The 72,089-nt window shown below is 42.0% G+C and overlaps 2 protein-coding genes across 3 annotated transcripts; one reads left to right on the forward strand and one right to left on the reverse strand.

Annotated features, from left to right (window-relative positions):
• Window positions 1-22,687: 22,687 nt before the first annotated feature.
• gba3 (glucosidase, beta, acid 3) lies at window positions 22,688-28,516 on the reverse strand. Its single transcript, XM_053343403.1, has 5 exons — window positions 28,351-28,516; window positions 27,380-27,604; window positions 26,466-27,268; window positions 25,807-25,930; window positions 22,688-22,970 (listed from the first exon to the last, which is right to left on the reverse strand). Exons 1-5 carry the CDS (start codon window positions 28,403-28,405, stop codon window positions 22,768-22,770), a joined length of 1,410 nt encoding a protein of 469 aa, XP_053199378.1. The 5' UTR covers window positions 28,406-28,516; the 3' UTR covers window positions 22,688-22,767.
• Window positions 28,517-30,495: 1,979 nt separating this feature from the next.
• On the forward strand, window positions 30,496-58,109 carry adgra3 (adhesion G protein-coupled receptor A3). 2 transcript variants are annotated; one of them, XM_053343429.1, is made up of 19 exons: window positions 30,496-31,495; window positions 39,071-39,142; window positions 44,409-44,480; window positions 48,272-48,343; window positions 48,452-48,523; window positions 48,720-48,880; window positions 49,594-49,807; window positions 49,911-50,075; window positions 50,668-50,869; window positions 51,035-51,184; window positions 51,880-52,038; window positions 52,125-52,286; window positions 52,485-52,692; window positions 52,814-53,022; window positions 53,704-53,828; window positions 53,974-54,097; window positions 54,666-54,811; window positions 55,496-55,591; window positions 56,324-58,109. In XM_053343429.1, the coding sequence occupies exons 1-19, from the start codon at window positions 31,287-31,289 to the stop codon at window positions 57,768-57,770; spliced, it is 4,065 nt and encodes a 1,354-aa protein (XP_053199404.1). In that variant the 5' UTR covers window positions 30,496-31,286; the 3' UTR covers window positions 57,771-58,109. The 2 variants fall into 2 exon arrangements, with proteins under 2 accessions (XP_053199404.1, XP_053199405.1); XM_053343430.1 differs by lacking the exons at window positions 30,496-31,495; window positions 39,071-39,142; window positions 44,409-44,480; ... (1 more) ...; window positions 48,452-48,523; window positions 48,720-48,880 and adding an exon at window positions 49,355-49,397.
• The last annotated feature ends 13,980 nt before the right edge of the window (window positions 58,110-72,089 follow it).

Genomic DNA, 72,089 nt, shown 5'->3' on the forward strand with positions numbered 1-72,089 from the left:
AGCACCATCACTGTGAAAGCAAGATGCAGTTGGAATAGACTTAAAGCAGGCTCTCTGGGATAGAAAACTACCACTCCCCCTAGTGGATCCTGCTGGAATCTCAGCCAATTTCAACACCTTGGGGTGTGTGCTTGCGCCTAAGTGTGTAGACATATCTGCTCTGCCACATGGAGTGGGGGGCTCTTTAACTATCCAAATATGTGCGTGCATCTGTGCCACAGAGAGACAGAGAGGCAGAAGTTCATCTGCACCTCTTTGTCTTTGTGCAAATCTGTTTCTGTACATCACTGAAGTAGGTCTTTACTTTCTGTTTGCCTCTTTGTGCATGTTAGTGTGTTTCTCTTCAGAATGAGTCTGCTGCTCAGAAATTCCTCACAAATGATGTTTTCTCCTTTTGTGTGGGCAGAAGGGGAAACAGTCCCATTTGGGCAAGTGACTGAGGTAATTTCATTTCTAATTTCAAATTAGCTTTTTCTTGTTTCAGTTCGCACCATTTCTGAGTGCTGACTGCTTTGTTGCTGCTTCATTTTCTTATTATTGTTCACTAAAATAGCTTAGCCATTTCCCTATGTAATATGTTGACTTCTGTCCCCTTGATTTCACTTTTGCACAAACACTGATTGTCCAGGAGCAACAGCAATTTCTTCTGGTGAAGATATTTTAGACTTCCCACATAGACTAGACATAGACTTTAATAATAGTGGTGTTTTTTGTCAGTTATTCTGATGGTGGACACACATGGCTGGAAGCATTCTCCTGGGGGGTCAAAATATCTGATGAAATCAAATATATCGACGTCCAGTGGGAGCACATCACCACTTCGGTGGCACACCATGGGTGGTTGGGTAATGTAACCAAATATATTCGCTACAGTAAGATGCTTGGCAACACTCGCCATGGTTGTGGCAAAGGTAATTTAGAGCTCTAACAGGTATGACAGAGCAAGGAGTGGATGTGTGTGTATGTGTGTCTGTGTGTATTACAAATCGAAAGGTTAGACTCCCCTCATATAATGAACCATGGGGCAACATCTGGATTTGTATAGGTCACCTGCTGCACACAGGTGTCCATTTCTAGTATCATGCTTTCTATCTGTGCTTGGAAGACAGATTGACATGACATGACCGGCTGGGATCCACCTCATGACTGGCTCTCCAGGTTTGGATTGGGCCAGTGGGGCAAACCAAGGATAGAATTAGTCCCCAGCCCATGTGAAGGGACCTTGTGAAAAGCAGATATGGCCAACCCAACACTCAACCCCTCTCGCTTTCCTTTCCCCTCCTCCCGATCCATTAGATGGGGCGCTTCTTACACCCACAGGAAGTAGCAGAGGCCATCTCGATAGCATCCGCCATCTATTTTATTTTTTCTTATTCTTATTTTTCAATTTGGTGGCTGGGGAAAGGTCAGGATTAGTTATCGACGTGGCTGTGTCTAAGCCAGAGACAGGGAACCACAGCCGCTGCCATGGGTCTCCTAAAGCCATTTCCCTCAGTCCCAGCAGTAGCCTAATCTGTGTGTGTGTGTGTGTGTGTGAGAGAGAGAGTGTGTGTGTGTGTGCATGCGTGATTCTGAAAGCACCTATGTGTATGTATTCATTTATATGTGCACTCCAAATGTGTAGTTGTGTATTTACTTAAGGGAGAGTAAATACTTATTTGTGTGTGGCATTTGAGTGTACTTGGATTTATATGCGTGCATGTGTTTGTGCATGAGTCCATGTGTATGTATTTGCCCTACATTATGTCTTTTAGAGGATAAGTCTTCACATTGTGTAAAATGTATGTGCGTGCCCTCACAGAGTTGCATTTGCATGTTTTTGCACAGAAATTGAGGAAAGCCGCCCGGCATCTCACTAAGCATTCCAAATACATTTCCATTCAAGTGCTTCTCAAATGCTGTTGTGTACAATTTCTATCAGTCTGTCAACTCACTCGCTGGCTTTAGTCAGAGACTCTTTAAACAGCAGTCTAGTCCCCAAAACTGGCTGCATTCCTCCTTCCTGTAGCATCCTACTTTTCTTCTTTTACCATCTCCCATCCATTCCCAAACCAGCAGTGATTCCCAGTGTGAGAGGCTGATGTCTCACAGTCCCAGACCTGTGAAATGATGATAGAGGAGCATGAGCCCCTTACCCATCAGTCTTTATCTCTCACTTATGCCCTCCCCCACTTCCACCGCCGCCACCACCACCGCCTCCCCGTATGCTAGACTGAGCTCTGGTTGTGGTCACTCTGACGGTGACGGATGTTCCTGGTCGGACAGGGCTTGAGACCCCCCCAAAGTCATCTCAGCCCTGGCCTCAACCTCCTGGCTGGGTCCCACAGCAAGGCCTCTACAGGTTAGAGGTCAGCGAGTGATGGAAGGAACTGTTAGTCAGAGTAAGACAGGTAAGCACTTTGAGAGAAAGGCAGAGGAAAGACTGTTGGAGTAAGAAAAAGTTAACTAAATCCTCCTTGGGTGCTCTCAACAGCCTTTGTTTCCTCTGTGTTCCTCTAGCAGAGTTTAAGCTGCTGGAGTGGTGCGATTTGTTTCATGTCATCAATTTATTCTGAGTAGTGCATTGCATTATTTAGATGATGCTTATCTCGCCCTCAGAATCACTATCTTGTCGAGACTGGCGTAGAATAGCATCCGTATCTCTTGTGCTCATCAAGGCATCTCATTTATTAACCAAAAGGAATTCTGAGGAGAGGAAGATATGCAAGAATGATTAGATGCTCAAAATTTGATGCTATCTGTCAGCAATTGGTTTTCCTTCATCTCTCTGTAGCTGCTAGATCTTTAAAAGACATTAGCCACATACTGTAAGAAATAAATCAAACAAATGGATTAGCAGAGCTAAATAGTTGTCAGGAGCCTCACAAGGCCTTATGAAGACAGATCTGCCTCTTATGGAGGCAATCAGGTATGGAACTTATCATAACAGAAATTAGGAGTGAGAGCCATTTTTTATTCCACAACCCAAGGCTATATTTCCATAAAAACTAATGGCCAAGTATATTATTCAACTATACTGACTTATGTGCTGGCTCCCCTGTATTTTAAATATACATATATATATATAATGTTAAAACTCCCAAGATTAATGTGCTGCTGCATTTTGAGATAAGGTGGAGCAGGGTAATATGAACAGATATGTCATTAATGTGCAATGCCCTTCGCACCTCTTGGCACAGGAAAAAAGAAGGCGCTGGCAGATGGGAGCGGTAGTCCACGTTCGCACCCTCATGGAAAGGGGAACATTACTGTATGAATAGATATGCATTCTATAACAGCTGTGGTGGATATCTCTGCCTCTGATCAGCTGAGAGATGCACACAGTGTATCTACCATAGTCTGCCCCTAAAATAAAGAGCACATGTTTCCAATTCAAGTTGTCATCCCTCACTGAAACAGTAGTCCATCGACCATCTGCTATTTTTCATGAGGGGTAATGGTTCACTTACGCATGGTTCACATTCAGATGGCCCTTTGTATCATATCAATACAAAGTCAATGCAAAGACACAAGTAGACACAAATTTGCCCAAGCAGCATAAATTGACGTCTGTCTGCACAAGTTGGAAATGTTTCAACTTGAGCAAAACAGTTCGCGCATATCCCACGGCTTTCTTGAATGTGCTTTATAAATGAGCAGAGATGAGAGGGAAAGGGACAGAGACTGGAGGGAAAAAAGACGAAAAAATTGAGTCTCTGGTGAGTTCTGAGTTCAGTCAGAGGCTGAACTGACCACCCGACACACCTGCACAACCATAAGTTCAGGCTGCTGAACTAAAGGCAGCAGAAAAGCTGAGGAGAAGCTTTCCTTCCCCATGCATTCAGAATATTGAACAGCAATAAATTAGTTACTCTCTGCACTTTAAACTCTAAGGATAAGACACTCATGCCACAGGTTTACTTTATCAGTCATTGTTATTATTATCATTATTAATATTTGATTGTAATATGTCATTTACTATTCATCTTATCTTTTATTCTTTTATCTTACCTGTTATAAGCTAATCTAGGAGGGCCTGAAGTTGATATCACTGCACATTGTATGCTTTGTGACCAAAAAGAACTTTGAACATGAACTTTGAACACTCAGGCATACAACCTGACATAGTGAGTGTTGCCAGCTAGCTTGTGAAGTTGATATTTTGGCTGTTTTGGCTCATTAGACAAAATGATCCTGCAGTTAAATACATGCAAATTACAATACAATATACTAATATTCACAATTCAATAATCACACTCTTTTTAGTTAACCCTAACCACAACCCAACAGGAGGGGAAACATGGGCAGTGTATGTATCAGTAAAGGAAAATTCCTTCTACACTGTATAATGACCTCTGGATTGAAAGAGGGAGTGGTGGCGGTTGCACAAACATCCTGATTTGTGTAGGTCACCGACACAACATGCAACTCTAGCTCAGGTGCCCATTTCTCCATATCTCGCCATTCATCTGTAACTCGAACACAGACACGCTTCTTCCACTTTCCCTCAACCCCTATACGACTGGAGAACACCGTGATGATTGTTTTTGAGTTAAACTGCGAAAGGTAGACAGTTGGCATGTGAAAATGTCATCACTGTAAAACTCCCCAACACCCACCCACACACCCGCACAAGGAAATGAGAAAGGGGGGGTGAGGTGCGGGGGGACAGCAAGCCAAAAGGCCATTAAAATCTGCGATCATTTATTTCCACTCCTTGGTCTAATCCATCTCTCTGGGGAATGGTTCTGTCCTTATCCACCCAAGGCTACCAATCTATTCTCCTGTCTGTCTCCATGCATCAGAATAAACCTGTGAAACAGTCAGACATGCTCTCTTTCTCTTTTACCCCTTCTTCTTCTTCTGTCTCTGTCCCCTCGCTCGCCCAGCCCCGTTTTTGTGATTTCTTCCTTTTTATCTCTCCTCCTGCTCTCTCTCCCCTCTCAGTCTCTGATTGCCCCTGTGTCTTCCTGTTTTCACCTTTCCTCTCCCTTAGCGCCTGTTCCTTCCTCCCTTCTCTCTTCCTCCCTCCATTTCACCGTGTTAGGGACGTCGACATGGATCCAATTCAAATCATATCCAGAAAAGAGGGAGCAACAACAAGACTTTGTCGATGGCAATTTAATCCATGGTGAGCAAGGTGTATGTAATGCTGCGTATGTTCCAGGAAGCTGTCTGATTGCATTTGGCTTTGTGCAGATCTGGTTGCTGCTCACTTGTAGAGAGAGTAAAAATTACACAGAAAGAGACAGCTGAGTCGTTTTTCACAATGTACTTTAATTTCTCCTCTTTGATTTTTGTCATATTTCTGTAGATATTTTTTCAGATAGGGATGTTTATTTAAGTTTGTGATGGATTTGTTTTGCTCAAAGAAGGGAGTGTACCTGCGCATGTTTGTGTGCATGAAGAAAAGGGGGCGGTGGTCCTTCCCTCCCTAACCTTGTATTTTGGGAAGATAAGAATGAGGGGTCTGAAGCATGCAGCTCATCATTCACTGCCTCACTAGTCATGAAAAGCCAGCGAATAAAAGTAGTGCCTCAAACCAAGGTCCAATTCCCCATCAGGCCAGATCCCCAAGGTTAGCCACCCCATTGCGCTGTCACGTCAAGAAATAAAAAACTCCCGTATGCCTCCACGCCCGACACAAACGTCTTCTGCTAATGGCCGCTACAAAGTCCCACTAAACATCAAGTGAATATTTATAGACCATTAATAACCTATGTGTAAACCGCTAGTGTCACCAACCGGGTGAAGCAGATGATGGGGAATCATGGTCAGGGCATTAATATTGGCTCACACTTCCCCAAAGGTAGATAAATGGGCCCTAGTATCTCAGACTTGTGTGCACATGGAATTGGCTGCCAGGAATCCCAGACGGAGAGGTCTGCGATCTGAGCCCGTCCAAATTTCAGTGACATAATTGGTGTAATCATGTGATGAATTGCAGCCATTTAGTTTTTTTCCCCCCTCTATCTGCAAGCTTCAGCAATTTTCCATATAAAGGTATATCCAGCTGAGTTCGTCGGGCATCTTATAGTCGAACTGGGAGAGGACCGGGGCAATGTTAAATATGTACAATTGGGCAAGTAATTAGATTAATAAGGTCTAAATGAGCACTAGGGCAAGAACTGAAACCCAAAATCCCTCATCCTTTGAGAGTCTGGCCTGAAACACATTACAGTATCTGTTCAAAGTTTAAATGGAGCCTGAAAAAAGTTCCTACGCTGTGGCTCCTCTGCTCGTTTCTCCCCCCCCCCCGACAGACTCAAATCCCCCCCTGCTCATCTCTCTGTTCACCAGACTAAGAAAGAGATGTTCAGAAGAAGTAATAATGAAGCCAAACTTGTGAGGCTCTGCAAGCGGAAAAAAACCCGAAATTAGATAAGAAGAAGCCCTTTAGGATTATTTAACTGTATTCAGTCTTTGGCTGCAAAAGTTTCATGTCAAATTTTCTTTGATTTGGTAGTTCCAGCATGGTACAGATCTCTTTCATACCAGAAGCATTTATTGATTAAAATGTATGGGCCAACTATGCTGGATACACAAATTAGAGAAAGGGCCGTAGGAAACACCATGGAGCTTTAAGAGTTTCTCTCAGAACAATAATACTAAAGGTGCATTCAGGATAGTGATATTCACAATATTTGACCACTGGATCGGTCACCCCAAACATCAAATGTACCAACTGTACAAATGTTAGCTGTAAGCTAGCGACAAATAATAATGCTATGTGTGTAAACTCACAGAGAACTCCAGTTATTTGTTAAATCCCTCCAGTCTTTCCTTTTTCCTTTTGTCTCACGTTTATGAACTAGATTAATAAAGCCCCAGGATAAGCATGGATTCTTTGGTAAACATGGAGGCATCTGTGCTTATTTAGAATGCAAACATATGGTAATTATCACTAAACACAAAGTACAGCTGAGACTGATGTCATTAAGTAGGGGGACATTCAAAAAAACAACAAACAAAAAAAAATCGCTGACACAATTAAGACACCAACTGTATGGTACATTCTAGACGTGTTTATGTGCCAATTTTAGTCTCTTTAAAAAAAAAAAAAAAAAGTCTAGGGCATTCAACTCACACAAATGTCAATCATGTTGGCAAATACTACTACTCCAATTCAGGGTGAGCGTTCTCCCATCCTCAAATGCAAGTGTTTGTCAACATGATTGACAGCAGCACTTCCGATCAGGCTAATTCAAAAAAGCTCGCTATTGAAATGGGTGAACTTTCATTATATCACCAAAGGTGGGAGTGTAATGAACCTTTTCACCTCCATTAAACCTGAAAATTGGTTGTAGAGCCTTTTATTCTCCAAACATCATAACTTTGCGCTGGAACTTTTGTAGCAGGGGAGAGGATTTTTACGTTGCTTTCTATATTTTATATGGATCCGCACATTTTAATTTCAGTTATTTCTACACTCCTGATTTGATGGTGCCAGATGAAATTGGGGTTATACTGTGGTCACATATATGAGCCCAGCATGAATTGTCTTTTGAAGATATATATTTTGTTCCACCCCCGCTAGAAGACTGCTTCTGTCCTATAGTCGTTAAGGAGTACAATGGGACAAATAGAGCTTTAGCAGGCTTTAGAAACATGAAAGTACTGTAGGAGGGCCCCAGCTCCTTGGGGGTCCCAGATTTCCTTCATGAATGTAAAACAATATAGCACAGGCACGTGTGTGTGTGTAAAGTGTGTGTGTGTGTGGGAGGGGGTGCTATCATCAAAGGCACCTCATACTTCAGCTCGTTTCCATTCGTTTTTCCTCCTTCTTCTCTGACCCGACATGGATTAATTACAGCCCCGCACAATTTACACCCTGCTGGAACTGTGGCAGAGAATAAAGAATGGTTGAAATGTGAGCCCAGTGACAGGGCGTTAGAATGCTGAATTGCTTTGTGCTGCACGTGCCGCTCCTCTATTGCCTTTGCAGGGAGCATGTTTACGAGGCCCGACTCAGAGGTGAACTCCCAGGCCTTAAAGTGACAAAATGCCCTCACTTAGATCAAGACAGCCGCAATGTTTTATGGACTACACATGATCTGTGCCATTTCTGTCGTTCACACGCTGCGACATGATCATATCAAACTTATCTAGAAATTACAACAAGCCTCTTAGGATCTGTCATGCTGTAATATTATGCAACTTATTTTTGAAATCCAGCAGAGGACTGAGATGGTGTGAATTATATATTACGTAGCATGCACAATTTTAACTTATAGAACATGCACCATGAGGCATACATATTGACAAGACAGTATTAGCAGACACCTCATTCAGAGCCAGCCTGGCGCTGCCAAGGAGGTGTCAGCAACAACTGGCAAAGCGGGCTTCCTGCCAGACCGCCTGGCCGCCCTGCCTATGAATGGTGCTTTTGTCAAAGGTGGCAGTGAGGACACTTGAGAGGGCCATAATTAACACCACCTAATATTAGAACTCATGACCCTGTGCATCTGGCCTGGAAAGAAAGCCTCCCTCCCTTTTTGCTGAATACATTTTAAAACATTTTTTAAAAGCATCATCTTGAGACAGTTGTGCACAGAAGTGTTCAATGGGGACAAACACATGTCAGAGGCCTCAGGGCGAGGGTCCAGGCAGTCCAGAGTCCACTCAGGTTAACTGGGTGGGAGCAAGCAAGACAAGGGAAGCCATCTTGGCTCAAAGTGACCGGCGGATCAATGCACTAAAAGGCAGAGCCAAAGGTCAGGCTGCTCAGTGGCAGCTCGGGGATTCACTGTGACAGCCACCAGGAGGGGGGAGAGCCACCACCTATATGTGACCGCACACACTATAGCTATATATTTAGACCACAGACACTCTGAACACCCCTCTGCATTTGTATGTTTTGAAAAGTTTCAAAAAAAGTGTTGAACTAGATTCCGAAAATATGTTAGGCATTTAAGATATGTCAATTGGACATCCATTGGTAACCGAACAGCTTCCAATCCCCATGAATTTGAGAGATATACCAATTTGTCACAGATGGAAGCAACAGCATTGCCTCTCTTCTCAATACTCATCTCCGCACAAAGGCTACATTGGCTCGGGGACAGAGCTGTTGATATATTGGTCTGGACACCTGCTTTGAATACCACTTCTGTTGAGTGGCATACTTGGCAGACCACACCCGAGGCCGCAGCTTTTATAGAAGGCAAACCAACAAAGGAACATCCTGTCCACAGGGTATAAACCTTCAACTCTTGGTACAAAAACCAGTTGCATTTGGCATGTCTAGCTTTACTCTTTCATCTCATTTACTTTGCAATATATGTAAACCTTTGCAGCCATGACTTGGTTTCATATTTTTTGACTTTCATCCTCCTTATTCCTGTCATTTCCCCCTTTCTTTATCCTGTCACCATCACCCATCCCTTATTTTCCTTCTTTAGTGGACTATAATATCAAACTGTCTCACAAATCCTACTGAATTATAGAGTTTCTGGGGGTAGTGGTGGTGTGTTTTGCAGTAAGACGCAGTTATAGCAAGAAATAAACAAGATGCCTACCAAATTGCAAAGAAGGGAGTTCCCCTGCTGGGCATTCAAATTGGTCCGCGCAATTTGACAGGCCACTGTCGAGCACGTCCAGAGGATTAGAAGACCCCGAGAAGCTGTTTATTTGTGTCCGCTCGTTCACAGGATATCTTCTCTTGTTCGCAGCTCATCATCCCCTTCCTCAACCCAACTATACTATTACAGTATTAGTGGCTACAAAACTTCTGTCAGGAAACACTGACCCCTAAGTCGTTCCTTCGCCATCTTTGTGGTTTCAAACAATCAAAAGGGGGATTTATCCATGGGATTTTCCATATTGCTTGACAGCCACATTGTAAATTTGGATAATGTTGAAATATTTAATGTGGAACTGTGGCCATTTCAGGCTTATTTCATCAGTAATGTGACGGGTAAACCTATGAATGCCTCACTTTGCTTGCATTTTCCTTGAGAGATATGGTGTCTTCAGAGATCTGCGTTATAATGTGTGAATAAGTCGTGTATTTGTTCTGCCCCCCCGCCCCCCTTAACCAGTTAAATGTGCTGAAAAATATCAAAAAGCATTACTCTTATGCAGTGTTCAGTTTATTCCTCCAGTTGTGAATACTGCTGCACAAACACAGAATCACCCCCTCTCTATACAGCCTCTATTTTCCCCAGGATCGCTGCTGAACGCGAAACAGGCAAGAAAAATGACCAGCATGCTCTCCTTACTCCCCTGAGAAGTGAGTCCTACACGCAGGGATGTGGCTATTACTTATCATCATCAAAAAGTGCTTGTTTGGTGATAATAAGGGCCTGGGATAGAAATCTCAGCTAAAGCGAGGGAGGGGACTACCTGAAGTAGCAACGGAGGAATCCTTTCACTGCTTACCCAAGCATTTTCTGCCTCTCTGTAAAACGGAGGGCCAGCTCTAAGACCCGGCTTAGCCCAGAAATGGAGGGAGATAGGAAAAATTGCTATTAACCATGGTTAGAAGACCAAATAAGATAAAGAATAACAGGCAACAACTTCAAATGTGCTTACTGTGCAAGGGACAATCGTCAGGGAATACGGGAAGAGGCTAATAAAGCATTAGGTTGTAGCATCTTGTTTTTATCTCATATTTTTGTGTCTGCAATAGTAAACATGAAAGTAAAATCACTTCAGATGGAAAAGCTGTCAATTTGTGAGGCCCACCTAGAAGGACTAAGAGTAAAAAGCTTTTGATTGAACAGTCTTTATTGTGTATTCTATCACTGTGAATTCTATCTCTGCCGTATTCAACTTGAAGCGTGGTCATATTGCTAATAGCAACATTCGGCCCAAAGGGAAAGTCACTGCACATAAATTTCCATCCACCTTTTTCTTTTTGCAGTGGGTCAGGAGGACGATGCACCCAGGGGGAAAGCAGGACAGCTCACAATTCAACATGAAACATAACTCATGTCATGCTACGTGGGGAGAAAGTTCATGCAATACATAAATTTCGGGTCATATGTTACAGTTCCAGCAGGGGTCACGCTCGATAATAGCCCAATTGCGATGCAGGGCTAGCAGGCCTTATCTGTAAAAGTTCTCGACAGCGCAGCATGCGGCTCCTCGACTCCCTCTGCAAGCAGTTCACGTTCCTTGTTTGTTTTATCTATCGCCATTCAGCTATTTGAGTTTGACACTAGGTTCATGACCACTTCAATTCACCTCCTGGTATCTGATGATTCCGTCGCTCACACTCTTCTAATGTATTCTGTGGAGAGAGGGGATATGTGTTGGGGAAAAAGCCCACGTCCCATCTGATTGCGAGGTCTTCACTGATGAATCATGCAGCAATGGACATCTCAGCTATATCAAAGGGTGCTTTCCATCTCACGGGTGTGATTAATCAGAAAAGGACTCTACTGTTAACAAAAGAAGTCACTGCAAATCACTGAAAGACTTGGGAAATCAAGTATTTACCCACTCTGTTGATGAGACAAGAACTCAACATAATGGGACGCAGCGCCAAAGCTCGTTTTTACAAAGATCATGTTTATTCAGCTTTTAAATTAAATGTAGTGGGGGTTTGTTGGTTTGTAACTACAGAAAAGAAAAAAAAAAGATAAAGAAGATTTCCTCTTTAGAAAAGTGAATGGGAGAGTAAAATGGAGAAAGAAAAAAGACTCATAGGTTTGTGTTGACAGAAATACTTGCCTTGCCACAAGCATTTCTCTGTTTTGGGCCGATTTTTCCACCGGTCACGAGCGGTAAAGCTATACCTGTAGGAGAGAGGGGGGAGAGAGAGGAAGAACATTTGAGAGAGTGAAATAAATATCTATTTAAAAATAGCCTCTCAGCATGGCAAGGAGATATTTGAAGATATTATCCTCAAAGGCTGCTGTGAGTGAGGCCGGGAGAAGGGAAGGCTGTCTACAGTGAAATATGAAAGGCACATACTCCCTGACAGCCTATGGCTTTTCCTGATACTGCCAACACCAGCCCACTGGAGTGATCCATAGACTCTTTGTGGAGACTTGTGATATAAATGCTGAGGGCTAGATGTTGAAGATCCTCAGCTCGCTGCCGCCCCACCCTCCCTCGTCATCCGCCATCGCCTTACCCGCCGCATGGGGGGAATTTGTTATGTTCCCTCTCGTATGCCTGCCTCAGACATATCAGGACGGCGGACAGGGGGCAAGCCGACTGACTTGTCCTTGTCCCTTTTCAATTTGACAAGGCAAGCAGCCTTGGGGACTTTCCAGTCTATTTTCAAATTGACCATTTATAATCAGTTTTCTAAAGGAGAAAGAGAAGGGGTGGAAGAGTCGAGCCAGCCCTGTGTTGTTGTGGAAGGTATAGAGCTGGGGGTTGGGAGATGATAATACAGCAGCATGTTGTCAGATGTGTCAGCAGGTAAGATGAATGAAGAATAGGGAGTGGGTGCATAAAGGGAATGCACAGTGGGGGGAATTGACCTCTATTCAAAAAAGAAGAGGAAGAAAAAAGGAAAGAAATCTATATCCTCAAGCAAATAAACATATAGCCTTGCTTTGAAATATGCATCCACCTTTCCATGAACCCAAATCGAGGAAAGAAGTTTAGCTGTCGGTGGCTAAAACCTTCCAGGAAGAAGAGGCATGCAAGGTCCATTTTTTGACACCAGTGTGGCGGCATATATCAGCACCTGCAAGGTCAGGCCGACTCGGGCGTGGCAGCGTGGCGAGGGCCCCAGCCCGGGAGGCGTTACAGCATTCTGTCACACTGCTTGCTCCACCGCCGCCACACGATGACATTTCCACAAGATGGCTCTTCTGAATTATGCGGCCCAGCGGAAGGGTAAGAAGGGAAAGGGGGAAAAAAAGCTCATTTTCTGGGTGTCTGCTTCCGACCTGAAACCACCACTTGTTTTCATCAGTGCCTTTTGCCGCTTATGCAAAATGGTGTGCAGCGTAATAGGGGAACAATCAAGCCGGCCCGCTGCTCCTGTTCTCCATGCCACCGCCGCCTTTCTCTCTTCAGGGTGGAACGACACGGTGTCACCTCTAAACTGGCCCCCATCCTCCCCAAATTAATCCCAATTTGGCCATCAAGCACGGGGCCGTCAAAAGGGGCAGGCGGCAAGTAATTGACATTCTCAGGTGCATGAGTTTTGTTTATGTAGTAATGCTGAGCCAAGGCCTTTCACTGTGGATGACAGCAGACCCGGTTTGCATACACCGCTTGATTCGGGAGCCCTGCATGAGTGACTGCTCAGCAGCCCGTGGCCCTGTGGCATTTCAGCAGAGGACATTTCAGTAAAGATCGCCTCAGGTGTCTAGCGGCTTGGAAGGTGCAGGCGGCAGCTGGAGGTCGTTTGTCCAAAGCATTGATTCCATCGTGACCCCATCGCTCTCTCTAACTATTGATCCATTCCACAAGACCCCTATACAATGCCCATGCCATTGGGAATTATAGCTCAGGCGTCAATGTGGCCTACCCTTAAACAAAAGAATGGCAAATTTTCAATAGGATGTCACGCATCACTATATAAAATATACATTGCGTTGGTCACTTATGTCTGAGGTCATTCCAACGATATGTGGAGTCCATTTTGGTTATTGGGATTCCGTGAATGTGGAGAGTGGGGAGTTTATAAACATGAGAGCATGTTGGTAAAAGGGAATGACGGTAAGTCATTACAGGTGGAGGTTCTGTGAGAGTGTGTGTGTGTGTGTGTGTGTATGTATGTTAAAGTGTGGGTGTTGGAGCTCATACATGGAATACCCTTTCCTAATACTCTCCTAGGCAGATCTCTCATGCCTTTTAGCATGTCACCCAGGGCCATGAATCACCATTACAGCACCTACATTTTTACCTGGGCACCTCTAAGGCTTTTTCATTAGGGTAAAAGGGACCCTAGGCAGGCACAGACAGGGTTGTCAGGGGGGTTGGCTGTGTTTGTAGAAGGGAGGGTCAGGGATTTGGGTTGGGTGGGTTAATTACAATAACAATGGGGGCGGCCAAAAAAAAAAAAAGAACACACGCCATGGCAGGGCTGAGCTGCTCTCATTTATTTCAATAAGGTAAATTGATTCCTATGTCCTCTGGTGCCATTTGCATCGCATCCATTTAGTGCGCGCCTCTCGTCCTACTCTCCCCCCACCTCCCCCTCCATTCACTTCACGTGTGGAGGGCAAGACAACATCACCGGGGACGCATTGATCTTCTCGGACAGCAGACGCATAAGAACACACACAAAAGTCCACATGCATTCATGTAATTCAAGTGTGCATTGACGTGCATATATGTAAAATTGCACATGTCAACTTATAAGCATATTTCCTCAGTCTTTAAAAAATGTCAGATTTTTCAACAAAAAAAAGTTGCTGATTCTTATACCTATGACTGTACCACTGTCATTTAAAAAAAACAGTTGCCAAACTTTTTCTTGGCAGCAAGAAGAAAAACTATTTAATTATTTTCAATTCTGGGAAAACAAGTCAAATTTAACCTTATTTAATTGAAATATGATGTTAAACAACTTAACAAGTAAAAATGTACCTAAGTTGATGGAGGGCTAGTTTTCAGATATAAAAGACATGGTCTTCCCGCTCAGTATGTAGACAACGAATTCTAACACAAAATAGGATATATTTTTACTTAAGTTTCAACTGATGTGTTTGTTTGATGAACATCACCTGTATTTCTTGCCCTGCCTGTCTTAAATTTTGCTGTCCGAAAAATAGCGCTACCCGCAATCTTGTTAGCATTACTCGCAAAAGAGCACTCTTGTTTGATGTTGCCTCAAATACAAATGCATTCAACTTTAGTTCCACTGCTTTAGGGTAATAATAAAGATGTGTGTGACAATCCTTCCATCTACTGGTGAATTCAAACCATATCATATTTGTTTGTTAGCACTCCATGCCATTGAATTACAGAGTGCCAGCTTGCCGACTCCAACTTTCTTTTCAGTGTCATGCTGTCCATGTCACAACTGATCCATCTCCCCAGCACTGTTCTTGCTTGGTTGCTGTGCCCAATAGCCCCCCCGTACTGCTCAGAGGCACGGTCAGTGAATGCAGCACAGCCCACTGGCCACTAACCCAGCACTCAGCTATGGTGGTATCCATCTCACCTCCCTTCCTGCCTGCCTCCCTGCCATGGACCCCCCTTGGTATGACACACTGTCTGGTGCGAACACACACTCCCATCCCAAACTCCCATCATCAGTCACCGTCAGGACAGATAGCAGCGGCCGTCAGGCAGATGAGTGACGACTGGGCCTGTTACCTGAGCGCCTGCATGACAATGGGCCTGTGGGCCGAGATAGAGAGACAAAAGCTGCAACTCTGCCACACATGTGCATGACACAACACACCAGCTGATCTGTATTGTCTGCTGTGCAATTAACTGTCAAGTAGTGCCATGTAAAGATGTGCTATACAATACACCCAACCTTGTAACACGTAATTAAATACTGTTTTCATGTGTGTCTGGACAAGTCATCACCACAAAACTTTTCAACCACCATAATTACAACACTATTCTGACACTAGGTTTGATTACATATGCAGAGCAGTCAAAAATACCATCTGCAGTGATCCAAACTAGCTGAAATCAAGCTACTGTATCCATTTAGTGTAACATCTTTTACAGCTTCCTTCAAGATGACAACACTCTCCAAAAGGCTTACTCCTGAGTTAATACTAGAAATTAGAAGTTCACATTTCAGAGTAAAATTGCTACCTAAGGTATTGCAACCACCTTCTTGAATCAGCAATACAAATCCTACTAAATCCCTTTTAATTGGGCCCCATTCAGGCAAATCCTGACTGCTTGTGAACAATATAAAAATATAGATTCTTATGACTTCAGGGAGGTGGAAAGACCTTGCACATTAGACTCGTCAATTGTTTTTTTTCTCCCCCTTTCTATCCTAACACACTTCTGTCTGCACCGTGTGGGATAGTTGCAGGCCAGGATGGTGCACTTCCCTTCTAATCCTCCATTTACACAAGCAGATGCTGTACCCAAGCGTTAGACTCCCTGGCACACACAAACACACTCGCTCAAACATATACGCTCCGAGTACGCCACAAGATTTATAACAATAAAAGTCTCCCCAAAAGGCATTGAAACGCACCAACCATTTTGCGAGCAGCCTTGAACTCTGGCTGATCTGCTATTTGTTACCTCGAGCACTTGGCAAAACAAAAACGGCTACAGCCCAAACACTTGAAAGGGCTTATTGCTCATATTGCCCACAAGTTCAGCGCCGTCTGGCTGAAACAAACCATCACTGTTAAGCTTGCTCGACAACAAACAGAAAATACCTTGATCCAATTAGAAACACAGGCTTATTTGCTCAAGTATAAATGCTTAAATTGGTAATACCAGCAGGTAATTATTAAATTCCCCCAACCCACCCCCTGCAGAACATTTGTGTTGCATCTAGAAACACTGTGAACACAACAATTGAGTCACAGGTTCGGGCACCAAAGGATGATGATTATGGTAATCCAACAATGCCAAAGCTCTATTGTATGTCACAGACTTTTGTTGCAAACTCATGACCTTATTAACCTTCTTAATCCTCAACTGGGTTCTCATGATAAGGGGCTTACACGCACACACAAACATGAACACACACCCAAACACTTTGACTTTGATGCCCAGGAAACTCTTTAGAAGCCATATCCACCTGTTTTATCCCTCACACCTGAGGTTCTCTCTGCATAATATCAGCAAAGGCCCTTAAGTCATCCAAGACAATTAATGCTCTCCCTTAGATCAACAGCTAAAAAAAAAAAAAAAATAGTGGATGGCGGCATTGGGACCAGAGGGCCCTCCCACTGTGGGCACATGAGAAAGCAGGTCTGATTGGTATTAAGTGGTGAGATTAAAAAGCCATCTCATAGGTCAGGTCAGCTGGTGTTCATTTGAATGCATTACCAGGGTCCGAGGCTAGATAATTCTCTCATTAGCGCCACTCAAACCCTGAGTGACAACACGGGTGAGAAGGGAGCATGTCGTACAACACTTAGAGTTAATTAGTCCGCGCGCACTGTTGCTCCGCACCTCATGCATCCGTTCTCTCCTCCTTGTCTAGAAATGGCCTGAACCTAAAGCGTCTGCAGTTAATCAGAGACGAAATGTGGAGTTTTCCAGAGGAACCACTTGTTGTCTCTGGAAATACTTGCATTTTATTTCAACCTGCAAGAAAAAGATGACCTGTCAGATTTGTTAGATGTGCCGATTGTAACTTGGGATAAGCTGTCCCTAAGCTACCTCTTTCCTTGAACGAGATATTTAACATTCAAAGGATGGTTTTTTACAACTCAAATCCTTTTTCATAGTTTTGACCATCATTTGTGGGTTAGGGTTTGGGTGATTTACTGATTTACTTACCAAAGTAACACACCAACATTGAAATCCAACTAGGCAAGACACACGAGAGGTCTGACCGTAAACATGCTAACAGGTAATCTAAACCTAGGATTGTCTAAACCAATGTTTGGATATGTATAACACACACTAAACTATATTTCCACTACATCCTACAGACTTTCAAGCTCTCTCAAATTCTTAGGCCTCTTTTTGCTCATGTTAGCTGCTAGCTTATAGCATCAGGAAGATTTAACACATGTAAATAGCTTAGCTAAGGAGGTGATGACAAACTGATTACCTCAAGTATGGATAATGCACTTGAGTTCAAAATCAGTGTCCTGTTTTTGTAGGCATGACAGCGAGTAATGAAGAAAAATGCTGCACTGACAGACCATGCCATTTTCAAGGTAACTACCGCACTAACAGCCTATAAAGTTCAATTATTCAGCTTTTTTGCTGAAGCATATTGTTTCCACACAGCCTTGGATCACATCCTCTGCCAGCAGGTACCCTTTCTGGGTCCTAAAGGTTGGGATTCACTGATCCACCTTATTTGAAGGTAACATCAACACTGCATTCCCTAAATTGTTGGTAATAATACCTCACATCTTTATTAAGTTCAAGACTAAATGAAATAGGAAATTGGTCTGTAAACTGTGATTGCTTACAATGGATAGCTTGCATGTTACTCTAAGTTAGGCCATCTTATTGCCTGTGTTTGTTGCCCTGTCTGACCTCTTTTTAGCGATGTTACTGTGGGTCCAAATCTCAGCAATTAACTTAGTATTATTACTATCAATAAGAATGATGGGGGGCACTCTGGTGGCCTACCACATAACTGCAATGTCCATGACATTCCTTCCAGCCAGGGGCCTAGTGGCCTACGCCTCTCTCCACCCTCCATTCCTGCCTGGACACTGTCTGTTAGATAAAGTTTTTAAAAAGCCTGAAATAAAAATAGGAATGATGACCAAAACTTGGACTCGGGTTGTATGAAACTGGGATTTTACTTTAAATCTATGATTGTAGAAGGACATGAAAGGCCAGAGTAAATGTGGAATGAAGCATATGCCCCCTGTATTCGTTTTATTATTTGCAGACAGATAAGACCCACAGGTACCCGCCGTCTGTCTCTAAAGTTTCTGTGGAGATTTAGAGTAGATGAATTTTCCACTCTTTCTTTGTTGATGACATTGTGTTTGCATATTGGGAGCATGAGGTTATATCCACGTCATTAGTCTCTCTGCTTGGATCCAGGTCTGATAACCACACCTCCATCACAGTTATATTCAAGTTGGTTCTAAAGGTTTCATAAATTGTCTCTTTCCCTTCCTCACTTATGTTCGCTCGCACTCCTACCACTGTTCCCACGAGACACAGCACTCAGCTCATTGGCCACCACACACACACACACAGACAAACGGAGGGGGGTTCTCTCTTGCCACCACCGCTGGGCTTACCCACCACACACACACACACACACACACACCCTGAATACCAATCTCAGCATGTGCACCCCCATCACCACCCCCAACTGAGCGCACAGGGTTAGCTGAATATTCTAGGAGCTTTCAATTTTTCAGGCAGGTCTGCGAACCCCCTCCCATCACACAGCGCCATCATATTCAGGGGAGTTAGAATTTCGACAGTCGTTAGCAGGGTCATCTGCAGTCCCTCGGGGAGGGACTTAAAAGAAAAGATTTGAATTGCCTTTCTCTCTTTTTATTCCCCCTTTCTCCCCACTTTAGTTCTCTGTATGGGTCTGTCATAATTCCACTTCCTGTCTTTGAGGCCTAGCAACATTCATCCCCCTCAATCTAGTCACTGCCGCCAAATTCATCAATCATAGACGAGGTCTTCCAAAGCAATTTTTATAACTCCGATGTCACGCTTCTTACACCGCTGTCAAAAGTGGTGACAGAGCTTCCAAACCGCTGGTTATGCCACGGTAAGGCGTTTATCCACTTCTATAATGTACTGTAGTGCTCATACATACAGGATCAAATACGGGATGTGAGGAAAATGGCTTCCAGCTGAAAGAGAAAGACAGGGCGGGGGTTGTGAGGAAGACGGAGGGGCGAAAAATGAGAAAACATTTCTTCTTCTAACTCTTTTGCACTAATATGAATTCCCAGTGAAATGTCTGGCGAAGTAGGTCAATGGGATTTTCAGAAGTTTGTGCTGTATTTTTTTTTTCTTTCTCCCTCTCTCCTCATACTCTCTTGTCATTGGAAAATGAGCAATGCGATTAGGAGTGGGGGAGATGATGAGCTCGAGAGAGAGAGTGAGTGAAAAAGAGCAACAGAGAAAGAGAGAGAGAAAGACAGAAGACTGGCTGAGTGGTGGTTTGGGCCTCTCGTGGGTCCCTTACCAGCTGACTGAGAGACCCAGACAATGGAAGAGGGAGAGGGGAAGGGAAGAGATAGATCTGTATCTGTGCTCTAGAGGAAGGGAGTGGCTGATGTCTCATCATCTTGATATTGAAGCAACAATCTAATTATACTGTTTCTCCAGGGAATATGCATATGAGGGTAATCAGTAAATAGAAAAAGGTAATTATTTGCCAGAAGTCATACCCTTTGCACCTGTAAGCACTGCGCCAACACATGAGATTGTGATTTCTCATCTAATTCACAATGAACACAGTTTATTAGCAGCTAAATTATTTAGTTAATTTATAATAAGTAAATGAATTTCCCAGTTATTGAATATTTCATAGTGCCTGTCAAAATGTAATGAGTTAAGTTTGGTCAAATACAAATGGGCCTCTCTTGGTAATTTGCCAGAATGTTCCTCAGGGTAAATCTCCGCTAGTGAATGTGATTGAATGTTACAATTAAACGTACTAATTCATTGTCAAAAGCAACTTATCTATACACATGATATATTTGGCGCTTAATTGGAAAGCACATTTAGAAATGGTTTCCACTGTGACTTTCTACATCACGGCCTAATCAGAATAAATTCGGCCCCGCTGTAATGAATTGAAGTTGAATATTCGTAGTTGGGCTATTAAAGAGACTGGAAGAGTGAATTATTTAAATGCTAATTAATGTTTTAAGCTTTCCAACCTGCAATAGGCACATATTATTCCTCAGTTCCCCTCAAATGGCTAATTTCAACATTCACTAAGTGCAGAGGAACTTCTTGCTCATATTTCATTCAATCAATTCAACAGCAGTGGTGCCTCTTTCACCAATGCGGCTACCTCTAGCCAGTGATAGAGGGAGATGGAATCCATCAATACTAGGAGACAGTTGGTAGAATTACTAATCAACTCTTCGCTGGGAATTGAGTTGCCCATGGGCTGCATTGATGAATCATAGGAAACATGATCCAAATCTGCTTTAGTTATGATTTTGTTTCTGTTTCTGTTGCTTTTCTTTTTTCTTTTTTTTTTTGGCAAAGGAGACTCAATTTTTTCAACGGCATGCTCGAGTACCAATCGGATGTCCTTTTGCAGCTGTTTCTACCTGGCAGGATGCATGTTTTGTAAAGCTTTAGTGCTCCTTCAACATTATTCTGCACTGATCACAGCAGCTTCTCGCAAAGCCACAGATACTAGATGAACTTCATTAGAGTTGGAATAGCTCGAGATGTGCTTCAACTTTGTGCTTCAAAGCAGCCTGCAAAGAAGTTCTAATGTGAGCAGCGATGGCATTATTCATGGCTCCACAATAGCTTGTTATTCATCATAAGACAAAGGAAAATCTCACTCGGCTTGACATAGATGGAGGAGGGCCACAAGGGTATTATTCACATCTGTTGAAAATAGTATGCACAGCCAACTGGATGTCACGATACACTATGCTTATTAATGCAAACAAAGTCTCCCAACACAGAATATAAATGACATTTTCCTTCACATCAGAGCATAAATATTAATTGTGTTAAATCTATGATGTATTGTGGTTAGGGAACTGCTTTAGTTGTTTATTGTTACACCAACTGGATGCATTTTATTAATCAAAGCAGCACATCATGTGACACCACACTGTGGAGGGCTACAGCACAGTGTGCACTGAGCTGTTGAAGTCAAAACTGTAGTTCCCTTTAATACCACAAGGTGGCAATGTAGGCTTATAAACAAGTACCATCAAACTGTTCATCCCTGGTTGTTAATATTGTTTGCTGATGGGAACAAAGATCAAGCTGGTTTACATTAGAGGTTTATTAATAATAAATTGTCTACAATGTCAAATGTCCTTTTTAGACACACCTGAACACACAGACATCAAAGCCTAATATTCAATAGGGCTCTCTCAGCCTAGTACATTTACAGTCCATTGCTCAGCACTCCATATAAATAATCCTACCTTAACCACAGTATGCACAAATAATCAATAGAAGGCCTTAGGGAGGCTTTCTGCTTTGTTCCCTTTTTTTCTTTCTTAAAGTAGAGTTTGCACAGCTGTCCGGGAACACACACAAATGGCATCGCACACTCTTCCTGTGGTAGGACATCTGTTGCTTTCAGCTGGCATCCTTTCTGAGTCTGCTCAAGTGTGCTTTACCCGCCTGACGGAATTATAATGACTGAGTCGGCTATTTTATTTTGATGGGTGCTTTCCCATGTAATATTGTAGGTGAGCTGGCACAGCAGTTTTATGTCGAATTTAAAAAAGATGACCAAATGTACTGTATAATGTGTGATTTAATTTCCCCTTGTATTTTAAATAGCCTGCTCCAAAAGGTCATTAAATCATTTGATCAGAACCTGTATTATGAGTCATTCTGGGCTTTAACCGTTAGTGTGTGTCAGGCATCTCCTAGAGCACAGTCAATCTTCACTCCTCAGGCACTATTATTCTCATGTGGGCGTGCTACACTTCACAAAAGCCATCTATATTAACATTCATTGTATCCCTTTGTCTGTAAATAGCAAAAAATAACCCATCATGTCCTAACGTGTGTTCTCTGCAGACCACGTCATTACATCTACAATTGTCAGGTAACCTTCCAGTCAACCGGAAATTTCTGGCGTACAATGCAAGTATTCTATATTCAGTTGAAGATTACTTTTAACCCCCGACAAACACAAAGTACTCTTACAAGTTCCCTCTTAAGCCCTGTGAACTGTCTGTAGCAGCTTGGTCTGGAGATTTTACAGCTGCCTTGGCCCTCTGAGTCAGAAACGCTCCCCTCTTCACAAGCAACCTTGTGCAGATTGACTGGGAGTTGGGCAGGACGGAATACTAATTTCTTTTCCATTGAATCAACTTAACACTCTCTGCCCATGTCCTCACATCCCCTGCTGAAGTCAGATTTTCTACAGAGCTAATCAAATCAACCTACCACTGGCTTTTTTTTCCTGAAGATTTTCAAAAGGTGATACATTGAAAAAAAGTGAGGTCAAACAAACCAAATAGTATATTGTATAGTATATAGTATATTTTCTTTTTTCTTGAACAGTTATACATAATTAAGAAATCCATGCACACTGATGCCTGTGTTGTCTCATCCGGATTGATTAGATTTGTATTTTGAGATGATCTTTGCATACTCCCGTCCAGAGTGGTACATAGCTCGAGTCAGCTTTGCATCAGAGAAGTCCACATGGAACAATCCAAAACGAACGCTGAATCCATCAGACCATTCAAAGTTGTCCAGCAGTGACCATGCGAAGTATCCACGGATATTGACACCATCCTCTCCAATAGCTGCACGAGGAAGGACACAGAGAGTTTAGAGACTTGTAATTCTGGTCACATAACAAGACTTGATGATAGTGTAGTATTTTAAAGAAAAACAATCCCATCTGTGTGACATGATATGAGAAAAGATTACTGTCATTATTAAGATATCAGCATAGGGAGATTTATTTGCAACAAGTGACAACAATGTAGCCTACTGTGATTTCTTATCAAGTCAGACCTTAACTGTGTTTTGTATAACTCAATAATGGCAACATTTTATACCACATTTTACATGGAAGAGATTTTTAGTAGAACTCTATGTAGTTCAGAGGATACATTGCATCTAACAATGTTACATATTCTTCTTTATCTATCCTTAAGTGACTGCTATGCAATCCTACACAGACCATAAGTCCTAGAGCAGCTACATTTGGCTGACAACCTTCTATTATTCTGAGCATTAAAATACATTAACTGGCCAGATGGTGGCACCAAAACAAGTTACTTATATTCCTAAACCTTGTTACCTTTTGTTACTGTCAACAAATATTGACTATGTAGCCAAAGCCTGAATTGAACAGAACACAATATGTTTTATACAAGCTATTCTGCTCTTCAACAGCCAGATTAGTTTGTTGAAGGTTAATCACTGTACACACTGTTTATATCTCAGTGCATATCTGTCTTTTGTATGAGTGATTTTGTTGCTGTTTTGGGCATGGATATATAATAGAATTAGTTAATTAGCCCTACAAATCTGACGACAACTTACATATTCTTGGCAATGCTTTCAATGGGAAAGCATTTGAGAAAGAGGGAAGAAGACTATGATGAAAGAAAGCTGAAAGGCAATCTTGCAAAGGAAAAGAGAAAAGCAGAAAATATAAAAAGAGGCACCTGAGGAGGAAGAGAGAAGCACCATCAGTGTCTCCACATTTAAAACTGGGAATTGGTAAGAAGCCATAATTTTAAGAGAGTCTGGCTATTTCACACCACCCTGGTTGAGAAAATCTGACAAAAAAACAGAAATCAAAATGACTTCTGGGGGAAAAAAAGAAGAAGTTTTGGTGTAGGTATTCACGCTACTGTGAAAAGAAAAAAGAAAGCTGTGCAGCCATGGAGATCAAGAGGAAAGTGAGGTCCTTTTTCCTCCATAATGATGTTATGACACCAGGCACACAACAAAAGGAAAACAAATGCTAAAAAAGATTACTCACAGCCACTTTGAAAAATCTATGCAGAAATGTTTTATCCAAGCAGTCAGTGGTCAGTTCATGCAGCACGCTTTGGGTTGTTGCGCCCACATATGATGACCGCAACACATGTTGAGAACACAGAACTCAACCCAATGTCGTCCACAGTTGTGATATATTGTCTACCAAAAGCAGCGAAGACAGGGCTGACTCAGTCATATGCGATTCAAAGGCCAAAGCCTGTGCTAAGAGTGAGTGTAAGATATGCCTCCTCAATACATATACAACCCTTTAACAACCTGGGGAAGTAGAGGTTTGTGCAGCCCAATGGCCACAGAAAGGATCCATAAAGATGAAAAACTCTCCATGATTACAGTCAAGAGAGATGTTGGAACAACAGAGTCTGACCTGACTAGGCAATTTCAAGAAAGGCTCAGCACATTTAAGTTACATCTTCAACCTTAGATGGCAATAAACAGCCTGCAGGCAGATCAGGGAGAGATGAGTGCATGCTCCACATTGATTTTAGCAAAAATGACTGCAAATACAGCCAAGAAATTCAATCGGTCCACTTTAGAAGATCAAACCAACAAGCAACTCTCCACACGGGGGTACTTTACACTCCTGGATCTCAGTTACTTCTTGCCTTCTGCTCCATTTCCCCAAGTTGATGGCATGACCCTACAGCTATTTGGGCCCACCTTGGCCTTGGACGTGGGCAAAATTTCTTCATAGGCCATTCACCCACTATCATTTCTTCTGAGTACAATTCCACATAATGCAGCTGTAAATACCCACTAAGGTACCAAATGTTTATTCATCCACCCCTTAAAGTGGAGTCTACAAGTGCACTATAGGCAAAAATAATTACTGATGGCTGAACTCCATTTAGCTTTTTTCAGTCTCAGGCATCTGGTATTGTGAATGCTGGCTCACTGTCCCATCGTCATGGCTTACTGAAACACTTGAACAGAACGAAGCTGTCTTTAATATTATCAGTAACACCTGTACTTTTTGCTAGAATGACAAGTCAAAATGTGTGCTGTCAAAAAGGCCTTTTTACTCCTGCTTCAGTAACATTTAATGAAAACTACACTACCAGCTGTTAGAGGAAATCCAGCCTTAAAAAGGAAAACTATGTATTTGTGACCAGATTTTGAAGAGTTTTAGAAGGAATGGTTGGGCTTCGGGCAAAGTGCAACAGCATATAAGATGTGGGTTTTGGTCTTTTATTTGTTAAAAAGAAGAATTATATAGAATGCTTTTGGCTGAATGACAGTTTTCCTCCAATTTGAATTGAATGCAAAACCTACCTAATTCATTCCAAGTTAAAAAAAAATACACATTTTGCATTCTGAAAAGTTTTTGTCAAATATGTGCGTAACAAAAGTCAATCTTTGTATTATTGCTGTATTATACCAATTACACTTGACTGCAGGAAGATTAAAGGTGCATCAGAGAAAATGTGATCCAAGCAAAGGGCAACTTGTCAGGCAATATTTGTATTAGCAGCTGCAAGCCTCACACCAAAATGATATGCAGAAAGTTTATAAAAGCTGAAATAAATCATATTTCAACTGTCATATGCTCCATTGGTTTGTACCAAACTACTGTCTGCTGCTGGCTTGTTTAACTGTATTTAGTTGTATAGATTTACCAGCTGTTACCTTTAGCCACTTCAAAGATGGTGTCCTTGTAGAACTCAGAGCGCTGATCATCCTCAATTTGCAGCGGCCCCACCTGAGAGAAGCCATTCTCTGTAATGTAGACTGCTGGGTTGTTGAAAGTGTCCTGGAAAGTCAGGGGGCAAATATTGTTGTCAAACAAGGCATCTCGGCTGTCAGACATTCTAGAGGGAGACAGATTGGGCTACGGTGTGTCGTTAAGCGGCATTTCAACAGTGCCAAACTCAAGCTAATGGTCTGTGACAAGTCACAACAGCAGGAAATTGCTCGTTTGCAAACACTTTTCAGCAAAGTAACTGTTTCATTCAGTGTGACAGCACTAATGAAGCATCAATGTGTTTCTGGAGGTGTTAAAAGGAGATTACTGCATACAAAATCAATAGCAAGACACTAAACAAATGTCAGTGTTCTACTCATTTGGTTGGAGGCGATTTGTTTTCTTGTCGGTCAATTCAGGTTGACGCAAAGAGAAATAAGAAAAATGACTTCACATTTCAACTGACTGAATTCAGGGTAAATTAAAGGATGTGGTTGAGTCTTGTTTGGGGTGATTTTTAGTGATGTGGACTATGTCTGTTGACTTCAATTGAAAAATGAAATGAAAATGACTGCAAGAGATTGATTATTAGTAGTTATTTTACCTTGATGTACTTGAGAAGTTTCTTTAAGCCATGGGGCACTACAGCCAGCCAGGACACTCCACAAATAGGCCAAGATGGATCCAAGACTTCTTCTGCATCTCGATCGCTCTTCATGCACAGCACCTGCTCACAAGCCTCTCTCGCCTTGACTTTACGAGATGTGTAATAGTTCAAGGCGAAGAAGTCTGCCGTCCCTAAAACTGCAGGTTCATCCTTTGAGAAACTGGGCAGTCTTGAGTCGCCACTGTATCCCAGCTTCTTACTTTGAGCATCAATGGCAGATCTCATTATTTCTGGATAATCTCCAGTGACAAATACCGGCCAGGCAAACCATCCGAGTGTAAACGCAAAGTAACGTTCAGCAGCAGCGATATCCTCGGCACAGTCTGGGTGTAGTGGATCAAGCCAGTCACTGTTGATAGCCAAAGACACAGCACCTTTCTGCTTAGGCCTGTATAAGGAGTTGTAGCTATGCCAGGCCATGGCATGGGCACGCAGCATGTTATGGCCAACCACATAAGCAGCAATTCCTGGTTCTTTTAACCCTGGGGCATGGATGCCATCTTCGTGACCCAGTTTGGCGCACACATATGGTTCGTTTATAGTGATCCAAAGTTTGACCCGGTCCCCAAATGTTTGGAAACAAAACTGAGCATAGCTATCAAAGACGGTTGCTATACTTGGTGATTTCCAGCCCCCTTGGTCTTGGAGAGCTTGAGGTAGGTCAAAGTGGTATAGTGTGAGCATAGGTGATACATTACAGGCCAGCAAATCGTCAATCACCTTGTTGTAGTACTGTACACCTGTTGGACAGAGTGGTTGTCAATGGGTTATAAGGTAAAACACTAGAACTATGGAATCTAAATCATATAAACTTGCACTTGGTCTTTCGAGTAAACGAAAAATAGAAATACCTTTTTGATTGACATGTCCTGTGCTCCCATCAGGTAGGAGGCGGGCCCACGCCAGAGAAAGCCGGTAGTGTGTCAGTCCAAGCTGCTGGATACACTCCAGGTCTTTCTCCCACAGCTCGTAGCTGTTACAGGCCACATCTCCAGTCTGATCCCCAAACACTTTGCCTTTCTTGTGACAAAAAGTGTCCCAGATACTTGGTCCCTTGCTATCTGCCTGCCAGCCACCTAGACACACGCATAACGTTTGTTTAATTTCATAAAATTAGGTAGGATGTTGACACAAATAAGAATCACTGTAATGTCTCAGTTGGGACTTAAAGTGTGTCTGTGGATTTCACTGAATGTATTTTGACTATATTCCAACACATTCTCATTTTAGTTTTACTCCTTCTATTGTAGCTTTTTGCAATGTGGCTTTTGAGAGTCAAACATAATATTCGCTAATGTCAAGATGTTGGATATATGATACTTAGACACACAATCTCTGGTTTGAGAAAATTACCATGCCTTGTGCTTTTTGTCTATCTTGTGCCATCTACAAGAAGTGAACACAACACCAGTGCAGTTTAGGGCAATCTAATACAAAAGCTCTGCAAGAAGTACAATCTTGACTAAGCCTATGATGTTCAGTTTGTCAGTGGTTTGGACCGTGGATCATGTTATCACTCAAATAGCAACTTAATGCAATGACTGTAATATCACCACAAACCAATGCAGAGTTGAAGTTAGAACAGACTTGAAACAATTGACTCAACCACAGACACACACACACACACACACAGACACACACACACACACACACACTGAAAGCAAGTTCTAGTCTTAACGAAAGGCATCAATGTTAACTATGGTCTCTATTGTAGTGTTATACTATTGGACTAACACAGGTGGTGATGATATTACACTTTAATATATTGACATATTACGAAAACAGACTCGCCTATCAATAAACGTGGTTGTGTTTACATTACCTTCTATTTGATACGCAGCAGTTCCCGCTCCCCACGCAAAGTCACAGGGGAACATTTTATCGAGACACTAAGAAAGGCAGCTGTAATGTTTCACAGCATTATAATTGCCTTGTGTGTGTGTGTGTGTGTGTGTGTGTAATATTGCTCTTTAACTGTTCAGCTTCTCGCAATGTGGGAAAGCAGGAACAACGCTAAGATGTGACGTTTGGGATGTGCAGGAACAAAAAGTTACATCCTCACTCCATTACTTAACCTGCTTTTTCTTTGTTACATTTTGGTACCGCAGTAACATTACAACTTGTCTGGTGTCGCTAAATAATAATCAGCACAACGACTTCAGTTATAGGGTTAATTTTTAAGACTTTCACTTGAAAGTTGTGTTCACGACTGCCCGGTGTACAAATGTCAAAGAGCGCTTGAAGGCGGCACGTAAGTTGCGGTCCTGCGTGATGACGTATAGACTGGACTTGATCGAGGACGTGAAACTTGAACATTAAACATTTTAATATGGCATGTAGCTATTCTGATGTGATTTATCATAGATTATTACAATAAATGTTAATGTTTATAAAATGTTTAAATTATGTTTGCCGTTATAACGTTAGCTAAATTATGTTTTTGCTTAAAGGATGCAAACACATTAGCCAAAGTGTAATTACACGCGCACCAATGTACCCATAGGCTATTAAACACATAATATTATTGTGTAGCAAACAGTCAATTACAATGTGAAGTCAAAGGTTAAAGGTTGTTCGCCTGTGAACGTCAAGCCTCGCAGATCCAGAAAACAAATGGACTAGCAGAGGTGAAAGCATGTAGCCTGAAGGCAGTGTTACATGGCTCATACAATGCCGTCCTCTCGTCTAGTCCTCCATAAGTGACTCACTCGACCTGGTCATAACAAAGAAAATGGATTGTTTGCCAAAGGGCAAATCCTTATCAACTACACGTCCTCCTCACAAAGCTACTGATAGAAGGCTTTTTGCCCCCTCATGTGACATAGGCTATTCCTTTATGGCCATTACGACAAACTAGACTGACCCTTACTAAAACAACAAAGTGATAAGTGCAGATATATATCAACATTGTATTGCCTATGTTACAGAAGGAAAATGTTGAACTTTTTTAGAGTAGGCTAAATGTGATAGAGAGAGGAAAAACAACGTTTCAAAACTTTATTGTGATACTCCCATCAGACCTCTCAGGTCTTCAGTGGCTTTCTGGTTGCAACAAAAATAGCTGCCTTGCAATCTATAAAAACTGTATCCACAGTGAAAGCTAAGTTCAGAACATTCCTGTTTTCTTAGGCCAGTGTGTGTGTGTGTTTGTGTGTGTGTGTGTGTGTATTGGTAGTGTGACTGCTGCTCTACATGACCTTGCTTGTGTGTATGGAGGCTTCACAATGTGTCTGTGTGTATGTAGGCATTGTGGGGTATGTATAAATGCATATAGTTTCTTTATTACCACAATTTTATTTATTTATTATCTTTGAATCTACTTTTCCTCTTTCATCTTTCTTCTTTAGTGCTGCTTTGCATATGCTTGATGTTTTCATGCCTCTTTTTAAATGTAAAACAGATTGAGTTTCCTTGTAATGAAATGTGCTCTATAAATAAAGTTGCCTTGCATTGCCAAAATTCAAAGTAGTCATTGGGCAGAAAAGCACAGTTTATTATACACTTTAATAGTACACATTACAAATGTATTTATATACAAGTAGCATTTTACTGCAGTAGTTGGTCAGAGAGGGGCAATATTTCTAGGTATTTTACAGCATATGCATCTTTTTATGAACTGAGATAAGGTTTATACCTGTTAAATAGTGTGCAATAAAAAGTACAACAGTTGTCTCTCAAATGTAGTAAAGCACAAGAATAAAGTAGCACGGAAGTGGGTTGAACTCGTGTGAAATACTTCAAAAGTGTAAAATATTACAGTACCTGACAAAATGTACTTCCGTTCCACAACTGGAGAACATTTTTTTATACCTGTGAAATAGCTGCATACAGACTGTGGGCGAGCAGAAATGCATTTGTTTAGGAGTGATCTTTTATTTTGGATGAAATGCGAACCGGAAGTAGTTTACATTTTATGGAACTTGACGAGAGTATGGAGCACGGGGCAGGACGATGGGAAGAGCTGGGACTTCTCAATGGAACTTACTTTGAATACTTTACAAAGAAGACACAGGAGACCCAAAAGACACAAAACAACTACTTTGGATACTTTTTGTCAAGTGTTGTCTCGTTATTCGTTTAGTTTTTTGAAGATTTACAACGCACTTTGAGCTGAGAAGGGGCTGTTGTTGCGTTTGTTGCTCTTTTTGTGTGTCTGTGTGTGCTTTTTTTTTTTCTTCCGAGTAATTTGTGTCTTGGGAAGGAAAGAGAAGGGAAACGTCTCTCCCTGTGGTTGGGTTCACTTCAGTCTTCCGAGGAAAAGTCAAGCGAGAGTTGCTGAAGTTAGTGAGGGGAACCCGGGATGACTGCAGCCGCCTCCCGTGGGAAAGCCACTCTGACTCGGACCCACGCTACGTCCAACAAAGAAAACCTCTCAACAACTGGATAAGTTATTTAGTAACCGGCTAGCGTACGCAGCTTTTTTTTTGAACATTTCGGGGATTAGCTGAGTTGGAGGAAATGAACACCGCGCCAGCATGGAAAGGGAATTATAAATGAGTCGTTGGGGCAAACAAAGAAGGACAGTCGGACTGAATACCGCCGAGCGAGGGGAAAGCCTTGTGAGAAATGGAGGAGGAAGCCTCACTTGAGCCAAACAAAATACTGGCAAATGTCTCATTTTTCTCTTTAACAGGGCCCGGCTTCCAGGTGACCTTTTTATAACAAAAGCGACTCCGTATCAACAGCCAGTCTGGCGTTTTTTTCTTTTAATTTCTCTTTGGACAATGCTGCAGAGGTTTTTCTAGCCGTGCGTGAAAAATGAGGGTGGATCTGTTGTTGCAGTTGTTTGTGATTTTGCTGCTCGTTGGCGGCGGAGGCTCTGCGGTATCATCTGATTGCAAATCATATGATGAACGCTCGAAAAGCTCTGGCAAGAGCCAGCCTACCGACAGGAAAGTGGTGTGCAGCAACATGGAGCTCCATCAGGTGTTACCGCCGGACTCCTTCCCCAACAGAACAGTCACACTGTGAGTATACATACAGGACATGCATTATATAGTGATTGCACCACTCATGCAGTTTTTACACTTAACTTGGGATCTTGGAAGTTTTATCACTTTTTTTTTTTTTTACATCTCTAAGTGAAGATAGCACACCTCCTATTCTCTGCATTGCAAGTTCCTCACAGTTATTTAAAATAGTTAATCCTTCTAAAACTGTGTCATCAGTTTCTACACATAGTCTATATTCATAATAAAGAGGAAAACTCCTAATCAGGTTGTATCCTGTTCCTGTTACACAAGATATATATGGCATGAGACTTGACTTAAGCTATACTTCTGTCTTCTGCTTGTCAGCTATACATCACCCTTCCACAGCTGCATACTGTAATGGTGTAAATGTAAACCCTGTGTAACAGTAACCGCTTGGCTGCCTGGAAGTGTAGTGATTCACACACAGGAAGATGTTTTGGCTAGTCAGTCAGGGCTCACACGCAAGAGCTATTCACTTGTCTTACCACATCTCTAAGGTATTTTAATAGCCCAAATCTAGGACTGTGTTAAAGCAAACCTGGCCCTGAAATACACACTTTAATGTGGAGTGTTTTCAGATTGACAATACACCTCAGTGAGCCTAATATATTACCCCCTCTTGTGTTTTTAAGAGGACAAGGATTTTACTTGTTTTGCTTGCTAAATAATCACCAAAGATCAAGCGATAATGTTCTTTTCTTATCTCAGAAGCAGCAGGTATCAGTTTTAGTGATGCATTTGTTTGTGTTTATGTGGCTATTTACCTTCAGAAAGGATGAAACACAACCACGATTGTGCACAAGTGTATTTCTCTTCTAAACCTGCACATAGATTGAAGCCATTAGATTTTTTTTTTAATTGTCAAAGCCTTTGTATTATTAGGGTTACGTGATTTTTAAGTCATACCAGATTCAATAAAAGAGCAGTCTGGATGTCGGTTTACCACATAGTGCTTGACAGGACAGAACAAATGACGTGAACAAAAACTAGCAAAAAGAAATCCAGAGTTGTGCGTCCAGAGCACTTGTGCTTTGTGGTAGTGGTGAGCGATGGGGGGAAATATGAGAATACCAGGGCAGGGTGCAGGACCAGAAAGAAAATAATAGACTCCAGGGAAGGAAAGGAAAGGGGGAGAGTTTGCTGGTACTGTAGGAACTAGAAGAGCTTTTTCTGTGTTTTTGCTCCAAAGTAATTTATATGTGAGTCAAATAGATTAAAACATTAATATCTACATACTAGTACCACTCATGCAGCCATATTGGTTTGTCATCATTTCAGGACAGTGTGGAAGTACATTTACAGAGATATGAAACATGCTTGAGTAGTGTTATCCCTAAATAAGAAGTATTTCTAGTCTTAGGGTTAGTGTAGAAATGCAGATGCAATTTTTGGAAAATGTACCGGCGAGAGAATTTGTTGAAATGCGAACCTGCCAACCTGCTTTGATTGTATTGCTGCAAACTGTAGAAAAACATGACCACAATGTCTGTGATAGCAATTATCTAAGGGAACGTTGTTAAGCTTGGATTTTGGGTTGCGTTCACACTCATTTTGTGAGTTTTTGGAGCCAAAAAGCTCAAATTAGGCCAGTGTGGTGAAGCTGAGGTTGGTCAAACACATGGTAACCATTCAACTTGGTCAGTAAAGTAGATATGACCCAAGATATGCTGCTCTTTAAGACTCAATGTTCCTTTAATTCAAATCCACACATGTGAACAAGTTAACGTGGCTAATAAAAACCCTTTCTGTGTTTAAAAAAAAAAAGTTAACGTTGTACCTCAGGAGAGATATTGCAAGTTTTACTCACTTACTTTACTAAAGTGTCATGGAGCCATAGATTTGCATCATAAGGAACTTCCACATGAGCTCCAACACTTACCTGTGTTGGCTTATATTTGATAACTGACTGCTTATCACCAACACATGGTGCTGAAATCAGTCACTGCTAATGACAAGTACGATATGTTGTATAAAAAAAATAAAAACAAAGGCTTAAACTCATAAAACACGTACAAATCCTAAAATGTGGCACCTTAAAAAAAAATTAAAATCCCCACAACTCCCTGTGGTCTATAATCACACCAGTGTCCTCTCAGATATTTATAGAATTCAAAGTATGCCAATTCATTTTAGTTATGAACTGTTCTAAAGTCACAGTGAAGTGGCTGCTGGGCTCTCTTCCAGTCCTGCTGTTCGTTGTATCTGTGTGTCTTCAGCGAGCCGGGAGTCTGTCATCTCGCTGTGACAGTGATGGATCGGAGGCTGAGCCAGGTTCCTCGTGATTTTTAGCATTGGGCTTGAAAAGCGCTGCAAATACAGAGGATGGCCTCCACAGAACAAGAAAGATGTAATTAGGGAGGACGAATGCCAAGCTGTGCAATTCTCAGGGGATTCCATCCAGTCTGCACTTTCTGTATTTGTGGACATTTGTTTTCATCCATTGTAAGAAAAATAAGAAACAACAACAGATCTGTCCTCCACCAGATGAACTGGGCAGTATGAGTTAGTTCTGATTACAGAACAATCCCATTCATCATACTTATCCCTCCTCCTTTTGTACTTAAGATTTCCTGTTTTCCTCTTCAGGGGTCTGGATTCTAATATGTGCACACTTTTAATCCAGGCTTTTCAGAGAACAAAAAAAAAAAAGAGAAGAAATCCACAAGCACACATTAAGAATTTTCTGAGCAAGTCTTCAGGCTGTGCTGCACTTATTGAACCACTGGGATAATTGCTTTGACTCCACGCCAGAATACTTACCACAAATATGGGCAGAACAACCAGATCTCTTCTTAGCTTGTCTTTTTTATTTTCAACCGTGCCTGTACATGAGCAGTCTAGCACCTATCATTTCACCAGACTTGGGTAAGAGCTGGTGGTTTTAGTTTACCTTGACGTTGAATGCATGGAGATATTCTGCGCGATTCAGCTCTGAATGCCTCCCTGTAGAGAGAAAAGAGTGATGCATTCCCGGCGTTTGTGCGCTCCAAATAATACCGCATGCCTAAGTAATCCGAGAGGAAATGACACAAATGTGTTTACAGCTGGCCTGTCCTCCCACGTCAGTGTAGGATCTGGCTAAAATACGAGGGCTGGAATTTAACCTTTGCCTGACACGCGAGGATAATTAAGGTTTGTGTGAATAGCATGCATGTGTGTGCACATGAGCTTTCATTTCTGTGTACCTGTTTGAGGCCTACATACCTGTGCAGGCAGGAACTGACTGCATCTAAGCTTGCTGTACTCACCCGGCTCATATTTCTCTACACAGGGCTTGTTTAGTGTAATCAGGATCTGTTCACAGGAGCACCTGGGTTGGACAGTTCAAATAAGCGCACCTGGTTTTGGCTTCCACGGAGCAGTGCAGGATTAATGACAGGAAGAAAAGCAGGGATTTCCTCCCTCGCTGCAGGAAAAGCTGGCCGCGTTTGATGACACATCGGAGTGCTGTAAACTGTTGTGTTTCACAGCAGAGCAAACTGGGAGTTAGGGTTACGTTCGCATCTGGTTTCCTCGAAACTTGGCTTCCCTCAGGTCAGAATTGTGTCGTAGTTTTGATTTCACATCTTCAAAATGTTGAGATGATGCTGAAGTCAAGACGCATCACTTTGGAATGCTGTGTCACTCATCTCATTTGTTTGTAATCCATAACATTACAAAGCTACTGTGTCACGCCGGGAGCCATTCAAATGCTTGTTGAACTAGAACACAGGTGCCTGCAAGATGATGTTGTTTTTTTGTTGCTTTCCAGACAGACAAGCTATCGGTCTAAAGGAATGCTCCAGTCTTCTTTCCGAGCAGTTCAGAGGTGTTTACAGAAGAGATGAAAATCTCAAAGGCGAGACACTGACAGCTGCGCGTTTAGTTAGTTCTCAGCCTGTCATTTCACAGGCCTGTTGAGCTTTGACTTTGCCAGGTCGCCCCAAGCCTCAGTTAATCCCAGACGAGCAGTTCAGTTTAGTGCGCAGACATGAGCTAAGTCTGTGCAATGTTGTCTTCTCGTCTCTATTCATTTACTGCTCATCTGCTTTTATCCTGGTGTTGCATGGTGGATCATTTTCGCATTCAGCCGGAGAGCTATAAGGTGGTCTGTTGGATACTTAAAGAGAGTATTACAAGGGCTTTGACTAAGAATGAAGGGGTAAAGAGAGCTAGTTTGACTGATGCTCTTTTCAGATATCCTCAACACAAAACACATTCATTTTACATGACTAGATAATAACCCAGTGTATCTCATGTAGAACAAAACCTCCTTTTCTACCCTTTTGGTGCTCATTCTCCTCGAAACAAACCCAAATAAAAAAGAGAAATCTTCATACCGCTGATGAATGGTGGAACAAGAAAGCGCTGGATAACCACAAGAACTACCTTGGCAAGCCGCAGCACGTCAGCCATTGGATCAGTTCCCTTTTCCACCTGAGCTGAGGTCCGTTTTTCCATTCAGTATATTCAGAGTAAGTGACTCTAGACGGGTTTTATGAGCTCAACTGCAGCCTGAAACTTATTCGAACACTCCTTAAAGAGTTGCAGCTCTGCGCTGGAGGGAGTTCTTTGTCTAAAAGCCCACTGAGCATGAAGAAAGTGTTGAGAGAGAAGCAGTTGGCTTTGTCCTTAAAACGCTATGTGCCTGTGAGGGGCTTGTGTAGCGGCTAGCCATTCTTAGCTCACCTCTGGTTAATGTTGTGCCTACAGCTAGAAGCGTATACTCTCCAAGGTGTATTTTCCTAAGTGAAAAAGAAGCCTTCAAGAGTGTCAGATTTACTCGACGCTGAAGGCAAGACAAAATGTAGGCCAATGCATTTTTATATGCTTCTCTGTGACTCAGAGTAGAAATTCTGGTTTCAAGCAATGGCTTTCCATAAATGTCGCCGAGATTTATAGCATTAGTATCAGGGGACAGGATGTGAGATTTGGTAGGATCCCCCTGCAGCTTGTTCCTGGCTCTAGCTCAAGCGGGTCTTATCTATGCATCAAGATAAGGGAGACTCCACTCGGCCGTCGTTTGAGGCCCAGCCCAAAGAAATTCCATAGACCTCAGGCCAGAGACAGATAGACAGTAAGGAAGCAGACCATCTTGCTACAGACGTCCTGAGGGTGGTGGGGACACTCACTGTTAAATGTCTGTGATCTCCATACAGATTGGAGGCTTTGATGGATGCAAATAAAGCCTGTCTACTCGTGGATATACCCCAAAACCTCTGTAGACATACATAGGAATTTGTGCAGTTACCCAACAGGATGTCACAACTATAGCACACATCATATTCTACTCACATATATGTGGTAGCAGTCAAAGGTTTGGACTCACTTGGGAAGGTGTGTCCAAACCTTTGACTGATACTGCATATTTTCCATATCTCAACTGGCAGTGTTTGGTCTCTCTCACCAACGCCGGTGGTGTAAAGAAGACTCGGTTTTGCAGCCAAAGCAGTTTCCAACATGCCGAGGTCACACTCCTGTCATGAGGGAAGCGGGAGGGAGGGAGGGTGGGTGGGAGGGACAGGGCTTTTGCGAAGGAGGGTAAGCATGCAAAGAAGAGAGAGAGAGAGAGAGAGAGAGAGAGAGAGAGAAAGAGAGAGATGGAAAAGAGGGCAAGAAAAAAAAAAGGGCTCATGACTCTCAGGAGAACTTTCTTTCACCGATTTATTTTGACGACCCGTAGAGTCACGAGGCTCGAAATGTGTATTTACGCGGCTACACTTGAATGATTCCCAAGACGTGTTGTGTTGAATTCATAATCTACTCTGTAAACCTAATTATACAATTTCTGTGTGAAGATGAAAAGGGCTGTCATCGCTATATATATAACCTCAAATAACTTCTTCTATTGAACCCCCGGTCAATGTCGGTGCCACTCGATTTCTTTTCTAATGTTATCATAATGTGTTAAACTTTCTTGTCACTGTGTTACATGATTAAGCCGTTGCTCCTTTGGAAATTGGCTTATGATGCCATATAAAAAGGGTGATCATCAGAGCTGTATTACATATGACAAATACTGATATTTGGCATCCAGCTGAAAGAAGATGCTCCCTTAATTTCTGCATTTTGAGCTTCCCCAAACTGGCATTCACTGCAGCGCCATTGAATTGTAAAGTGTTCTTTAAGCTAGGCATCTCTGTCTATATCATCAGATCGTCATGTGTGCACGGGCAGTGATAGAATTTGCAGCCCCGACCGTCGTTGCGCTTTAACATCTGCCCTTTCAGCATTCAGAAGCCTGCAGATGGTGAAACACAGGAACTGTTTGTGTGTGAGCACTCGCCCCTGAGAGGCAGGGAGCCAAGCAGCAAATCTCCAATGAGCCTCCGCTGTCCAACCCTGTAATAAAACAACCCCTCTCAACACCCCATAATGACTCCAATCTGGCCCCCGGGTTGCGGGTGCCACTAGCATGTCACCCACCACATCCCCTCCCTGCCGGGCCAGAAACATATGCTTACTGCGAGTTGCTGCTCCGGGGGGGGTTTTTTCTGCTGGGAGGCAAGCTCTGAAAGACCCTTTTGGGAGGAGTTGGATGGAAAAGAGGGGAACTTGTCAGGGGGATAGAAAGTGGAGCTGTGCAACTTTAGATAATAAACTGGATAATAAAATCAGGTTTATTAGGTAATCAAGAGTTACATTAAAGGGGGGTAACTAAAGAAAACCCATTTCAGGTTCAGGTTATTTCGGGTCATATGGCATTGCATTTAATCCGATGTTAGTGGTTTATATCACTCATCGTTAAAAGTACTTAGCACTTTTTTTTTTGGATCTAGACTAATTAAAGGTTTGCTTTGGTTTAATATGCTCAGCAAATAAGCATTTCCTGTTTTAATTTGATCCCACTTTACGGCTACATTTAATGACCTTAAAGGATGTTCTAATTGTTACATAAGCTTTTAGTTAATGTGGCGGTTATGTGTATGTGTGTGTGTGTGTGTGTATCCACAATGAGTCGTGACGCTGCTCCACTACAGATCACATTATGATACACCTATTCATATCTATTATAGTCAAAAGAAGCCTTCACAGAAACATCTTTCCTTATCTCATTTGGCTACCTGACTCGAGAGATGCTGCCAATTTAACATGAAAGGAAACGCTCGGCTTAAGTTCAACTTGTTTTCCGTCTGATCTCCTCCCTGCAGTCAGGGTACATTCTGTGACCGGGAGCTAAGTGTGGCTAGAGGACAAAGACTGAGACTTTAATATTGTTATGTGTCAACAAGTAGCAGTGTGGCACCATTCTGCCCGTCGGAAAAAAAAGGGCGCTCCGTTCTTTTTGAACACGCTTTACCAATTTAATTAACACACATTCCTCGCTGATGCTATGAGCGTTGTGGTTGTTTTTCTATATAAAAATTGTTGACACTGCCAAACATGAAATTAAGGTCCGCATCAGTGTGAGGATTTGACAGAAGCCGCTCAGATGCCAACGCTATGCTAAGGAGTACATATAGAATTACATACAGGAGTTAGTGTTTTGAAGCATGTATTAATATGTCAAGATTACTGAAAATGTGCTGCACTTTCAGTTCTTTTCTCTTGCTTTGCATTAATGTTATTACTTTGTTTTTCCCTCCACAGAATTTTAAACAACAACAAGATTCAAGAACTCAGAAATGGATCCTTTTTTGGATTGTCTACATTGGAAAAATTGTAAGTTTTTATTTATTTCTGCTCATGATAGTAATGTAACAATGTTCACAGTCAACTCTTGTCTCTGTTACTGTTTTGAATGGATTTGAACTTTGCTTGTCAGTTTAAATATATGATTGGATTAAGATTCATGTACAACTCGAGGAGATAATGCTGGCTTTAAAAAAGTAGTTATCAGTGTCTTACAAAGCTATTTTCATCCTTGCCAGTGGATTTTTCTTTAATGGTGGTTCTGCGCTTCACGTCAGCTTTGCTGTGCTTCATGTAAGATCTACAGTACCAGCGCATTAGCAGGAGTTATCAATCACTCCTCTAGTGAAGCTTTGGCTTGTGGCGTAGTGAGGTTTGTACAACACACGTTGGCTTCACGCCAGTGGAACATCCAGGTCATAGAAAATGAGAAGGCATCCGCAACAGCACTCTGCCCCAGTTAAGAATATCAGTCCATGATGGAGGACCGGAGATGGCACTAGAAAAGGCTAATTATAGGTGTAGCCCCCAGGGTTGGTTGTTGTCTGCCTGGTGACATACTCAACATACAGCTGAGTATTCTGGAGATGGGGCCGGCTTTCTTCAAAAAGGAGTCAGATTGGCAACTTCTTTACCGCCCACATGATAGAGTAATAGTAGTATTTAACACAGGCTGTGTCTATTATTCTGTGGGAGAACCTAATGAGGGAAACTATGGCGAAGATGGAAAAGACTTAAAAATGATTGGTGAAGACATTTATTGGTGTATCCGCGTATGTCCTCTGATTTGTTGAACGACAGAGAGATGTCGCTCGTGCGTCGTGAGTCTGACTTCAGAGATAGGAATGCCATCGCCCGTGTTTCCTTCCCACAGAGATTTCAAGAAAATGGCTCTGCGCCCACACATATGGGCCATGGGTGATTTATCACCCTGGAATGGCTTCATGCAGATAAAATAACCAGACCATTAATGGCCTTGCTTTTACCCAAGGCTACAATAACACATGTCTGCATTGATATGGAATTCTAAGGGCATGTTTCTCATGTTATTCTTCTCCTGTCTGGCTGAAAGGACCAGAAATCTATAAGGCCATATTGTATTGGCCACATTTTGCTTTGTGGTGTGAGTTCATAAATAATGGCCAAGTTTATGTCCCCAATTGTTTGATAGCACAGATTATGGTTTGTTGATTTGAGTCTTCTTTCCCGACATCCTGTTTTTCTGGGTTATATTAAAAGACGCATATTCTTGTAAAGAGTGTTGATTCAGTCTTTCCAATTTTGGCACAAAGCATTTTTTTAAAAAACTTGCTTGACAAAAACAGTATTTAACTATAATTCTGCTTTGTCTCCTACTCATCTTGTGGTTATAGTTTGTTGTTTTTAAGTTGCGTAAAATTGCACCGCAAGCCTTTCTTTGACTCGACTCCCATATTAATAAGATGTTCATGTTCTTTTAGATTGTTTATGGATTTGCAAGCGTTTTCCCTGTGGGCTCTTGAATTGGGTCAGATGTTAGTCTTTTTTTTTTTTTTTAAAAGCTCAAGCCTAGAGGATAAACAGGAGACTCTGTGCTGAATGTGTTAAAAAGAGGGAAAGAAAAAGAAAGCTTTGATCTGTCTACACCAAGAAAGCCTTTAAGGCACTTGTGTGCTTTTGTCTGCGAGTGGCCGGCCGACTCGGTTGTAAACTCTGCATCAATCCACAGGCAAGTTTACCTCCGAAAGCAGCTCCCATTGTGCCTTCAAAGGCCCCACCCCACTCCTGTCCACCCTCAACCAGTGAAGCAAGGATGGCTCGCTTGCTTTGTCATTGTAATGAGGCCAAGCCAAGGCCAGAGGTGTCAGCAATACAATTCACACACACACACACACACACACACTCTCTCACATACATACACTTGGCACACTGAGGCCTCTCCCTCTCCAAAATGTTCCTATATACACCACCCCTCCCACCTTCCATCACACTCCCCTTCCTTTCTCCTCAAACTCTATAAGAGGGAGAAAAAAAAACTCCAGCATGAGTCTTTTTGAATGCACTAAGGCTCTCCATCTTGCCTTTCACCGCTCTTTCCTCCCGTCTTCACGCCCCTACCCCCCCCCCCCCCCACTCCACAAAGAAACACTCCCTCATTTGGACTGTCTACATCCAGTCGTGAACACTGAGACAGCAGCTGGCTTGGGAGTGCCAGAGAGAGAGAGAGAGAGAGAGGGGGAAGAGGGGGAGTAGAGAATCGATTACGCCTATCCGGCACCCCGCGTGAAATTGCAAAGTAACTGTGGAGACCGCTGTGTTTCGTTGGGGGGCCAAAGGTGTCCCTCTGCTTGGATATAAGCCACACAGAATCCCCATTATCACTCAGCTCATAGAAATACGAGCCAAGCTAGGCGACCGTCACATGCTAATTCCTCACTAAATCCGCTGGCTGTGGAGGAATGCTTATTGTGGGAAACAGAGGAAGGAATAACAGCTCCAGTGTTAAGTGTTTTTCTAAAGAATCAATTGTTGTCTATTCAAGAATGGCACATTACGTATAGAAGAAGTATGTAAGAGAGTTAATGATCAATATAAAGTTAGGCTGGAATGGAAATTGCCACACTGCTTTACTTTTCCAAAAGGTGTGAAAGGAGTCATATCTCTTATAAACAACAAACTGCTGACAAAGCTCAAATTTGCTTTTGTGAGATTAAAGCCAGCCTGTAATTTTATTTCTTTTTGAAGACAGTCTTTTTGAACACAGTCTTTTCACAAATTAAAAGAATTCTTAACCTATAAAATACACCCTCTCGCTCAATGTTTGTTTGTTTTTTTTCACTACAACTTTACTTGGAATGGTTTGTAGTCACCATAGTTACCAAACAAACTTTAATCAGATAATGCTGTGCAACTGACGTAAAGTACCAGTCAAAGGTTTGGACACACTTTCCCATTGAAGGAAATGCGAAGGTGTATCCAAATGATCGTCTTAGTTCTTATCAGGTTTTATCCCAATGATAAAATAAGAAATAAACACCAGGAGAGATGCTTGATGTCAGGCTTCTATATAATGTCTTAAAGGATTAAGTTGGCATTATTTTAACTTGAGAATCTTTGGAGATTAAAGGGAAATTGATAGTGCTGCTACTTAGGAGCATAGTCTTGTTTTAAGATACATTTTACATTGATTACAATTGAGTGGGACATCTTTTTATGGGTCCTGAAGGCATTATTACCTATTAAAGAGGCCATCCATCATTGTTTTCAACTGGAGAGTTATTCAACACCAGAAAAAGATGTGGAGTTCTTTAAATCTAAAATGTGTGTTACATGTGTCTTTGGAAACTTTGGAAACCTGCCTTTGTGCCCACGATAAAGTGTCAGCAGTCCACTCTTCAGTTTGGGCCCCCGGTTGAAGAAGAAGAGCTCTGGAAAACAACTTGCAAACATTCAGCCATCCATTTCGATTTAAGTATGGCGAGAAAAGCCTGGCATTTCTTTGCTGCAAATAGATTTAAAAGTTGCCAGGTCATGTGTGGTCAGCGGTCTCTGGAATCTGAAGTGCAGTCATGGATGGTTAAGCATGGGCTGGTTCTCGACTCTCCATATTTTATCCAAGAGTATTGCAATATTAGAACCTGGTAGCGGTTGCTCGCGCTGTTGCAATTTTGCAGGTTTATGAGCGACGGATATTTGAACTGTGAAGATAAACTGCAGACATCATTAAGTATCACGACTGATGATGCTTTAAACAAGGTTTCTGAAGCCGTTCAGCTAAGCTAGGAGAGAAAGTGAAGCCTGAAAGGAACACAACGCCTTGCATGCCTTCAGTCTTAGACTCATAATTAAAAACCTTCGACCAGTTCATGTGAGAACATAAATCGGTCGGACTGGACAATATGTCAGCAAATCGTCAGTATTCCTAGTGGCATTGTTTTTCCTTCTGCAAATTTTGTGGCTCGCACATGTGAGCTGTGAGTCAAACCGCTTTACTCACCAGCCAGTCGCATTCTGGACGTGGAGTGTGGAGTCAGGAGACGTGGGCCGATGGGTGTTTGTGTCCTGCTTTCTGTGACCTGTGACAGCTCCAAACAGAGTTTACATGAAAGTGGATTATCTTCAGCAACAAGCAAATTAGCAGACTCCACCATTTTTTTGCCCAATACGCGCTTTGAAAGCTGGCTCCAACTGGCTATCAGGGTGTTTGTCCTGCCATCTCATTTTTCTCTCAACACTTCCTTCGCGGGGTAGCCAGTTCTTGTAGCTCACATCAAAAGCTTTAACGAGCAATAGATTTTCTTGTCTGTGACTTATCTGTGGCCACCTACCCACCTTTTTAGATGACAGCTCCTCGACATCAAACAGGCAAAGTTACCCAGAGGCCCTTTGTGTGGGTTCAGGTGGTGACTAAAAGCCTCCTGAACCTCCGCTGTAATGAGTGACTAGGTAGTGCCAGCACAGGTGAGCTCTGCAGGAATTCTGTGACCGCAAGCCTTTGAACATCAAGGGAGGGAATTCTGAAGGTGGTGCTGGGTGGGGAGGGGGACTTACCTGACCCTTAAAAAAACCCTTTAAGAATCAGGTTGTCATGACAGCAGTTGTCTTATAATGATGGGTGGGAAAGGCTGGTTGAGGTATGAGTGTTCCTCAGAGTGTTCATAAAAAAATAAATACATGCGCTATGTATAATAAAACCTCATTATAATTATTATTACAGGTGTCTGTGATTGTGTATCATTAGGTTACATAGATGGTAATGCAAGTTCTTACTTGTCACTTTTATTTAGAAGCACCTATTTAAAAGGTGCATGGAGAAGGGGAAAAAGGTCTAAAAAGGTTGAAGCTCTAACAACGCCTGTAGTATATAGAAGTTTTGGCCTATTATTAGACCAACATATTTCAGCCTGCCGTCTTCATTAGGGTGGATGACCCTGAGGAAGACCTATAGTGTGGCCCTAGCTTTGACCTTCTTTGACACTTTCACTTGCCATGACACTAATGTTAAAACATGGTACTGTAGCCCAGTTTTTTTCCCCCCAGTTATAAACCTAATTTCTAGGTATTATAGCTGGAATATTAAAGGTCCAGTGTGTGCACAGTAATGAAACTTATATCTGCATATCTTTATAAGTTTTACCTGCTAATTAGGAGTTGCTCAGGTCAGCAGAAATACATTTTAAGTAAGGGGGTGGGGGGGGTGGGGGGGTCTAATTTGCCATCCAGTGCAAAGCAAAAATCTTGTCCTCTACATTCTATTACATTTAGTTACATTGTTGTATGAATTGCTCTTGACCTAATTTTTAATTTTTTTTTACAGGGACCTGCGGAGTAACATGATCAGTCGTATTGAACCGGGAGCGTTCCTTGGATTGCCGTCGCTTAAAAGACTGTAAGTAATGGTCAAGATTCTGCAGCCTCACTGTTTCTTTACTGTTTCTGCAGGTGTCTGTGTACATTTACCCTTCCCTTTCACTCAACTGTTTTTTTTACTTTAATATTTTTTTGTTAATGGCAAGACAGTTTGGAACGCTTGCTCTAATTATTTATCATAATAGAATAGTTCTTGATGACTTTTATGAGTGAAATTTGTGATTTTGCGTTTGAAATGTGCCTCAAGCCTTTTTTCTTTTTGTATTTTAAATTTTAAATGTATTTTAAAACTGTTGTGTTTTGTAAAATACATTCCTTTTACAGTCAGTGTTGTGTTTGGGATGTGCAAGTTCTATATTTAATAGAATCCTGGACTATTTGAGAGCTTCCTGTGGTGACTCTCGTGGCGTATATTGTATTTACAGCAGCTGTTGTTTTTATCTATATTTGCAATGTGCTGTGCCGTGTTCCAGTGTGTATCCAGTGTCCATGAGGGAGTATGGTCAAGCAGTAGTCTATTCCTACTGCCTTGTTTTGTCTGGCCCTGTGCCAGAGACCACTGCAGACAGCGTGAGGCCTTCTATACTTTCACACACTCACAAAAATGAGGGCGAGAGCGGGGATATAAAAACATCTGTGTGTGTGGTGTCTATGAATGTCACGTGAGGATCATTTTGATGTGCAGAGAATGTATCTAGTTATGAATGCATCTGGGATATGTGGTGTGTGTGTCTGTGTGTGTGTGTGTGTGTGTGTGTAGGTGTGTGTCTGCGGTCAAAAACTGTGTACGTCAGTGTATAGTCGTGTGTTTCTCTTTGAGTATGAGTGTGAGAGCAAGAACACAGCATGAATTGGAATCATCCGACAGTACCCACCCGCTGCCAACACAAACTTGAGCTTGGCTGCTGCTGCACAGCAATAAGAGCGAGACAGGAAGGCAGTCAGCTCCTTGGCTCACACCCTGCCTCATTTCCCCCTCCTGCGCGTTGCATATTCATGCCACACTCAGATGGACTCATGCCTGCCTATATGTCTCCTGCATATTAACGCCTTTTACCGCCAGCGCGAGATAGTCAGGAAAAAAGCTTCTCTTATCGTGGAGCGATCTGCAACCGCACATGTTCCAGAGTACAGTTCGGTTTCGCCCGAGGGTAACAAACTTTAATTGGCCCCCACCATTCATCTGAGTTAATTTCAAAGTTTGGTAGACGCTCGCTCGACTGTAAAAAGGAGGGGGCTCAGAAAAGAAGAAGAGTTTAGGAGACGATGAGGCAGCGCTGGACCCTGGGAATGTAAACACAGAAGCCCTACATCAAGGTTTGGCATCTGCAGCTGCACATCCACCCCTACTTTTTTTTTTTCTCCTTGAGTTTTAGGGAAGTGGGAGTGGAGTTAATTGGCAGGGAGGAATCCACAAAAATACCTTTATTCTGTGATGATATACAGCATTCATTTGGGCACAGAATCTACCACCTTCCTCTTTTGTCCTTCTTTGACTCCCTTCTAACCAGGCTTTAATTTCCCCCCATCTGTGCGTCAAACTCCCACCACCACCACCACCTCAGTATTACCTAATTAGATTTCTTCTCACTTCAAGATGTGCCATTTGGAGGGCCGATTTATCTTATGTGTCTTGTCACAGAGCGTTGACAGGGACATTTAAAAAAGACAGCTGCACAGGTTTGGATTAAAAAAAAAAGGGTTCAACACGTCAGACATTAGTTTTACTGATGAATTAACTAACTGCTTTTGCGTCAACACAGTTAAGAGGAAGTTGGATCAGTAAGTTAATTTCCTTGCAAAAACCTCTTAAGCCAACATATTTACACTTCCATATGTCGTATTGATCACGTTAGGGTTCCCAAACGGCGCACACTAGATTAAAGAATGGTCACAAACAGAAGCAGAAAAGGTTGAGAAATCCTAACTCCTAGTATGGGTCACACTCCAGAAATCCTTCCCACTTACAGCATGCAAACATCCTTTCTCTGACACTGTACAACACGTGCACCGTATGGGTCCCTCTTGCCTGAAACCCCTTCACTCCGCATTCCACCGACAGCTGAATGCTCCCTGCTGGAGCCTAATCACATCGGGCTATTTTTGCCTCCACTCCTCATATCGTTCGCAGCAACTGACCCTGCCACACTGAAACAGTCACCGGTGCTGCTAATTTGCTACAATTAGCCTGTGGCTGAATGGTGCGTTGGAGATGCGTCTTTGGTAATGAATACTAGTCCACCGTGCCCATGAGGAAGAGCAGTTGAGAGTTCAGTCAGTAATGGGTAGATAGCTGTAGAAGAGGGAATCAGTGATATGTGGATTTATTATTTGCTTTGTTTGTAATAAATTGTTACATGTTAGCACAGAGCCCTTGTGATAAAGTTAATTGAAGTAATAGCAGCATTCATTATCTTGTCTGAACTCTTCTATCTCTTCTTCTATTACTGTAAGTTGAGCATTTGAATCCAGGCGATAAAGTGAGATGAAAGTGGTGAGGGAAGCCCCCCCCCCCTCCTCCTCCTCCTCATTTCTACTGTGTTATCCTTCCCCTGACACACAAACGCTCGCACAAATTGACAAGCCTGCGAAAAGGCTCCTTTTTTTTTTTCTTCTTCTCTACCAAGTGGAACTAATAACCTCACACAGTAAAATTCCCCAGCTGGTACCTTAAGGACCAACACCAATAATTACATAAATGCTTGGATGTTAGCATATGCCTGACAGCCATTTTCCAGGTATCACTCGCGTTTCTCGAGCACCTCAGGATATAGTTGAATCTGGCAGGTTGAAGTAATGATCTGCCTTTTTCTTCCCTGCTCTATTTTCTTGACTTGGCAGCTTGCAATGATTGGATAATACACAGAGGAACATGTGTTGAAGCTGTTGTCAAGGTGCTTTGACTTTGAACCTCAGTCACTATGACTGGTTGCTTCAAAATGTTATCTTTCTGGGAATTTAAATGTATTCTGTTATCACGCTTATTTTGATTGTCGGATAGTAACCTTATTTGATAACTTATCAAATCTATTTAGTCAGTGGAGCTTGATTTAACTTTTTTTTGTTTGCTTATTGGTTAGTTTTTGTCATTCTTGGCCTTGGAGAAAGGACAACTTTCTCAATACTAAGGTTTAACTCGGTAGAATTAAGTTAAATCTAGTCTGTGGCAAATGTATATTATCAGATAGGTGAGTGTAGTTGATCTAGAATCTACTCTTTGCAGCCATTTCTAAATGTTTGCACACTGGCTGTAATTCACAGACGCTGGATCAGTTAGACCGTGAAGCCGTCTGCAATTCCTCCTGAAAGGCGTCAGGAGTCTCAGACACTTCCATCTGATGTTTGCCAGAGACATCATGTCAGGTCACATCCAGAGGAGAGAAACACACACTTCTGACGTGTTTGACATTAATCACATGCGATTAATCACCTCCCAGTGTGTTCCTCTGCCTTTTGATGTGTAGGTTCCCCCTCAGAGGCCCACACAGACATTATCTAAAATCACCTTGAAAGTTGTAAAGCTGTCAGCTGAATGTTTTTGGGCTCTTTGCCTCAACTTGCCTCTGGTAAACTTGTCCTTTTTTTTTCTTTCTTTCTGTTAATCTCTTGCATCTTAAATATTTTCCCATTTATCCCTTTTTCTCATGAGGCAATAAGATTTTTTTTATAGCTTTCCTTGCTGTAAAACATTCCCAGCCCTAATTCAGCTGGCTAATTATTGGACTTTTAGACCAACTGTAACTGTCATCTTACATTATGTCTGAAATATGGAAGAAATAAGCCAAACCTCTTTTTCTGTGTTCACTACAGAGACCTGTCCAACAACAGCATCGGCTGCCTCAATGTAGACATTTTCAAGGGACTTACCAGTCTGATCAAACTGTAAGTTAATACTATTTTTATATTGTGTGATGAAATTGGCCTCAGTATATTCATAACTTTATAGTATACTTGGAGAAATAATCATTCTTATTTTTGACATCTTTCCAGAAACCTTTCAGGGAACATGTTCTCTTCATTGGCTCAGGGGACCTTTGACAGTCTGGTGTCTCTGAAGTCACTGTAAGTATAATGACGAGTCAGCATTTTCGCTGAGCGCTGAAATCACAGGCGAGCAGAAGTAAATTATGACAGCAAAGTTACATTTTTTTCCCATCAGAGAAACACCTGTTTGTCACTCCAGTTAAATATTTGCTTATGACCCATCCCTTAAGCCTCCATTCTGTGTTTGTGTGTGTGTGTTTCTATACGTCTCTAGGGACTTCCAGACACCTTTTCTGCTGTGTGACTGCAACCTTCTGTGGCTGCTGCGTTGGATCAAAGAAAGGAACATTGCGGTCAAAAACACAAAGTGCTCTTATCCACAGTCCCTCCAGGGCCAACTCATTACCTCCATCAGACCAGAGCTCCTCACCTGTGGTAAGGACACACACACCTAAACAATAGAAGGAAAAAAACCCTGCAAAAAACAGTGTAGAGTATATTTGTACACTGATTTGACTCAGCACAAATGTATCACCCTGAAATCTCAGAAGCTGTAACACAAGCGACTTTGCATATCATTCTCAGAGCAGCAGCACTTCTAACACTTTAAAACTGAATCATTCATCATCTCTGTGACACGATCCGATGTGTCATTTGTCCAGTCACAGACATTTTGAAAGGTTAAAATAAGTCACGCAGAGCAGATTGTGCAGTCAAAAGGGCACACTGTCTCTTTAATTTCTGTGTTTTGGTATCAGCGAGGCCGGTGTTTGGGTAGCAGGGGCTTGTGCAATGACATGGGTTATAAGAGAAGGGCTGCCCGGGCCAGCGCTGCCTTTGTTTGTACTTGCTCATGTCTTATCAGTTTGGCACTCATCACTGTGGGGGGATTATGAAATGCATGGTACAGATCTAGCAGGAGCCAGTGGCCTGACACGAATGACAAATAGCAGTTAAGTAGCCTGAATTTAAGGCACTGTTTTTAGATTCTTTGTGTGTCCAAAAACTGCTGAGAGTGAAATAAAAAGATAAAACTGTCCTCAGTAAATATTGAAAATGATTTGTGATAAATACCAGGTAACATTTATTATACTGGGATTATCTGACTCTCCTGTTTCAAAGCATTCATTTCTGTCTTGTTCATCTAGATGCACCGCTCGAGCTGCCCTCCTTCAAGCTCACTCCATCCCACCGCCAGGTCGTCTTTCAGGGGGACAGCCTGCCCTTCCAGTGTCAGGCCTCCTTTGTAGCCGAGGACATGCAGGTGCTGTGGTACCAGAACGGTCGCATGGTCAAGTCCGACGCCACCCAAGGCATATTTATTGAGAAACATATGGTGCAGAACTGCTCCCTGATTGCAAGGTATTACCATGTACATCCATCTTTCTTACAGCTTATGCAGAGTTTAATCTGACAGGAGAACATGATAAAAACATTTCCTTTTGTCGTGTTTTCTTTCCATCAGCGCGTTGACTATCTCAAACATCCAGCCTGGTTTTACCGGGGACTGGGAGTGTCTGGTCAGCACAAGCAGGGGCAACAATACCAGGATGGTTCACATCGTGGTGTTGGAGAGTTCGGCCAAGTACTGCGTTCCCGAACGCGTCTCAAACAACAAGGGAGAATTCAGGTTAGTGCGCACGCATAACCAGACACAGCTGCTCACTTCATGCTGGTGGAATGCAGATTTCCATTATCTATAAATGTAAAATTGATGTCAGATTAAACCAATGACACATTTCACCCAATGATCTCTATAGTCATCTTATCCTTCTACCCAAAAGTGGTGCACTGTGCAATTTAGAAAACCAATTACATCAGCAAATAGTATTGTGTGTTTATTTATAAATGGTAAACAGTGGATTTAACTCCTAAAATATTTCAGACCATGTGATTTGCATACTATACAAGCTAAATAGAGATTTGTGCTCAGAAATGTAATATATTACATAAGTATGAACCAATATTTTCATTATTAGATGAGAATTAAGTGTTTTCTGGCTGTGATGGTGTAGTTCTTTTGTTGAGCATGCGCTGCCACCTTGTGGTTAAACACATGCACTACCAAACAGTATCACAGTGTTGAACAGGATGATGCTTCTGCTTGTTATACACGTCGTAGCTCCACATGACACAAAGTAAGGAGGAAATAAGGACACTGCACATGTCAGCTAATCAGGATCGGAAACAGCTGGACCGTGATTTATTTGGCTGCTTTCCAGGTGGCCGCGGACCCTGGCAGGGATCAGAGCGTACCTCCCTTGCAACAGACTGCCGACAAGCGCGGGCACCTACTCAGGCAGCTCCGGTGAAGAGCAGCGGGCGTGGCGCTTCTGTGATCGCGAGGGACTGTGGGCGGAGGAGGATTACTCCCGCTGCCAGTTCCAAAAAGATGTCACTAGGTTTCTCTATGTCATCAACCAGGTGCGTGTCTGTTGGCGCGGCTTGTGTTTATTCATTCTCTTCCCCTGTGCAGTCACAATTTACATCAGTTACATCAGTACACTGTCTTTGCCCTACTTTGATGAGAGAAGCTTGTGTCCTCAGCTGCACTTCAACCCTCATTTTCTCCCCGTATCTTTCTCCTAGATGCCTCTAAATGAGAGCAATGTGGTGGCCCGGGCTCGTCGACTCTTGGTGTACACAATCGACGCCGCCAACTTCTCAGACAAGATGGACATTATCTTTGTGGCTGAGATGATTGAGAAGTTTGGCAAGTTTGTTGAGAAGTTTAAAGAAGTAAGTATTTGTGTCCACATTTCCTTCCCCAGCATCAAGCAAAGCACTGTGTGAATATGAATGAAAGTAACCTGTGTAACCTTTAATGTCAGAGGTAGGTATGTTTTATACAAGCTTAACTTCAGAGCAGAATGTGAGGCATGCATTTGGCACATCACCTCATTCAAGGACAAATAGATTAATGCTCAACAGCTGTTTGTTGTCACTTTGTTTAATGAGGAAGGATGTCTTGTCATGACTTTGAGCACAGCTGTAGGCCTGACAAAAGAAAAAAAAAAGTTCTTTAAAGTGACGGAGCACCTGACATGTTGTAAGTGATGTAGGCAAGGATTTAGACTTTTAAAACATATCAAAGTTTAATATGATGACAGCATACTTGAGTCAGTCACTTAGCTACAACAAGAGTCATGTCAAGCATCTCCTTCCAGCATCTGTTTAGTGCTGAGTTATACAAACAAGATGCTGGGTGAGCACATTCATATTTTATGCTGTAAGTCATACTTATGTATTCACTCCAGTAATTAAGATTATGAGCTGTTGAGCTGCTAGTAAATATAATAAGTGGATGTTTGTGGATGACAGAAGTGATAATTATGATGCTGGGTTAGCCTTTTTTTCCCCTCTGAGTCAATGCTACTGAATTTGTCATCTGTATTTTTCTGTATTCATTTATTTCTATTTATCTTGATTCTTAGCTGGGTGAAGTGATGGTAAGCATGGCCAGTAACTTGATGCTGGCGGATGAGAGGGTGCTGTGGATGGCTCAGCGCGAGGCCATGGCCTGCTCCCGCATCATCGCCTGCCTCCAGAAGATTGCCGTCTACCGTCTGGCCACGGCACAGGCCTTCTCCCTGGTTAGTTCCCGTTAACAACATTGTGTCACATTGCTCTAATTTGCGCGTCACTTGCTCAAATTTGACTGTTCCCCATGTCCTCTCAGACTTCCCCCAACATTGCACTGGAGGCCCACGCCGTCAGGGCCAACGACTGGAACGGCATGACCTGCATGTTGTTCCAGAGGCCCAGCCCCGACCCCCGCCAGGACCGCCAGCTCACCTTCAAATGCAACACCACCAGCTCCCTCTCCAGCATCCTTCACAAGGTCAGCTCCTAGCAGGGATAATTACATTTTGTTGGCAGTGTCTTTTGGGAGTGTGGTGTGTTTTGTTCTGATTGCATCTTGTAGGCACATAGTTAAGGTTGATTCATCGTTCTCAAAAATAATTAATTAATACTTAGATATGTACTTTAAAAATCTATCGTAGTTAGATTCTTACTTTGTTGTCTTTTATCCTTGTAGAGCACCATAGTGGAGGCGTCCCTGCAGCTTCCTCAGTCTATCTTCACTCAATCTGCACTTGCCGGGCAGGTAGACGACACAGTCTACAAGCTCCACCTACTGGGCTTCCGCAACGGCAAGTTTTTCCCCTCCACCGGCAACTCCTCCCAACTCGCTGATGGAGGGAAGAGGAGGAGTGTGGCCACCCCTGTTATCATGGCCATGATAGGTGAGTCTGAATGTTCTACAAATGTGTTAAATATGAGACAGCACAAGAAAAATGAAATAACCATTCATCTCAATTACAACAGGAAGCTTATATATTCTCTAACATGTGTCTGTGTTATCAGACGGCATGTCCCTGCGTGTACTGCGGACCCCTGTTAACATCACCCTGAGGCGGTTTGCCCGCGGCTCGGACGCCGTGTCCGCCTGCTGGAACTTCAGCCTGGCGGGAGGACACGGAGGATGGCAGAGCGACGGCTGCCGCATCCTGGGCCATCACGACAACTTCACCACCATATCCTGCAACTCTCTGGGCAACTACGGCCTGCTAATGGTAGGAACTGTAGTTGAGTTATTCTTCTTTATGATCGTGTTTATTGCATGGTATAGAAATGATTGGCTGTTAGTGAGGTGATGTTTTTCTAGTGATCAGCAGCAGTTAGGATGGGATAGTCCATGGCATAACTGTTAATTATAATCCCATATCATTCATTATATTTGTTTTTCTTATAAAGCACTTCTTTCAGTAATTTATGACTAGCCTTTTGGCCTCCTAGGGGTAATTAGGGAGTATAGCTGTGTCTCCAAAAGGTCTATAAAACACACTAAACCAGGAAAGTTAAATACTGCTAAACTGTGCAGAGGGCTTTGCATCTGGCACATTGTAGTTGTAGTAGTAGTGGAAGTAATGATTAGTTGCTTGGGATATGAAATGTGAGAAAATTGTAAAAAGGGTTCGATGTTTCCCAAAGCAACGTCCTCAGATGTCTTATTTTGCCCACAACCCAATATTATTTATTAAATGTGAGAAGCTGGAACCAGAGAATTCTAAAATGTATTCATAAAAAATGACTCAAAGCGATGAATTGATTAAGGAAGTCAATTAAGATTAATTATGTTGATGAATCAACTAATCATTGTAGCTCTGTCTATGAGCATTATCATTCATGGGTTGTGACATATAATGACACTTAATTACTTAAACTGTGGATTTGTTTTCCCATTTCCTTTGCAGGACCTCAGCAGTGTGGAATATTTCTCTCCCAGTATCCAGCCACTGCATCCAGTTATCTATGCCACCACTATCATACTCCTACTCTGCCTGTTCACTATTATTGTCAGCTACATCTACCATCACAGGTATGAGGTTTTTTTTTTTCTTTTTTGCATTTATTTATGTCTTCTTCTTTTGATTGTATCTACCTCCTCAGTCCTCATATTCACACTACACTGCATAACAGTTTATTGTATGTTTGCTAACGCTGTGATGCGGTCCTCACTTCAGGACTGTCCGTGTCAGCCGTAAGTGTTGGCACATGTTGGTCAACCTCTGCTTCCACATCTCCCTCACCTGCGGGGTCTTTGTCGGTGGCATCAATCAGACGCGCCATGCAAGTGTCTGCCAAGCAGTGAGTATACACCACCGCACACCTCCAACCCTCCTGCTGTGAATGCTTCCCCCATCCACCCCCCCCCCCCACACACACACACCTCCTCACGCCCTAAAGCTTAATAGTCAACAGTCAAAATTGAACAAGTGCTTTGGATGTTTTCAAGGAGAAAAACAAGGTTGAAAAAGTTGCCTTTGGATAAGTTTACTCTGCTCCTAAAACTTGTGGAAACACAGTAAAGACACAAAAAAAGATGGCTTGAGGCAATCCTACAACTCTGTTCATGGTGTGTTGAGTTGAGACCTATAACTTAATCATTTTTCACTGCACAAAGCATTGCACCTGTATGAAATGTTGGTATATAACCTATTTATTTATTTATGCCCCTCTGGCATCAAACACCTGTATATTTCACAAGATGATTATTCATCTTGGGCTGGTGATGATGACATGCTCCATATAAAAACGGTTAAGGATCATCATGAAGTGCATTACATCACTTTTACTTTTATCAATGTCAGTCATTCTGATGTAGGAGATCGACCGGATTTCTTTTTGGTGTTGACGAATGTGCAATCTCTTCTAGGTGGGCATTTTGCTGCACTACTCAACTCTGGCCACAGCTCTGTGGGTGGGTGTGACAGCACGCAACATTTACAAGCAGGTGACACGCAAAGCCAAACGCTATGAAGAGCTGGATGAGCCGCCACCGCCACCACGACCTATGCTGAGGTATGACACTGCAGCTCGAACACAACCTTAGAATGTAATCTGGGCATCTTTGTTTTCCTATCATCGTACTGTTGCTGTTTGTGGGGCTGCAACTAACGATTATTTTCTCAATTAACTGATTAGTTTGGTCCATGAAATGTTGGAAAATTGTGAAAAATGATGATCACTGTGACTTGATTTGTCAATAACAGTCCATAACCTAAAGATAATCAGTTTACTCTCATAGAAGACCAGGCAGTTCACATTTTAGAAGCTGGAATCAAAGAATGTGCATTTTTCTTCTTCAAAAACCCCCTCAATTTTCACAATTGCTGGCAATTAATTTAATAGTTGGCAACTAATCGTTTAATAATTGCAGCTCCATCAGTTTGGAGCATGGAAGTACGATTTAAATCTATACCAGTGTTTGTAATGTCAATAAAAACTGAAAAATGGGAGCATATTTCTGCAAAATATTATATGCAATACAAACAATAATAATAATTTAGATTTTTAGATATTAGTTGGTGTATGTCACTTGACTTTCTTTGTTTGTAAGTGTGTGTGTGTGTATTGCAGAGATTACCACATGGTGTCAGTGTAGAGGCCTGATACTTCATTGAACTTCAGTGTCCAGTTCATGCACACTGACACAACTCGCAAAGACTAAAGCAGAACTATATTTGTGTGTTCTCTCTCCATAAGGTTCTACTTAATTGGCGGAGGGATACCCATCATTGTGTGTGGCATCACTGCGGCAGCCAACATCAAAAACTACGGCAGCCGGACCAATGCGCCATAGTAAGTAGTCCCTGTATAGAAAACTATTAGAGTTCCTATACCTCAGTGTGTGCTTATGAAAAAATGCTGCGTCACTTTATCTGGAAAGCAGTATTTAATAAGGACACATCCGAGGCTTCATCTTTTACACTCTGTCTTCGGGAGGAATTGGCTTGTTATTGACTGGCCTGACTGCACTGCTTTGGTAAATAATGTATATTTATATGCGAGTAAGGAAAGTTTATTCCCTGAAGCTCTGATTATGGAGTCCTATTAATGGTATGTGCATCCAAGCAACAATCAACTGCTGCCAGTTTACAGCGAGCTCTCCATACCCCCCGCCCTCCCCCACCCTCCCTCTCTTTGCACGCAGCAGCTGTTTCTATTGCATTGTGGCTGACTAATTGAGAAATCTGGACCCGTATCTGTCTGAAGTCTTTGGAGTTTAATTAATTTCTTGCAAGCAAGACGAATCCAGCCTGTGTTATTAAATGTAACGGGACAGTTATTGTAAAAGTCAGACACCAAAGTTTTCCAGAGAGTCATTTGAGTTTGTGAAGAAAATAGTGACGATGACAGATTAAGATGAAAAGATGAAGTATTCTTTTAATGAGCTGAATTTTCCTGCTTGGAGTTGCAATAGAATTGTAAGTTATTGCTGGTAGATTATACTGATGTGACTGTAAAATACTCGTATCTTGCATGAGATGGAAGAATTTGTCTGATTGGCTCGTCTGTCTGTTCTCTCTCTAGTTGCTGGATGGCATGGGAGCCCAGTATCGGAGCTTTTTATGGCCCAGTGGGATTCATCATCTTCGTGGACTGCATGTACTTCCTCAGCATCCTGCTCCAGTTGCGTCGGCACCCTGAGCGCCGATACGAGCTTAAGGAGCCGACAGAAGAGCAGCAGCATCTGGCTTCAGCCAACAGCGAGGCTGGACCAGATGGTCCTGGCAGTCACTGCCACCCCCTCACTCTCCAGCTCCAGCCACACGAGGCAGCATCCTCCATTGTGTCTGCTCCTCACACTGTGCCCCTGTCAGCCCTGGAGAACGAGCACACCTTCGCTGCTCAGCTGATGGGCGCGGCAGGGGTGTTAGGTTTGTATGTAGCCCTCTGGGTGTTTGGAGCCATGGCGGTGTCACAGGACCACCCTTTTGACTTAGCTTTCACCTGCCTGTTTGGCGTGGCTGCGCTGGCACTGGGGGCGTTCATACTGGCACATCACTGTGTCAACAGGCAGGATATGAGGCGATATTGGTCACAGGCATGTTGCTCTGGGAGACGAGCCTACACCGCACAGGAGGATGTCCTCCTGCCTCAGCCAGGCGTGGCAATGACATCCACAGCAGGATCTGCTAACAAGGCAGATGGGGAGTCTACAAAGTGTGGTCACAGCAGTGCAGACTCTTCTTACACAAATAAGAGCGCCCCGAGCATGCGTAACTCTGCCCACGGCAGCAAGCTGACCAATCTGCACGCAGAGGCAGCTCAGTGTAAGTCTGTCTCGGCACCAGTGACGGCCAACGGTGCCGCTGTTTTGGACAACAGCCTGACTGAGCATTCGGTAGACAATGAAATTAAAATGCATGTGGCACCAGTTGAGGTGCAGTTCCGCCCGATGAACAACATTAACAATCCCACAGCTGCTACTAACGGACACACAGGCAGGCATCACAAAAACAGAGCACGAGCACACCGGGCGAGCCGGTTAACAGTGCTGCGAGAGTATGCCTACGACGTGCCCACTAGTGTGGATGGCAGCGTTCAGGGCGCCCCCCACAGGCGGCACCACCATTATGACATAGCAGCACGCAACAGCCGACGGGCCGCCTACATGGCCTACAGAGAGCGGCATCAGAGCCAGCTACAGCAGGACAGCAGCGACAGCGCAAGCCTACCACGGCGCTCTCGCTATGCAGACAAGGGAGGCGGAAGCACTCTAGGTAATGGGACAGTGGTGACTGTGGAGGCTGAGCAGGAGGCTGCAGCTGTAGCATCAAGCTCCAGTAAAGACTCTGGTCCCATAAAGCAGCCCAGCAGCACAGAACTAGAAACCCAGCCTAAGTCATACGGGCTCAACCTCGTCACTCAGAACGGTGGCACACTGAAAGAAAATGGACAAACTGTGCCTTTAATTAACTCAGAGAATGCAGCCAGTATAAAAACCGGCTTGTGGAAACATGAAACTACTGTGTAGCGACAGTTTCCGTCCCAAAGACTGCATAGTAATATGCTCTCGTCTTCAAACTGTGAAATGCCTTTTTTTGTCGTTTTTGGATTGTACATTTGTTTTTGGAAAGAGTCTTTTGAAAATGATAATTGGAAAAATTACCCACATTACTACCACTGAACTGTCTTTGTAGATATGTTTTTGTAAATGGTCTATTTTTATAACTTTTAATCCTGACTCCTTTATTCCATTTGAGAGTTCTGTACATGAAACTGCATGGTCTGAACTGTAGCCCTGTTCATACCCTGAGGGGCTTTTTTTTCAATTTTCTAGTTTGTCCCAACAATAATAAAAAAAAAAGTTCCGTTTACCTAATTGAAAGTTTTTTCTTTTTGTTATCACACTCACAATCTCTTCTCGGGTCTCTGCAGCCAGTGCAAAGGTGAGTCAGAGCTGTTTTGTTTCTAAGAATTACTCTTGCTGACAATATATGACAAGCTGGTAATTGGGTTTTTCACTGACCTTCAGGTGGCCTCAGGTCTCTTTCTCTGCAGCGGAGCAGCACCTTAATTGCAGTGGCTTTGGGCTCCGTAGGTGTTTTCTCCCTGGCTGCTGTCAGATTTGATGAGTGCATGGGCTCCCGCTGACTCGATGCCCGGCCTGTGATTGACAGCTGACTCACAGGGCAGCACATCCACCATGAGAAGAAAGGATAATGAGAGGAGTGTATCTTCTTGCTCCTCCACCTCCTTCCATTCTCTGTCTCTTCCACAGCCGACAGCTGAACTAAAGTTTCACTCCCAGCTTGACATCGCTGTTGGGGAGAGAGCGTATTACAGACAGCAAGTATGATTTGACTGCTGAGTACTCTGGAGGATGGATTAGAATCACTTTTCTGGGTGAATGTATCTGATTTAGCGTGTGTAAACAGCAACAGACCATTCAAGCCTAACATTAGATCAGCTGATTCCATTTGTCGGGTTTTAAGGTATAGGTGGGGATTGTTAGAAAACACCTTGGGGATGGAGCTTTGTGTTCACTTTTTTCACTCATTTCTTTTTTAAAGGAGCCTGGAACCGTTAAAGACTCATTTAAATGAATTAACAGGTGCATCAACTCCTCATGCTAACATCAATACTAGCTCCTGTAAGGAACACAATTGATTTTCATTTAAAATGTATTTAAATTGAATGAAACCTGCATTAACAGCCATACTTAAGTAGAAGAACAGAAGTATTTTCAGCAAAATGTACAAAAACTAAAAGTACTCACTGGGCACCTTATTAGGAACACCAGTGCAACCTAATTCAATCCAACGCAGCAACTCTGCCATAAATTCTACTTTTATGAAGCTTCCACATTTTCAGTTTTTGTTGACATTGTCAGAACTTTATTGGAGGAGGAGGTTGAGCTTCAACAATAGGGATTCTCAGTGGAGTGCTAAACCCAAATATCCAGTCAGCATGTTCCAAAAATATGAAAATATGGCACATTTCAAATTTCCTAGTCAAGGAGGACAGTGTACTCATATTTCACTTGTTTATTTGGCTCACATCACTTTCTACTTTCTATTCTATTTTTATTTTTGTTATTGGGGTCGTAGTGGCTGGTGGTGGTGCACTGGGGTGCTTGATATTATAACATGTTTCTCCTTGCCTCCCTAAGGACAATGCTAAGGACATTACTTTAATCATTGCTTTTTTGGTCGAGGTTCAATAAGGTCATATTAAACAGTTATCTACATGAAGCCAATTGGGACATTTACAGGGAGAAGTGCAAAAGACAACTGAAATGTGACAAGTGGCCCCACATCATCAGCCAAAATCACTGGTTTAGTCTTTAACATGTGTTGTCTTTTATAAACCAACCTTACGCTTTTCATTTAAAATAGTCTGAAAGAAACTATAACTAGCCACTGAAATGCAGTGGTGGACAAGTAGCATAAAATGCAAATTGTCAATTGAGGTACAAATACCTCAATTTATACACAGTAGGAGTAATTATACCACATTGTGTGTTTGTTTTACTCTATATAAGCTCCATGGTATACTTGGGTTTCTTTGCTTTATTAAATAAAGGACATACTGCCTTTTGAAAGTGATGTCACAATGAAATGAGATCATGATTATCAGCATGGCTCCAGCAGACCGTTTTGATATTTTGAAGGTCATGCTGAAAAATATTCCTGCAATTTTGCACGTTTCAGAAATGAGTATCAGTAATCTGATCACCATAGTGGCAGAATGAGCAGACATCACAGCTTCAATAGCTCCAATTTTTCATTAATGGCATATTAATAAAACACATATTTCACTCAGGAAAAGATATATTACCCAGCCATCTTGGATATGACAAATTATAATAAGACTTTTGAATTATGTAGAGAGTAGTTACGCCTTGATTAGTGGCAGCCTCGCTGATTCCCTCGAGGCAAGAGTGATCTTCAAATAATCACCAATGTTCTTTTAGCTCTTCCATCTGTTAGAAAGTTCGTGTGAGGTTTGTCAGCGAGAAAGGAATGACAGTTTGAGGATGTTTGTGCCTCTGTGGGGGAAAGGCTCATCAAGGCAAATAAACTGATAGTATCTCTGCTTTAAGATCACAGGGACACCTTGGGCAGGAATCGATAATAAATTAAGATAAAACAAATTAAGTCATTTGGATCTATTCTTAGACTCATTCACAGGTTTGAGGGTCAGATTAAACATCTCAGAAATAATAAATCACAGATGTGAGCATCATATAACAGCCAAAGCTTCACTTGCTGATAAACAGACTATTTTCAGATACACTGATGATCCTTCCATGACGTCTCTTATACTCGGTTCCACCCGGTTTCCACTTAGTGCGCTCTGTGGAGCATATCTGAGCACACTTCCTTACCAGGAGGCTCTGAGACAACCAGCATCAGACAAGTGATGTGCTGTTTACATTTTCCAATCGCTGCTCGTGGCGCCTGGAGGAAGCATCTGGCTTTGTTGTGGAAACTTGCCACTGGAATGAAGATTGATACTTCCTAGAAAGTGACTGTGCTGATTGTAATTAGCTGGCTTTGGCTGTCCAGGGGAACCAAAGTATTTTTACCTGCAGTGTGCTAATCACCCATGAACCTCCGAGGCCTGACATATAGATTAAAGCAGTAATTAGCATCCAGGGTTCCTGATGATCACTGCGACTGTCAAGCAGCTGTCATCAGAGATAATTGGTGAATAAATGCAGTTTGGTAACTTTATGTGGACTCTTAAGTATTTACAACTGAAGCAAAGCCGCATCAGTATGCAAGTTAGGCTGAGATCAGGGCTTACTTTAACACAGTTATATAATAATAAGGCAAATACATGCTTGCTAAGCTGAAACTGACAATAGTCCTTCGCATAGCAGGGATACTTTGACATTATAAATATACATCTCCGTTTTTTTTCATACTTGCAGAATATTACATTCGCACATTGTTTTCCAAAAAAAATGGCTTATTCATATCCTGACTGGGGCCAAAGTATGTGACCGTCTGCAAATTAGCATTTTGCGATGCCACTTGGTTTTCATGCTGATAATGCTAAAGAGGCATTTTAGGGAAACTGAATCAGAAATAGAGAAAAACTTTTCTGCCCACGCTACGAATCTGATTTAAATAACTGAGAGTGGAACGCATGGAAATAACTGAAATTGATGGTAAATGCAGATTCTTCTAAAGTTATTCTTTAGTTTGTGATTTTAGGGGGCAAAGACCACAATCGTGACGGCCTTTGGTGAACTTTGACCTCAGGTTTACATTCACATGGTCAAAGCAATGTCAAAGATCTTATGTCTTTTGGTGTGAATAATTAAATTAGTAGTTTTAGTTTAGATATTGAACTTTTGTCTCCACCCCACTTGGTCATACTGTGTCTTTCAAGTTCAAGCATGTTCGACAGATAAAGAGCCTTTCTTACCTCTCTTTGATAACAGAGCATTAAAGGGTTCTGACATTCCCTTAGTGACACTCAATACTGAGCCTGAATAAGATTAATACTTCACCTCCCTGTCTTACTTCATTCAAACTATTTAAGATGTCCAAATGGCAGAAGAGCCGCTTGTTAACTGCCAGCTTAAGTAATGGTAGCTGTCATTGGGGTGGAGATTGCAACTCCACATCTCATTCAGTCAAATCACCCGAGACTGCAAAACCAGTTACATTTTCCTCCTCGTATAGTGCCAAAAAAAACCTCAACCTTGACTTGGTATTTTCACTTCTAGTACTTTTTCCTCACTACCGGAATGTGCTTGATGAAGATATTACTCATTTTAACTGTATGTTTAGATGAATCAAAGTGATGGAATTCTAATATCAGCGCAGACTCATTAAACACAGCACAGAGACCTTGTGCAAACCAAAATATATCGTGATTAAACTTTGGGCACCATCAGAGAGCAGGACCAAAATAGATGCTCATTTGATGATCTCAAGGGGGGGAAGGGGAGGGTGGGGGGGGCCAGTGTGAGGAGAGGAGGGCTCTGCTGCTGCTGGATGATATCATTAGATCAGAATCATGCTGAAAATACTTGCCTGGACTTCAACCCTCATATGATAATGATACGTTGTCTACGTTCTCAGCTGATCTCATTGGATAAATTTCCTTATTTGAATAATAGAAATCCACCCACCCCAACTTTTTGAATGATAAGCAAGAAAAATGAGGGGCCAGTCACTCTCCAATGTCAATTTCCATCTTTTCCCCCCCCCCATAAAGTCACACATGCACGTACTGCCATATAATGATGACATCAAGCCATCTGCAGAGCTCTCATCCCCATGTGTTGGCAGACCTGCGCTCTCATTAATGCCCTCACATTGCCATCCATCTACCTGTGCCAGTCTGTCAGAGTCAGAGTAGAGTTTGGCATCATCCTTCTGTCCAGGTGTTCTTGTTATTTATACCCGCCTTTAAAACAGCATCAGTCATTCTTTGCTGTGACAGTTTTAGACAGAGGCCTTCACGGACATATCTTGGAAATTGACAGTTGTCTATTGGAATGCATTTGTCTTGTCAGCACACTTACTGTATTTCCTGGGGTTTGGGATAGAGAATTTCAGACCATGAGTAAATATGAATACTGCTTTTTTATGTCAAAGTGATATAGTAAACTACAACATACAAAATCAAGTCATTTTAGAATTAGAAAAAACATTTAACGTGTTGGGAAATAAGCTTGTCTGGTTTCTGGAAGAGAGTTAGGTAAGAACATCTATACTGCTCATATTTTTGAGAGTGGTATAAATCTTCTCATTTGAATCTCCACCAGAAAGCAAATAAAAAATGTCACAATAGTCCTTTAATACAGTTCATACCCCACCCTTCCTTGTAAAAGAGACCAACTATAATAATTGCATGCAAAAGATGATGCTACTGTATTGATGTACTCCAATCTACTGCCACTAGAATACTATTTTAGTGGCAAAAGAAAGTAGTTGGTTGGAATGTAAAATTAGGTGCTTATCTAATATTAAAAAAGACTTTTAGAAAGACGCTTTCAGGACATGATAAAGATAGATAGATAGATAGATAGATAGATAGATAGATAGATGTAATACTGCTTCACCTGATGACAGTTATTGCATACACTTACAAACTGTCGAGGATTAAATTGCACAGTAAAGCCCACAGCTATATTCCCTTTGTGATCCTCTGAGGAAGGGGAAGGGAGGGGGATTTAAATTAAAGTAGCTGGACAAATATTTGGGGAGCTCATTATGAAGAATTTTATGGGTAAGCTTGATTTATATGACTCCTTTTTTCAACTGGAAGCCAATTAAGTTGTTAAAAATAAACTGAATGAAGATGTATATAAAGACATAACTCTAACACAACCATGATTAACTTGTTTTTGGGCGGTCTGGAGTCTTTCAGCTTAGCCAACCTGACCAATCCTCATGAGTCATTGCATAATTAGGCAACATGAAAGTTTAAATCTGTTAATATCCATGTCAGGTATGTGGAGCTACAGTACATGCATGCATATTCCAGAAGTAAGTGCATCTAAAAATGTCTTACACCATGTTTCAAAGAAGGTACTTGCACGCACACTCATCAAAACCACTTAAAGGTAAAGCTCCTGTTTTTGTGAAGTGTCAGCAATTTCCTCTGATACCAGCTGAGCACATGTCCTCTGAAGCTGTCTATTGTGTTTTAAGTGACCTGTGTGTTTTATAGTGAGACAGAAAACTATCCTTTATGGTATTTTTGGGAGACATTTAAATAATGCTTTTGCAGACTCTCTTTGCTGCCACAACACAGATGTGCTCTGTTGTTCAAAAATGTTTCTTATCTTCAAAATGGCTGACTGGCTGACAGTTGTTTTGACTTGCAAAGAAGCAGAGTCTGGTTTATTCCTGATTTGTCTTTATTGTCGTGCGGTAGTGGAGCTACTTTTATTGTGCAACCGCAATGTGTGTCGAAAAATCTCTACTTGATTACTTGCAGTTCTGTCCAACAGCTGATATAGTGTTTATATTCTAGTTTGTTTGTGTGTAAGAAAGTGAAAAGTGAAGAGGAAGAGAGAGAATACTGTGCATTGAATGTGGATGATATCTGTCTAGAGGTATGTGTGTGTTTGGCTGCAGACTAACATTTTATCACACAGCACCCCAAAGAGTTATGACTTTGTGTAGAATTATGTAACAATCTAAACTGTTTGTGGTGAGCTTGGATAAGATTTATGTTGCAAACACAAAGACCCCTGGTGGTCCCTGGGCCCACTCCTTAAAACTCTATTATAGCCTATGGCATGCTAAACAAGCCACACTGTAACAGAGATCATAAATTCTGGTTATGCCAGTTGATTGAAATGCCACATTTTATGTCATGTACCATCTGGTAAGTATTTTTTTTTGGAATGGTCCAATTTGGATTAGCCATAGAAAAGGTATCCTGATTTTTAGTCCAAAAATGCTGGATCCCACATTTTCCACAATGCAGTGATGAAGTCTTTTTCCTAGTGTTCCTTTCTGCCTTGTAAATTTTGTTATTGTTTTTTAAGTGCAGTCTTGATGCGAGACAATCAGCTTGCTGGGATATGCCACTGTCATATTTCCCAGCATTGATGAGTGAAAACTCTCACGAAACTACTTTTGACTGTAAGTCAGATGAGTATGATGTGATTGGTGTGTGTTGTAGCCGACTTCAGACATGACAAAGCCCCTCAAACCACAATAGATAAAATTGGTGAAATATTCCTTTAAATTTAACACCTGAGTATAAAGTAACAGAGGCACAGTTTTAAATATTTATCAATCATATCACCAAACATGAGCAATCAAAGTGTTCAACACAGAGAAATAGAGACCACACACATACACACACTTATCAGACCATAATCACTTTTGGGGACATTACACTTACATTCATTTCCTGAAGACTTACTCTAACCATAACCTTACACTAACATTAACCACTGACCTCAAAACCAGCTTTTTCCAAATTGGGGACACAGCTTTTGTCCCAAATTGGACAAGCTTATACCCAATTAACTAGTCGTAAATTTGTCCCCAAAAGTAGCCTATGACAGCCTACACACACACACACACAAGCACACTCACCCACTTACGCTCGCTCCCGCCAAGAACCGGGTGCACGAGCCTCTCTCCAGCGCTGCCTCTCTCACACACGCTGCGAAACTTGGGAGTTGAACGAGCAGCAACTAGTACCAGGTGTCCACAAGTCAGCGCTCACGACCGAAACGAAGCTCTTTCACCTCAAAAAAACAAAGAGTCCACCTTCGACACACAAAAACTATGGATGAAAAACGAGTGGAGACCATTTCTGGCCGGGTGGACGCTGGTGTTTCTTCAGCTGGTAGGACAGTGGTCGCATGTTTTGGCGCGTTTATCGATAATTTGGTTATTTTATCGTTGTGTTGTGTTTGGTGACGCGTGGAGGAAACGTCAAGCAAAACTCCTAGCAAAAAAAAATAAAAATATATTACTGGCTCAGGTTTGTCGTCCAAACATACATGTCTGGTAAAATACAACTTTAATTTACCAGTTTAGAGGACCACTCCTTAATTCGGCATGCAATTTATACAGCAAGAAACACTTTTGAAAATGTTTTTAAATTGCTTATTTCACTCTTGTCTTGTCGACAAAATGCACCGTGAATGGCGGCAGGCTGTAAAAGCACCAATTCAGTCTAAGTAAAAGATTCATGCAAATTAATAAGTGATTGACGGGTAATGACTACTCTCATTGGACATATCCATTAGTTGTTACGTCATTCTAATTAGTTTGCTGGCCCACACATAAACTGCTTATTTTTAAATTAAGTTTGGTTTGACCTTTTCTCACGCCAGCATTTGACCTGCATGCTTCTGCAACATTATATTTCTATTTCTATTTACATTATATATTCTATTTATATTTCTTTTTTTTGGCTATTGCTTTATTTGAGGAGTCATGTCTCGACTTTTGCCTTCTTTTGAAATGATAATGTGTTTGGCTTTGTTCATTTAATGATATAAATGCCGACTATTTCCACATTTGTTAAGAATTCAGTTGGGTAGCAGCAATTTCCTGCTTTTCTTTATCACTGTGTTTCTATTGAATGATTTCACATGAGGCATTCCACTTATGCTGTGTTAGGTAAAGTGTAGAAATCCCTGCTGGAATAAAGGACGAATTCACTTCATATTTATCTGCCACTGTAGCCAGCACTTTGCACACACACGACTTCTGAACCTATTTCTGATTGAGTTTATGGGCACACAGGCAACAGTAAAAAAAAAAAAAAAAAAAAAAGACAATAGAATTCAGTAGTCCTCTCATGGGCTCTCCTTTCCACAGTACTTGGCGGGCATCCAGAATAATGATCACTCAGTTATAGTCCATAGGTTTCCCCTCAGGCTGCTCAATGCCTCTCTAGAAGCCAGAAGACCAGTTAACAGCTCATCACTCCTGGCACAGGTTAACATTTGTTTGCACACCTAATTGAGTTCTAATTATCCTTCGTTAAGGGTTTTAAACAGGTTTGAGCTGTTGTGTCTCAGCTATTCTGATTAAGCATTAATAGTTCTCAGTCAGGACATGAAGAATGGGGAACAAAATTGGATGCCACTTTGAAAATAACGGCTTAGTAGCAGAACTTGTGCCAACTAATGAGAGTGTGTGGACTTTGACAGATGCTACGTAAGAGTTTGTAATAATCCAGATTATGGATATGGACTCTTGAGACCTAATTCACTTTTGTTTTTTAAAGAAGCAGAATAAGTCATTAGTTGTGCTGTAGACCATTATCTTTATCAGTTGCAGGCTCCTGTGGTATTAGAGGACAGATGTTTTACTGAGTGAACTCTTTGGGTGTCACTGAAGGATACTGAGTGCTGTCCTCTGCCTCCAGTGCCAGTTATTATAAAGAATGGATGCTTGTTAACTTGGATTTGTGTGGATTCTGAAAAGTTTGGAATTACACTAGTGATCCACTGTCTCCGCTGCCTGATGTAATTCGATCTCCTGGCGAGGTTCCTCATTATTCTGGTGGCTTAAATGTCATTTGGTTTATAGAGGGTCAGTCAGGGAAGGGGAAGGGGGGGGGGTGGGGGGGTGGGAGCCTGGAGACATCCACAGCATTTGTTTGTAGCTTCCACTGCTAGGTAATCACTAGTTCTTGTAGAGCAACGGAACTAAATGATCTCCCAAGCATGATTCTTTCTCTTTATAGCCTACATCCTTTTCTCAGCTTGTCATTCTTTTACTATCTCCTCACTCTCAGAATTCTGTCCCCAGTGGGCTACCACATCATGGAATCTCTCCAGCTAAATCTTAGATCACCCACAAATAAAAAAAATAAAAAAATAAAATAAAATGCTACAGCCACCCAGCCGTGAGTTGATCCTCCCAAGAGCTACTTCCTCGTTGCAGTGATTCTTTGCATCAGCGCCCCGCAGCTCTCTCAGATCACCATTGCAGCTTCTGTCGGTGACTGCCAGCGGCTCCCCTAGACATTTCTCTTTTTCAGCACCGTATTCTCGAGTTTTCAGAGTTCTGATGTATGCAGCCCCTGGAAGGTTTCTTGTTTGTGATCGAGCTACTTTCAGCACCACGGCTAGCTCCTTTGTCTTTTGCACATAAATAGTTGAGAAAGGAGCTCTGTCCGTTGCAGGTTTTTTAGTAATGGATGTCCTATTTTTTCTTTGTGTCAGTATGAGTTATCATTGCTAATTAATTACGCCTCATATTGTATATCCAAGGCCTTGAATAGTACTAAACAACATTAAGTGATAAAACATAAACCACAGAAATGTTACCATGAGGCATTACTCATAGCTGTTGAATCAATGCTTCATTTACTCTGATTTGCATTTAATTAGGCTCAGACTCTCTTTTGCTTACTACATGCATAATATTTTCCAACAGAAGTACTTCATGAACAAAAAACTTGGTTGCATATTACTGTTTGGCAAGAAACAACATAAGATGTATCCAAGACTAGTGATGCAAACACACGGTAGAGACCTAAAGGTGCAGAAGCTCTGCAGACAGGAAAAAACAGTCCTATAATCAATATTTAGGACACCAATACTGAGTCAGGATTTTAATGTATGAGCCAGTGAGTTATGTACTGTGGCTTTGATGCAACCGAGTGCAATAACCCATTTGCAGCATTTATGAATGTTATCATTTAGTCATCAAGATCTCAGGATGCAGAATCTAACAGTGACTGCGGTTTTAAAGTATTGAACATTCTCATTGTGAAGTCACCATCAAATGGAGAAAAAAATCAACAAACACATAAACCAATTAATGCCCAGGTTTTCAGGTCTGAAAGTGACCTAAAAACGTAATGAATCATACCTCATGGAATACGAGTCGTTTATATAAACACACATGGTCATTTCTGTGTGAGATGTTTCAGTCGAGAGCGTCCTTGAAGAACGTGTAGTCCTTGTGAAGAAAAGTGTGTATTTGATTTGTAGAGGCATGGAAGGAGTTTTGATATGTGTTGTTTCTTCCTAGACATCTGCTTTGAGCTGCCGTGGAGTCAAGTACTGACCACATGTGATGTGAATTTGTGCACGTTCGAGGGTGTGTTTTCTCAGCATCTGTCAGCCAGGGGTCCTGAGATCACAGTGAAGCAAAGGTACCGATTGAAGAAGCTGCTCCAAATCTGTCAGAGAGCAGAGCGGTGTGCTTTAGCTTTTCAGACAGAAGTTCTGACAGTATGTAGCTCTAGATCACGATATTACAGTTTTTCTGTTCTTGTTTCCAGCAACAACAAAAAAAAGCGTGGTTTGATTTGTCATGTGGCAAAAAGAACCACAAAGTATAAAGGAAAGATTACCTTAAAGGACCAGTGTTGTAGAATTTGATACTAGAAATGATACTGGATATTTGGGGCTGATATTGATGTTGGTGAGTAAAACAAAAAAAAATCCCATAACAATATATTGGCCAATAATCTTACTACATATACATAAACACACATTTTGTTGCAATGATCCCTAAATGTGTAAATATTGGTTTGTATCGGACAACATATACTAATATCTCAATATTGGCGGACTGATATATTGGTCTGGCTTTAGTAGGACTGAGTGGCATCTAGCAGTGAGGTTGTAAATTGAAATCAACTGAATACCCCTCTGTCACCCTCCCTTTCTAAACATGAAAAAAAGCTACGGTGGTCATGAAACTCACAAAAAAATGTGAAAGTCCCTCTCTTGAGTCAGTGTTTGGTTTGTCCATTGTCAGCTACAGTGGAAATGAAGAGGACCCTATGGCAATATAAAAGGCTCATTTAAGTTTTCGCTAGATGCCACTAAATTCTATACTACACCTTTTAATATAACACATTATTTTTAAGGAATATCTAGAAAGCTGTTCACAACATAGGTTTTATTTTTAATTATGAGACTTGATCTCAATTTGGACCTCTGAGAGGTTAACAGAATCTGTCAATGTTTGGTGTTAAATATTTTAATGAGGATCAGTAATATTTGGGATCTGTTTGCCTAGTTTTATGTCCTCTCTATGAACACATTCACAGTTGGGCAGTTTGACTTATTACACAGTCAGATCTGGGACATCAGATGGTCTTGATGGCATACCAACTGCTGTGAGGTTAAATGTAGTCCATGTCATCAAGTTGCTTGTCTTTGTTTGTTTGTTGATAGATTTTTTGTTTTTGTTTTCGACCAGCTTTGAGCTTCCTCTCTAGCTGTCGATTTAAAAGTGATCATTGGTCAATCCAGGATTAATTGCAGGGTGAACTTCCCTGCTCGGTCACTCGGACACCCCGCAGCAGATTTTGTTTACTTTGGATCCAGCTTTTGTTTTTCCCTTCGAGAGACTGGGTGGGGAGCATCTGCTTGCACGGACCATCTGTCTTGGGACTCCGGCCAGAGAAGAATGAAGGGAAGGAGACGTCGAAATAAAGTGGGTGAGGTGAGGATACAGAGGGAACAGAGGGGACAAAGCTCTGTTGCTGTGTCTCCAGCTGGAATGATAGCGGAACATAAGGTGCTTGTTTATGATTGCTGAAGGCTAAAAGAAGTGGACCGTCTTTCATGTTTATATTCCCACCCGCAGGCTTGTTTATGCTGCTGATTCACTCTATTTGACTTCCTTGGATAGAGTGCCAAATGGCCAATGCCAATTGGATGGCAGTGTTTGGCCTCAGCTTAAAAATGTCTCTCTATCTTTGTGCCAAGGTCAGATTGAGGATAAACTGCATTCCCTGAAGCCGAGAGAAGAATCTGACATCTCTTTACCTGTCTGTCTGAAATCTCAAGCGCTTCTTCAAAAAAGTCTTGCCTCTGTAAATCACGACTTTTCCCCCCACAATGCACCTCTGGGGAACAGCTTTTTGTCAGGAGCTGAATGTTGAATAGTTTGTGGCAGGACTCTGCTGCTACATTCTCCTCAGCGCACATCAGATTGTCTCAGAACAAAGAAATAACACATTTTCAAAGGTGAAGCTTCTCATAACTTTGCAATATTCCTCATCAACTTTTCATTTATTTTTTTTATCTTATCTTTATAGATATTAAAATATGTTCTTTTTTTGTAATTCCGAAAGTAGAGTTTGAATAAGTTAAACTCTGCTGACATATTTTACAATTTTAAGTTTGCTTATATGGCAGCAGTTCTGACATTTTAGGAGCACTGTTGCATTGCTTTCATAAAAGTGATTATATAAGACCTGCATCATGTCATGTGATCAATATTTATCTGATGGGATTACATTTTCATCACTTTCTTATCTGTAGTGTAAACACACATTATTGCAAACAATGGCTTATCACGGCCAGGGTGTAAACCATTTTCCCCAGTGCTCAGGATAATCAGCAATAGAAAGTGAATGATTTGGAGGGAAATATTGTCTCAAAGTTCTTTTTAAGATTGAATTTGTTGAATTCCCTTTATTATTAGATGCATCCTGTTGTTTTCCACTATGTTTGTGTCCTGTTTGCAACTTGGCATTCAGATCCTGTTAATGACTTTATGAGCTCTCCTTTTGCATGTCATCTTTCTTTTTGTTGTTTTCTTTTTAGGTAAAATATCCTGGGGCTTGAAATCTTACCTGCACAAATTAGTATTCATTAGTATTTATCACTGCACCCGCATGAATCATTGTCATTCCATTAATAAGTGTAAACAATGGTTTGCTGTGTGCTTTTGAGCTCAGTTCTAGTTTGTGATCTTTGTCACATCTCACTCCCCCATCATTACTCACTATAAAAAGCGTAGTAAAAGCTTGACATTGAAGACTAACATTAAAGTAGTAGCAATATGCTTGTTAGACATATGGCTAACAAGCATACTCCTTTCCACCAACTCCTTGATGAAATCGTGTCAGAGCTGAACATCATACAGGCCATATGTGGAAGCAGGCTTGGCACGAGTAGCCAATTGGAGGATCCGTCTGTCTTTCTTCTCGTCCCAACAGAGGGGGGCTCAAAAGCCTAGTCTGGCCTTGAGCCACTCCAAAAACTCCACGCACTATAGGGAACTGCCAATACTTATTATAGACTCCACAACACTAAACATATCTGCCGTTCCGATGGGAGATTAGGACATGCAAAGCGTGCACACATGAGCCATATGCAAGCCTGAATCCATCTTGTTAATTAGGGGAGACCTGAAATAGATTGTAAAAATAACAGCAGAATGCATAGAAGAACAATAGGCTGATCTGCAGCGGCTTTGTAATCATTAGCAGATCTTTCTCAATGTTATGTCAACTTACATTCAATCCCACAAATCATGGAAAGAATGTGTCTACTGCTTGGTAGTAATGACATCAATGCAGTGTGCAAGGCTGACACCAAGTGGCTGTGTACTGAAAATGGCGTCTCATTATTAAAGATAGGAGTTTG

The sequence above is a fragment of the Scomber japonicus genome, chromosome 22, assembly GCF_027409825.1.
Source record: "Scomber japonicus isolate fScoJap1 chromosome 22, fScoJap1.pri, whole genome shotgun sequence".
In the NCBI taxonomy this organism is placed as follows: Eukaryota; Metazoa; Chordata; class Actinopteri; order Scombriformes; family Scombridae; genus Scomber; species Scomber japonicus.

Coding starts and splice junctions, on each gene's coding strand:
- gba3 (XM_053343403.1), bottom strand. CDS start 28,405: ATGTTCCCCTGTGACTTTGCGTGGGGAGCGGGAACTGCTGCGTATCAA. Junction 25,931..26,465: donor AACTTCTCAAGTACATCAAG/GTAAAATAACTA, acceptor CTGACTTTCCAG/GACACTTTCAACAACCCAGC. Junction 22,971..25,806: donor CATCTTTGAAGTGGCTAAAG/GTAACAGCTGGT, acceptor TTCCTCGTGCAG/CTATTGGAGAGGATGGTGTC.
- adgra3 (XM_053343429.1), top strand. CDS start 31,287: ATGAGGGTGGATCTGTTGTTGCAGTTGTTTGTGATTTTGCTGCTCGTT. Junction 54,098..54,665: donor ATGCAAGTGTCTGCCAAGCA/GTGAGTATACAC, acceptor AATCTCTTCTAG/GTGGGCATTTTGCTGCACTA. Junction 54,812..55,495: donor CCACCACGACCTATGCTGAG/GTATGACACTGC, acceptor TCTCTCCATAAG/GTTCTACTTAATTGGCGGAG.